The sequence below is a fragment of the Coregonus lavaretus genome (assembly GCF_964263955.1).
Source record: "Coregonus lavaretus genome assembly, chromosome: 27".
In the NCBI taxonomy this organism is placed as follows: domain Eukaryota; kingdom Metazoa; phylum Chordata; class Actinopteri; order Salmoniformes; family Salmonidae; genus Coregonus; species Coregonus lavaretus.
This window is the reverse complement of record NC_140014.1, coordinates 35,428,895-35,496,394: the sequence shown is the minus strand read 5'-3', so window position 1 is coordinate 35,496,394 and position 67,500 is coordinate 35,428,895. Positions and strand designations below refer to the sequence as shown.

The window sequence follows — 67,500 nt, the reverse complement described above, 5'->3', positions numbered from 1 at the left end:
GACAGTATGTGTTCTACGTACTGCACCAGACTGGCAATGTGAAGTGGGCTGATTCATATTATACTCATTTTGAGGAGGTCGTAGGTTGTCTGATTTACAGAAATGGATCAATGGGCGATACCCTGGGGTAGGGTAAGTCTTAGGTGGAAGTGCATCATTGATGAATATTGAATATGGCCCTCTGGGTCTCATATGGACCCTGTTCCTACTTTGAATTACACAGATTCGAATGTTACTCACTGGTGGCCCCTGTGGGCGTAACAGGGATACTGGAAGTCCAGTTATTACATGGAAAGGCAGAGAAGACAGAGGTTTTTCCAGTGCTTGGCCTACTTTATGTTGCCAGAGTGCAGTTGCGTAATTTGGGTTTGATTCTTTGCTCCTCTGCCCCCAACTACTGAATTGGTGCTAAACCCGATCGTTTCCGCTCCCTTTAAGTCTTTAGTACTGGACTGAATCAGGTTTTGACGAGTGAGTCATTGCAGAGCAACAATTTTGCTGTCAAGTTCAAAGCTGAATCGTTGACTTAATTGCCTGTAAGGAAATACGGTACAGGCGCTGTAACTAGGTATCACCATCTATGAGCCACCTGATACTGGCATGCTTTAGTTTGTTTAAAGCAAAAGGAACACAGACGCTACCTCGCTGCAAAACCAAGGCGCATGAATTGAGGAGCAAACTGAAGAGAAGAGGAAATGTAGCAACTTGGAGGACATTGGAAGAGGATAAAAATGCTGTGGTTTCTTTCATTTTGTTTCCCAGGCCCCGCTATCCCAGTCGGAGTGGACGTGCAGGTGGAAAGCTTGGACAGCATCTCAGAAGTAGACATGGTAGGTTGAAGCTACCCAATTTTTGTACTCCCAAGTTATGACGCAAAGACTTCAACTCCGCATTGTGGAAATAATGTTAGAGTAAAATCCCCACATTATTAACATTTAAGTCATAATTTCCTTTCTGCATCCAAACGGACGTGTTTTGTTGGAGTATTTTTTGGCTAGCTAAATCCCTTGTGATGTAACAGACTGTAACATATTGGTAGTTGTTATTGACCATGCATATTGCTATTATTTTATAATGAGAGAGGGGTGAAAGAGGGAGTGAGAGAGGGAGGATATCTGTTTAGTGGTTTAGTGAGGAGGAGGAGGAGGAGGAGGGAGGAGGAGAAAGAGGAGGAGGAGGCGTAAGTGGAGGAGGAGGAGGAGGAGGAGGAGGAGGGAGGAGGCGTAAGTGGAGGAGGAGGCGTAAGTGGAGGAGGAGGAGGAGGAGGTTTCAGTCTCTTTGTAGTGAAGCTCAACCCCAGAGGTGTGAGAGGTTGCAGAGAAATGAAAGAGACTGATCTGAACTTATCTGCTCTGTCCGTTGACTTTCAGGCTATACTTAATTTCAGCCCCAACAGGATTTGAACCCAAAGTTCTGTAAGCTCTGACAGCTGGGTTTAAGACTTGCATTTATATAATATAGTACTTTTCTCAATGTCATAGCTTTATAATTCACTCATTGGATAACTCAACTCCAAATGTCCTCAGTAGCATAGTTACTATGCTAAAGTATGATGATTCACTGGGCATAGTTTTGCACAATCACTGGATGTGTTCGTTTTGCATCATAAAGTTTGTACATTTTAGACCATACCATTGGTCCACTCACCTGGGGTATTGGGAAATGTTAAACTAGCGCACCCACTGTTTCTCGTTTTCCGGTCATCCACACGTTAGTTAGACATTAAACCCTTCCCTTCCTCTCCTCTCCTCCAATAGGACTTCACCATGACCCTGTACCTGAGACACTATTGGAAGGACGAGCGCCTGTCCTTCACCAGCTCCACCAATAAGAGCATGACATTTGACGGGCGTCTGGTCAAGAAGATCTGGGTTCCCGATGTGTTCTTTGTCCACTCCAAGAGATCCTTCATCCATGACACCACCACAGTCAACATCATGCTCAGGGTTTTTCCCGACGGACACGTCCTGTACAGCCTGAGGTGGAGCTGGGATGCTTTGGGGACTAGGGTTGCAAAATTCCCATGTTTTCTAGAAATCCTGGTTGGAAGATTCCCAGAATCAGAAGTAGCAGGAAATCCAGAAACCTCCAAGCAGGATTTTGGGAAAACCTAGGCATTTTTGGAAAGTTATCGGAATTTTGCAACCTTACTCGGGACGTTATGCGGGTCATTCTTTGTCATGCAGTGTTGGGATCAATCAGATTTCAATTAACTTTCTAAATTGACGGATGCTAGTGCTGGGCTGGAACAAAAGCCTACACACACTGCTCCAAAGTGATTGACTCCTGATATTGTCAATACTGGAATGATGTACTTAGCTGTTGACGTAAGAATTTTAAATGTATTCAGTTTGGAATATTAATAGTATCCTAACTTTTTATACTAAATATAACATGGTTCTGTTCAGGATGTAGGTAGGCTGACACCTAGACAAGAAGATTAATTTGCATTTTGCTCCTGTTGTTTGTTAAAATTAGAAATGTGCTTCTGGCTGGTGATGTTTTTTTTTTTTATATGTTTTTGAAAACTAGGCCAAAATGTGAAGGTACTACTAAGTTGTTGTTTAATGCCAGATAGTTTGGCCTTTTATGCTGCTCAAAGTCATTCACCAGACAATGGATGCACGAATTGTGTTTTAATGGGTTGAGAACACGCTCATTGTTATTCATGACAGTGGCCCTGTTTTTCACATGGTCTACTACATACAGTTATAGTCAGTGGTGAAGTTTTGAATTGGTGTGTGTGGAACAGTAAGGACAACAGATAGGACCAACTTTATTTGGTGTTGTGAACAGGTGATTCAGTGTAGCGAGTCCGCACTCCAAATAATTCAATTTTCAAAGTTATTTGATGCTATTTATTTATTTCAGAAGGCAGAAAGAGCCAATAATATCTACAATAACGTAATGTTATGTGTTGTAAGGCTCGTGGAGGAATCTTAAAGATGTTGATGTCACATCATGGATCTGTGTTGTCCTTACTGTACAGGGTGACAGTGACCGCAGCCTGCAACATGGACTTCAGCCGCTTCCCTTTGGACACCCAGTCCTGCTCCCTGGAGCTAGAGAGCTGTGAGTAGGCTAACTTTCAGAATTTTATAGAAAATCTTCATTGTCCTTAAATAAATATGTCAGGGCATACTATTTTGTATTTTTTGGTCTACAGTATACACAAACAGAACAGTATTATTGAGAATATCTAAATGTTTTTAAGCTTTATGTAGATAGTGAAGAATTAGATGGGGAGACAGGCAAAGAGTAGAGACCCACAGACGTCAATTTCATTGAAATGACGTGGAAACAACATTGATTCAACCAGTGGGGAAAGGCTAAGGCAGGGATTGAACTCAGGACCATCGGGGTTATACATGTGCGCTTCCTGCTGGGGGTGTTACCACTGGCCACACAGGCACCACATTTATCTCTAATATTGGTTGTGCCCCCCAGATGCGTATACGGATGAGGACCTGATGCTGTACTGGAAGAGTGGGGATGAGTCCTTGAGTACGGATGACCGTATCTCCTTGTCTCAGTTCCTCATCCAGAAGTTCCACACCACATCTCGGCTGGCCTTCTACAGCAGCACTGGTAATAATCACCATAGCCATGTGAGAATCACATATACCCAGCAAAATTCTGGTAACCTTCCCAAAATTCCCTGGTTTTCCAGAAATCCTTGGTTGGAATCCTCCAACCAATATTTAGGAAGAACCAGGGTATTTTTGGAAAGTTACCGGAATTTTGCAACCCTACCAGTGATATTATTATTGATCCATACCTACCCATTGTGTTCATCCTCCTGTACAGGCTGGTACAACCGTCTCTACATCAACTTCACCTTGCGGAGACACATCTTCTTCTTCCTGCTGCAGACCTACTTCCCGGCTACCCTCATGGTCATGCTGTCCTGGGTGTCTTTCTGGATTGACCGCAGGGCCGTCCCAGCTCGTGTCTCCCTGGGTAAGATGCTAGCGCTATTATGGAAGATCAATATTCAGAAGTGTTACAGTTCATTCTGTTTCTAGTGTTGCTTAATCCCCTAATTGCCAGATGTCAGGCTTTCTGTAGTTTTTCCACATTGTATTTCAGAGGTTGGAACAATAAAGCCATCTCGGTCATATTTAAAGATAATTTGATTATTTCGCCAGGGTCTGACTCACATAAAGAAGAGAGCAGACTTGAACTCTTATTGTTTTCTTCTCCTGTCCCCTGCAGGTATCACCACGGTGCTCACCATGTCCACCATCATCACTGGAGTCAACGCCTCCATGCCCAGAGTGTCCTACATCAAAGCAGTGGACATCTACCTATGGGTCAGCTTCGTGTTTGTCTTCCTGTCTGTCCTGGAGTACGCTGCTGTCAACTACCTGTCCACCGCACAGGACCGCAGGGAACGCAAGATAAGAGACGAGATGAGGGAGAGGGCCAGGTCACAGGTAATGAGATGCTACCACAGGACTGTGTGTCTAAAACCATTTTCGAAGAGAAAATCTGTATGTCTTGAGAATACAGTTTGCTCTTCATTTCATGCAGTTTGGTTGGATTAATAGACACTTCTGACACATTATACTTCCTCCCCTCTTCTACGGCCAAATCTAACACGCCAACACATTCATTTTTGGTCAAATCTCTCATTGACATTAACTCATGATTTAATCAAAAGTTCAAATTACAGGCTTGCATCTCAAGTTAGTTTAGTTACATTTTCCCACAACCTCTGTCTTTCCCTCACCTTCTCTCCTGTCCTGCAGTCGCTGCCCTGCACCTGTGGCATGTCCCAGACCAGGACCATGCTATTAGACGGGACCTACAGCGAGGCGGACACTAATAGCCTGGCCGGCTACACCTCAGGAACTATGGGGCCCGAGGAGGACGTGGAGATGCCCCGCGACATGATGACTGAGAAGCAGCCTCCCGGAGAACACACAGTGGTCCACCTGTCTGCCAGCAGCGAGTTGACGACAACCAAGAAGAAAGGCATCAGGGCCCTCAATATTATCCAGAATACACACGCCATCGACAAGTACTCAAGGATGTTATTCCCTGGCTCCTATATCCTATTCAACATTATCTACTGGTGTTCCTACTGTTTAGGAGCGTAGAGTCTACTGTTTAGGAGTGTAGGGTCTACTGTTTAGGAGCGTAGAGTCTACTGTTTAGGAGCGTAGGGTCTACTGTTTAGGAGCGTAGGGTCTACTGTTTAGGAGTGTAGGGTCTACTGTTTAGGAGCTTAGGGTCTACTGTTTAGGAGCGTAGAGTCTACTGTTTAGGAGTGTAGGGTCTACTGTTTAGGAGCGTAGGGTCTACTGTTTAGGAGCGTAGAGTCTACTGTTTAGGAGCGTAGGGTCTACTGTTTAGGAGCGTAGGGTCTACTGTTTAGGAGCGTAGGGTCTACTGTTTAGGAGCGTAGAGTCTACTGTTTAGGAGCGTAGGGTCTACTGTTTAGGAGCGTAGGGTCTACTGTTTAGGAGCGTAGGGTCTACTGTTTAGGAGCGTAGGGTCTACTGTTTAGGAGCGTAGGGTCTACTGTTTAGGAGCGTAGGGTCTACTGTTTAGGAGCGTAGGGTCTACTGTTTAGGAGCGTAGAGTCTACTGTTTAGGAGCGTAGGGTCTACTGTTTAGGAGCGTAGGGTCTACTGTTTAGGAGCGTAGGGTCTACTGTTTAGGAGCGTAGGGTCTACTGTTTAGGAGCGTAGGGTCTACTGTTTAGGAGCGTAGGGTCTACTGTTTAGGAGCGTAGGGTCTACTGTTTAGGAGCGTAGGGTCTACTGTTTAGGAGCGTAGGGTCTACTGTTTAGGAGCGTAGGATCTACTGTTTAGGAGCGTAGGGTCTACTGTTTAGGAGCGTAGGGTCTACTGTTTAGGAGCGTAGGGTCTACTGTTTAGGAGCGTAGGGTCTACTGTTTAGGAGCGTAGGGTCTACTGTTTAGGAGTGTAGGGTCTACTGTTTAGGAGCGTAGGGTCTACTGTTTAGGAGTGTAGGGTCTACTGTTTAGGAGCGTAGGGTCTACTGTTTAGGAGCGTAGGGTCTACTGTTTAGGAGCGTAGGGTCTACTGTTTAGGAGCGTAGGGTCTACTGTATAGGAGCGTAGGGTCTACTGTTTAGGAGTGTAGGGTTTACTGTTTAGGTACAGTATTGGCCCTGGTCAAAAGTAGTGCACTACGTAGGAAATAGGGTGCCAGTTGGGATGCAGACTATGTTCATCATATGAGTGTGTTTTACACACTCATCAAGGACAAGAGAGAGGCCAAGAGAGACTGCAATTGGTGTTTACATGGACATTTGATACTAATGGCCAATATTTAGGATGGACTTCTGACTGGGGCACTGGCCTATATGAGACTGATCTATACTGAACAAAAATATAAATGCAACATGCAACAATTTCAACGATTTTACTGAGTTACAGTTCATATAAGGAAATCAGTCAATTGAAATAAATTCATTAGGCCCTAATCTGGGCAGGGGCACAGCCATGGATGGGCCTAGGAGGGCATAGGCCCACCCACTGTGGAGCCAGGCCCAGCCAATCACAATGAGTTTTTCCCCACAAAAGGGCTTTATTACATACAGAAATACTCCTCAGTTTTATCAGCTGTCTGGATGGCTGGTCTCAGACAATCCCGCAGGTAAATAAGCCGGAGGTAGAGGTCCAGGGCTGGCGTGGTTACACGTGGTCTGCGGTTGTGAGGCCGGTTGGACGTACTGCCAAATTCTCTAAAACAACGTTGGAGGCGACTTATGGTAGAGAACATTAACATTTCATTCTCTGCCAACAGCTCTGGTGGACATTCCTGCAGTCAGCATGCCAATTGCACGCTCCCTCAAAACATGAGACATCTGTGGCATTGTGTTGTGTGAAGAAACTGCATATTTTAGAGTGGCCTTTTATTGTCCCCAGCACAAGGTGCACCTGTGTAATAATAATGCTGTTTAATCAACTTCTTGTTATGCCACACCTGTTAGGTGGATTAATTATCTTGGCAAAGGAAAAATGCTCACTAACAGGGATGTAAACAAATTTGTGCACAAAATTTGAGCTAAATAAGTTTTTGTACATATGGAAATTTTATGGGATCTTTTATTTCAGCTCATGAAACATGGGACCAACACTTTACATGTTGCGTTTATATTTTTGTTCAGTATATATGGGTCTGCGCTTACTATGTATATTAAGGTAAGTGTGTAAGATGGCGAGCGTATGAGAGACAGAGACTGAGTTCTTTGTCAATACTTGGCACTGATGAGAGAGAGAGAGGAGAGAGAGAGAGAGAGAGAGAGAGAGAGAGAGAGAGAGAGAGAGAGAGAGAGAGAGAGAGAGAGAGAGAGAGAGAGAGAGAGAGAGAGAGAGAGAGAGAGAGAGAGAGAGAGAGAGAGAGAGAGAGAGAGAGAGAGAGAGAGAGAGAGAGAGAGAGAGAGGGGGGGGGAGAGGGGGAGAGAGAGAGAGAGAGTCAGAGTCTTCATCATCCCACTGTAGCTTTTGTGAATATCTCTCAATGGATTCCACAGGGTGATTGATCGCTCTGCAAGTACGTATCAGTGGTTGTTTAAATACTATTTTGTCCACAGAACTATTATTTCAACAGGTATTTTGTACAGATGTACAGTATGTCTAAAATGGTGTTAACATTCAGTACCACTTCAGTCTGGTAGTGGAGTTTAATGGCTGTGGGTCAAAAGTAGTGCACTCTATAGAGCATATGGTACCATTTGAGACACACACGATGACTGTACAGTAAATTGCTCTGGATTAGAGTGCCTGCTACGTCCGTATGTGAAATGAATGTAATATATTATATAATAATGGTTTGTGGTTCAGGTAAGGTCTTAGAGGTGCTAAAACAACTGTGAAGTCCTTAAAACAACAACAACAACAACAACAACAACAACATAGAGCATTTCAAACGGGAAACAACTTCAGTTACAGGCTCATGTGTAACCTATTGTATAAAGTAAAGCAGCTGAGAAATCATGTTTAGATAGGCATTTTCTTTTTTCAAATACCTCTCTTAATATAATATGGTCACATTGTATGGATACATGCCATTTGTATAAAAGAATGTAGGCCTACAATATATATACATCTAAAAACAAATGTCATATTGTGCAACTGTGGCACGTCATAAAGGTTAGTGGAATGAAGGTTAGTGGAATGAAGGTTAGTGGAATTTCAAAACATCTGAGGTGTCCTATGCCATCAGCCGTCATACCTTAACAAGCTACTGTAGAGCCACAGCACATGGCTTGAGAAAGTGTGTCCCAAATGGCACCCTATTCACTATATAGTGTACTAATTTTGACCAGGGCCCATAGGGCTCTGATAAAAAGTAGTGCACTATGTAGGGAATAGGGTGCCATTTAGGACAGAAGCATTGATCTCTTCTTAAATGTACAGTATTGTAAATTTTCAACTATTCTATTTTGACCACTTGGGGCTTTACTAGTCAGGTGAGGAACTGGAATTCAACAACTTTCAGTAAACTATATTTTTGCGTCAAACTGTGGACAGAAAGTTACTTTAAATAAATGCAGCTGTAGGTTATTTCCAGACAGCAGTTAACATGAACACGTTTTGTGAAACCATACACTACTTTAGCCATTCCATTTTGAATAGGGAAGGAGTCAGTAAGGGAATCTATTTTCCTGCATCACTCCATGTTGATATTGTTGATGATGAAAATAAAATAATGTATTTATTGTATAATTTGGTGGTAATAAAAAATTGATTCAATGTTTTATGCTAAATGTTGCTGTTTGAAATAATGTTGAACTGACAATTGTGTAAGCAATAACTACAACTGTTCAGAGACAATACACGATTTACAGGAGCCCACACACACCACACACACACACACTGGTCGCGTTCGCATTCCACTGCTCAGACGTTGCATGCATCAACCAATGGTTGCGTGCCACGTCATCGACTGTGTCATCGACTGACAGATCGCTATAACATATATTGTTAGCTGATACTTAAAATACGTATCCAGGCGTTGTAAAATATGGCAGGCGTCAGCAACGCCTGGGAAGAGGGACGCGCCCAGTATGCCTACTCTCCAGGGCAAGCCTTTCAGTTTGAATTGTTGACGTAGGACGCTCACGCCCCACGATTATCAATTGCGGCTTTGCTGCTCTCCTCTGGCTAAATCTGGCGGCCAGCCTATGCAGCTATAGTAGAGAGGCCTCTGCCTGCGTTATGCTACAAGTTTACAGGACATATCAGCTCATTTGTGTTCAGGCACTCTAGTTGCTACTTTCACCAGATGCACAGGTATCGGTAAGTCGGTTCTTCATTTCATATAGACTATTATTTCGGTTATCGATAGGGCAGTTTGTGTTACGGATATTTGTACAGAAAAGAGCATAACAAAGTTATGGACTCCATCGTTACAATATCACGTTGTCCGACAACAGTAGGCCTAACAATATTATGTCTACAGAGGGTAGGTTATATCCCAATATCAAACGTTTACATTTGAAACCTCTTTGGGTTATAGCTATAAAGGTTTACGAATGTCCGAAATAGATTTATGTTTCAGTCGTTATGCTACTATTTCCATAAAAGTTATTTGGACTTCGAATGCAGATCGTCTCAGTCAACACATACTTATAACGCCGTCTGAGATCGATACAATGTAGCGGTTATGAAGTGTGTGTGAAATGTATCAATCGTGTCGCGAGTTTATTTACGTTTACGAAGCGCGAGCTGTCAAACAGTAGATGGCGCGAGGAGGAGAGGGGCGTAGCCTACTTGTAAACTCTCAAAATACACTTTTAAGTTTGTCTATTAGACTTGATTATTATTGGCTTTGAAACGTCGGTAAGTTTAGTTCATCCATTAAAATATCGCATCAATTACTATTGTATGTTTTTGTTCATGTTATTCTGCATTCATAGAGCATATTAAAATATTTCCTGTACACAGAAGGACTTACTTGGGGCATATTATGGGGAGTTTTGTGGTGGGGCAAAATGAGTCACTCAGGAAAATTGCTCATTCTGGCCTATTTTTTTGTCTTCCCTGCGGAGCCCTTCAAACCGCCCTTCTTTCTTTCTTTCCTTCCTAACATTTTATTTTTATGACTAGGCCTACAATGCATTCTATTCTATTATATTCTACCCTTGGGAGAGTAGTATAAACATTGAAAGTACTGTCTTTTTGAATCACACAGACATAAGGTCTACATACAGCGAGACATTGTGCCAAACCATCATGTCAAATACAGTGATAACACCTCATTACACTACAACTTCATTGTTGGGTGGGGTAGGTAGATGTTAAGTTCACACTCCACTAGTATGCTAATTGATCATAGGTATGCTTTAACGCACCACCCTCATTCCTTCATTTTAGTCATTTAGCAGACGCTCTTATCCAGAGCGACTTACATTTAGTGAGTTTTTCTTTCTTCATACTTCATAGCCGGATTCAACAGTTTAGCATTGACTGAAGTATGTTGATTACACCCATTCAAGGATTTATTTTGTGGTGTCTTCTTTGATCAGACGAGTTGTGATATGTAGGCTGTGTGAGATATCCTCCCTAGTAAACTATTGCTCTGAAGATACCGGGGAGTCAAGAAGTAGGCCTAGACCGAGTGTTGTTGTGTAGTTTTACTCAAGTATCTACATCCAGAATTTACAGCTGTGAGTGAGTTGGTTGCAACACAAGTGGAAAAACAACATGCAGCAGTATCACTTCTATACTTCTGTGTTGTTGGTGGTAGTCTGTCTCCAGTCGATCTCCTGACAAAAGCTTTCTATTTACTAATGGACTCTGCACACACACACTTCCTTAAATACCTGTCCTATCTGTGCTCCACCAGAGGCAGAATTTGAGTGGTTACATTCCTGCAGCTGTTTACCAAAACAAGTGGTGGGGTGGCTGTTGTTGTTTTTCGAATCCCAGATTGCCTGTTTTTAAATGTATCTCTCGTCTTCTCCACAGGCTGGTGTGTCCAGATGACCCATCAGGAGCAGCAGGAGATCCTGTTTATGGAGAGACTGGAGGCAGCTCTGTCCTGGATGCAGGCCGTCCAGGAGAGGCTCCGGGTCAACGACAACACCCAGGGCCCCCGGGCCGCCCTGGAGGCCAGACTCAGAGAGACAGAGGTGAGATTCAACCCTAACTAACTACTGACACTACTAACTACTGACACTACTAACTACTGCCGACACTAACTACTACAGACACTAACTACTACTGACACAGGCTCAGAGAGACAGAGTGAGACCCAATCCTAACCACTGACTTAGGGTCAAAGACCTGTTTCACACCATTGAGCCAGCCTGAACCATAGTGTGCAGGCTCGGATACATCTTTTCACATTGTCCTTTCCAGTATGGTTGTGGTTATGGCAGTCCTCAACCGACCTCTCACCTTTAACCCCTGTAATACAGTAGAACCCTGGTATGTGAAACCAGAGCCAGCCTCTACATTAATCCAATTCCAACTTTCCTTTTTTGTTCAGTTGCTTCCACCATTCTCTCAGGTTCGTTTCCCTCGAGGGAAGCTTCTGTATGCTTGATCACATTATTATCTGTCAGCCCAAAATTCATGATCTCATCAAGCCTCTCCTGTGTGTTATTGGTGGTCAGAAAATCCACCAGTCGGAGCACGAGGGTCGTGTGAAGATGGACAAAATGCTTGTGGCCGCAGAGGTCTTACTGCAGAACGGAGACCAGGAGGCCAGGAACATCACCCACGCCAGACTCAAAGACCTCAAAGCATTATGGGAGGAAACCTGCACTTTCATCATCCACTGCCACAGGTAGGCTAGCTCCTGACTCCTCCATGACCCCTCCACGACCCCTATGACCTCCCATGACCTCTATGAGAGCTGAAATTGGCATGTCAATTACTATAATGTTTCTTTTAAAAAAAACGCCATTAGTATTAAGCCTCCACTCTCTTTCAGAGAGAGAGTTGTCTGTTTTATTGTCTGTAAACAACAGGATATATTACCAACACATGGATAATGTAGGTATGAGTGAATACATTCCTTCCAGTCGTTATATATATATATATATATATATATATATATATATATATATATATATATATATATATATATATATATATATATATATATATATATATATATATATATATATATATATATATATATAATTTATTTATTATTATTTTTGTATTAGTATTTATTATGGATCCCCATTAGCTGCTGCCAAGGCAGCAGCTACTCTTCCTGGGGTCCAGCAAAATTAAGGCAGTTCATACATTTTAAAAACATTACAATACATTCACAGATTTCACAACACACTGTGTGCCCTCAGGCCCCTACTCCACCACTACCACATATGTACAGTACAAAAATCCATGTGTACGTGTGTGTATAGTGTGTATGTTATCGTGTGTGTGTATGCATGTGTCTGCGCCTATGTTTGTATTGCTTCACAGTCCCCGCTGTTCCATAAGGTGTTTTTTTTAGTCAGTTTTTTAAAATCTAATTTTACTACTTGCATCAGTTACTTGATGTGGAATAGAGTTCCATGTCGTCATGGCTTTATGTAGTACTGTGCGCCTCCCATAGTCTGTTCTGGACTTGGGGACTGTGAAGAGACCTCTGGTGGCATGTCTTGTGGGGTATACATGGGTGACCGAGCTGTGCGCCAGTAGCTCAAACAGACAGCTCGGTGCACCCAACATGTCAACACCTCTCATAAACACAAGTAGTGATGAAGTCAATCTCTCCTCCACTTTGAGCCAGGAGAAATCGCATGCATATTATTAATATTAGCTCTCTGTGTACATCCAAGGGCCAGCCGTGCTGCCCTGTTCTGAGCCAATTGCAATTGCAAAAAGTCATTTTTTGTGGCACCTGACCACACGACTGAACAGTAGTCCAGTTGTGACAAAACTAGGGCCTGTAGGACCTACCTTGTTGATAGTGCTGTTAAGAAGGTAGAGCAGCGCTTTATTATGGACATACTTCTCCCCATCTTAGCTACTTTTGTATCAATATGTTATGGCCATGACAGTTTAAAATCCAGGGTTACTCCAAGCAGTTTAGTCACCTCGACTTGCTCAATTTCCACATTATTTATTACAAGATTTAGTTGAGGTTTAGGGTTTAGTGAATGATTTGTCCCAAATACAATGCTTTTAGTTTTATAAATATTTAGGACTAACTTATTCCTTGCCACCCACTCTAAAAACTAACTGCAGCTCTTTGTTAAGTGTTGCTGTCATTTCAGTCCCTGTAGTAGCTGACATGTATAGTGTTGAGTCATCTGCATACATAGACACTCTGGCTTTACTCAAAGCCAGTTGCATGTCATTAGTAAAGATTGAATAAAGTAATGGGCCTAGAGAGCTGCCCTGGGGAATTCCTGATTCTACCTGGATTATGTTGGAGAGGCTTCCATTAAAGAACACCCTCTGTGTTCTGTTAGACAGGTAACTCTGTATCCACAATATAGCAGGTGGAGTAAAGCTATATCACATATGTTTTTCCAGCAGCAGACTATGATCAATAATGTCAAAAGCTGCACTGAAGTCTAACAAAGCAGCCCCTACAATCTTTTTATCATCGATTTTTCTCAGCCAATCATCAGTCATTTGTGTAAGTGTTGTGCTTGTTGAATGTCCTTCTCTATAAGCATGCTGAAAGTTTATTGTCAATTTGTTTACTGTAAAAGATTAACTGTAAGTCGCTCTGGATAAGAGCGTCTGCTAAATGACTAAAATGTAAATGTAAATGTATCTGGTCAAACACAATTTTTTCCAATAGTATACAATTTTTTCAAATAGTTTGTTAATTACAAAGTCACAGCAGAAGGTCTTGTTTTTCTTTTTAAAGCCATATAGCTACACATATCAGAGTTTTCTGAGGTCTATTGTTTGTCTTGAATATGCCTTCATAAATGCTTAAATATTTCATAATGAAATACTTACTGAAAATAGTATATAAATAGTTTATAAATCATTTATAAATGCTTGTTCATGATAGTTCATGATTATAAAGTGTTAGCTACCATTCCATCTCCTCTTTCCCCAGCCGTATAGAGTGGGTGTGGCTGCACTGGAGTGAGTACCTGAAGGCGTATGAGGAGTTTGAAATATGGCTGGTCCACGTGCGTCGCAGTCTGGAGCCGGAGGTTGAGCTGCAGCTGGGTGTGAAGGAGAAATTGTGGCAGGTGAGCAAACACACCTTGTGCTTGGTGTCAACAATAGTGACGTTTAGCCAGGGGAAGAAAGGTCTGTAAAACTCAAGAGTGAAAGCGTGAGTGACGAGGATAGGGTGTGGTTTTAAATGGACACACAAACTGAATATAAAGTAATACTACTGGTACCGTTTCAGTAGCCTAGCCTGAACTGTGTTCATAGACTGTTGAATTCCTACTTCTTGTAGGAAGCCATCTTTGAGTTCGTAGTTGAAAACCCTAGCCACACCTAGCCACATCAATTGAACCAATGAATGCTGCCTATAGAAGAGCTAGCTTGCTGATGCACCAAGTTCCAGGTGGAAAGTATCCAATGGGTCGTACTTGAATTACGGTGGCATTTGGGCATGGCATTTTGGAAAGAATTAACTTCATTTTTCTACATTTGTATTTATTTAAATGTATTTGGGTACATCTTCTCATTCTAACTGAACTAATATGGTAGCTACATTTCTTTTAAATAATTTGTATCATTTAAGATAACATTGTGCCACCAGTTAGAGTAGTAAATATTTTGTTGTTGGTAAATGAGGATTTTCTGAAATGGAGGCAAGAAATGCTCAAATCTAAGGTCATCATTTCTTTAAAAATAATTTACTAAAGTGATATGATAAATCATTTTGCTCACAATGTTATTTCCCTTCATTTAAATTGACTAACACCAACTGACACTTTGGATTTAGACACACCAAATGATCAATGGAATCCTCAAATTTAGGACATACTAAAAGGGTGTGATTAGCAAATAATTTTCTTTAATATAGACCCCTCCCCCGATAACAGTTTGCCACTGGAGGGAATGATCAAGGTCCTTGTATATCTTTGTAATGAGTGATTTTCAAGGTGATAACACCAATGACATAAAACTGAGGGACAAACGTTATACTAGTAAAAGAAAAGAAGTTATTTTAATAGCCTTCTTTGTTTGTATTGATCTATACCTGATCTATACAATAGATTAAATACTTTTGTTTACTTTCTAGCACTCAAATTAATAGATACACTATATATACAAAAGTATGTGGACTCCCCTTCAAATTAGTGGAGTCGGCTATTTCAGCCACACCCGTTGCTGACAGGTGTATAAAATCGATCACACAGCCATACAATCTCCATAGACAAACCTTAGCAGTAGAATGGCCTTACTGAAGAGCTCAGTTGTCCGGGCTAGGCCCCTTAGTTCCAGTGAAGGGAAATCTTAACGCTACAGCATACAATGACATTCTAGACGATTCTGTGCTTCCAACTTTGTGGCAACAGTTTGGGGAAGGCCCTTTCCTGTTTCAGCATCACAATGTCCCCGCGCACAAAGCAAGGTCCGTACAGAAATGGTTTGTGGAGATCTGTGTGGAAAACTTGACTGGCCTGCACAGAGCCCTGACCTCAACCCCAATAAACACCTTTGGGATGAATTGGTACGCCAACTGCGAGCCAGGCCTAATCGCCCAACATCAGTGCCCGACCTCACTAATGCTCTTGTGGATGAATGGAAGCAAGTCCCCGCAGCAATGTTCCAACATTTAGTGGAAAGCCTTCCCAGAAGAGTGGAGGCTTATGTAGCTGCAAAGGGGGGACCAACTCCATATTAATGCCCATGATTTTGGAATTAGATATTTGACGAGCAGCTGTCTACATACTTTTGGTCATGTAGTGTGTCTCTAAATCCCCAAAACATGTCACTACAACTCTATACATCACTACTGGGACAAGCCAATGTGCTTACCCCAATCCCTTTAAATAACGCATAAACATAAGGTTTTGCAGTATAAAGGACTTGCATTATGTTTTATTATTGATAAACAGTTCAATATAAACTAAAACATGTATGCCATTTTAAAGTGTTTTTCAGGGATGCAAAGGCAAGGGACGCAAATGCCACCGTAATTCAAAAGCGACCCTAATGTAATGTAATCTAACGTGTGTCTCTGTGTGTGTGTGTGTGTGTGTGTGTGTGTGTGTGTGTGTCTGTGTGTTCCAGGTGGACAACCAGCGTGTCCTGCTGAGTGACGTCCAGAGCCAGGCACTGCTGCTGGAGAGGCTGGTGGACGAGGCTGCAGCGCTGCACAACCGCATCCAGGACCCCAGTGTGGACCAGAATGCACAGGAGCAACTCCAGCAGGCCTATAACAGCATACGGGACAGGGCTGAGGTGTGTGTGTGTGTGTGTGTCTGTGTGCAGTACAACGGAGGCTTTCTGATGACTCTCGTTCAAAATCTTTCCAGCTATCCCCTCGATTTCTCTGCACAAAACCCAGGCTAGCATTCCTGTATAGAGCTATGGTATAGAATGTGTACACCACAATTACTGTCAGTGTAGGCTATATAGCAAACATAATGTAATGATTGAAACCATGATAGACAGCTGCAGAGTACAGTAACTTCTACGTTCTCAGAATTAAGTCTGTCTCTCTGAATGTTGTTGGTAAATACTCTTCCATTTTTGCTAAGCTTTCTTTTGTTGTATAGTTCCTTTATTCTCTTCTGTAGTAGTCACACAATCAAGACAATGCCGTTCCTGTTTCTATTTGCGTTTCATGTAGCTCTTTGAAACATCTGACAGGACAGAGCCCAACAATAGTCCTCTCCTCTATCTTTCTCTCTTTTCAAAGGCTCTTTCAGCGCTGCTGGCCCGTTTGAACATGCTTTAGCTCATGGCAGAGCCGTGTGTTTGCTCCAAGGGGGAATGTCATTTTAATGATTGATGTTCTCTTTCATATGGAAGTTGGTGCTTAATAGAGGGGCACATTTTTTTTCCTCTACAGTTTGAACGAAGCTGGAACCAGCTAGTTCTAATCTAACTGAATAAGATGCTATTCTGAATAAGATGCTATTCTATTATTCACCAGTACACCAATGAGGTTTCTTTATTCAAAGCAATTTGCATTTATCTGCTCCAAATTTATATGAGTTTCTTTCATTTTAATAGCCCTGTCTGTGGTTCATAGGGCGTCTGTTTTTTTTTCTTATTATTTACTTGGCTTTAAAGGGGCAATCTGGGGACTCCCGAGTGGCGCAGTGGTCTAAGGCACTGCATTGCAGTGCTAGCTGTGCCACTAGAGATCCTGGTTCGGATCCAGGCTCTTTCACAGCCGGCCGCAACCGGGAGACCCATTGGGCGGCGCACAATTGGCCCAGAATCGTCCAGGTTCGGGGAGGGTTTGGACGGCAGGGATGTTCTTGTCCTATCACGCACTAGCGACTCCTGTGGTGGGCTGGGTGCAGTGCACGCTGATACGGTCGCCAGGTGTACAGTGTTTCCTCCAACACATTGGTGCGGCTGGCTTCTGGGTGAAGCGGGCATTGTGTCAAGAAGCAGTGCAGCTCGGTTGGGTTGTGTTTCGGAGGACGCACGGCTCTCGACATTCGCCTCTCCCGTGTCCGTACGGGAGTTGCAGCGAAGGGACAAGACTGTAACTACCAATTGGATACCACGAAAAAGGGGTAAAAAAAAAAAATATAGGGGGAAATCTGGGATTTGAAAAACAACAATCAATGGCTATATCAACAGGAAAGGCTGTCGGTGCTGCAGAAGATGGCTGAAGAGCACCAGATGTACCAGAGCGACGTGCTGAAGTTCCAGTCCTGGCTGGTGTCCAAGACTAAGGAGCTCAACACCCTCACTGAGACTGAGGACACAGCTGAGAACAAACTCCGAGCCCTAAAGGTGAGAGAAGTACACCCTAGTCACATGACTTCTGGGAGGGACAGGTGAGAGTTCACTCTGGTCACATCACTGTTCTTTTATTCATAGCTTTTATTGCCTTCAGTTTTTTTTTTTTATCTCCATCATTTCATTGTTTTACTATGAAGTGTGTTGCAATTTTAAATGTATTTTAAATCAAGTTTGATTTGACTTGATTTGATTCTGCTGGGAGGGACACATACCATGCTGTGAACAACCTGTAATCTCCTTTGGGAGAAGAGTAGAGAATCAGGGATGTAGCTCAGTTGGTAGAGCATGGCGTTTGCAACGCCAGGGTTGTGGGTTCGATTCCCACGGGGGGCCAGTATGAAAACAAATAAAAAATAATAATGTATGCACTCACTAACTGTAAGTCGCTCTGGATAAGAGCGTCTGCTAAATGACTAAAATGTAAATGTAATCAGGATAACCCTCTCTCCTTTGTCAGACACTGGATGACAGCGTGGCCAGTGAGGAGAGGACGCTGCAGCACATCGAGGGAATGGCGGAGGCGGTGCGGGCCAACACGTCCCCCAGGGGAGCGGAGGTGGTGGTGGAGGAAGCAGAGGAGTTGCGTCTGGACTGGCAGAGGCTGAGACAGAGCCTGTGTGAGGCCGGAGAGGGCCTGAAGAGCAGCATGGACTCTCAGAGCCAGTACCAGAGCCGCTGCCAGCGCCTGGGGGAGGACATCGTGCAGCTCCGGGCCCTGCTCCACAGACTGACCAGAGACCTGGAGACAGCCAGGGATGGAGACAGGACCAGAGACCTGGAGACAGCCAGGGAGGGAGACAGGACCAGAGACCTGGAGACAGCCAGGGAGGGAGACAGGACCGAGGAACAGATGGTTGGGCAGTGGAGGAAATACACAGTGGGTTTGGTGTCTCTCTCTCTCTCTATTCCTATATCCTCTCTCTCTCTCTTCCTATATCCTCTCTCTCTCTGACAGTTCTCTATGTCACTTTCACTCCTCAACCCTATGGTTTACATCTTTAGTTACTAGCTACAACAAGGGTCTGACACTGCATGGGTGGTTGCTCTAACTATTGCCTGGCAGGAATGGCCCTCTGGCTGAACGCCTGGGAGAAGTGTGGTGCAGATGAGAGAGAAGATAATGATTGTGGGCTGGTATTGTAACCTCACAGTCAAAACGTGCAGGTGTGGTAGGGCAGGTTCCCACAGTCTATGGATGTGTATTAATAGTCTAATGTGGCTTCCTTTTCTTATCTATTGTACTTCATCCTCACTGATGTGAATAAATGGGACAGATGAAATGCCTCCATAGGCTTTCAGTACATTGCTTTCACCTGTCCTGTCTGTTCAGCAGGTTACCGTTTTTCATCATGAATCTTGTTATGGAGGCAGCTCTGCGGAGTGGTCACTAGCTGGCAGAGCCACAAAGTCATGAAATCAGATTTTAAACCTAACCTTAAACACACTGCTAACCCTAAAGCCTAACCCTAACCTTAAATTAAGACCAAAAAGCACATTTTAGTTTTCATGAATTTTTTACAATCTAGACCATTTTTACTTTGCAGCTGGCCTATCTAAGGGGAAATTGCTCAGTTCTGCCTCCAACACACGACTCATGACAATAAACGTCCACCTGCGTCTGTTCAGATTAATGAAGATGGCGGCTAGGAAGCGAGGCTAGGAAGCGACGCTAGGAAGACACTTTAGACTATTTAGATCAGGCTGAGAAACCAAAGCTGGCAGATGAGGCAAGCACTCATTTAATCCTCAACAAACAAAAGCATTCTTGACAATTCACCTCAGTAGAATGAAAGCAGCAGGCACCAAGAGGCCTCCGAGGCTGTAATTGGTTAATTCTGGCAAAGGAGGAAATTAAGTGGGCGTGCCCCAGGGGTCAATGTACAGGCTGAACAATCCTGTTCAGCCTGTACATTAATGATCTGCCTTCTGTCTGTACTGGGTCTGAAGTTCAAATGTATGCAGATGATACAGTGATATATGTGCATGCAAAGAGCAAACAACAAGCTGCACAATAACTCACTACTGTAACAGTCCATGTTACAAATGTTTGCATCTCAATGTGAAAAAAACTGTCTGCATGTTGTTCACAAAGAGGGCAAATGATGCTACTGAGCCAGATGTCTGTGTCAGGGGAGAAGCTCTAGGTGGTATCCCTTTTTAAGTACCTTGGCATCATACTTGATTCCAACCACTCTTTTAAAAAGCAGGTGAAAAAGGTAACTAAAATAACCAAATTCAACCTAGCTAATTTCCAATTCATACGAAATTGTTTGACTACAGAGGTAGCAAAACTGTACTTCAATGCTATGATACTCCCCCACTTAACATACTGCTTGACTAGTTGGGCCCAAGCTTGCTGTACAACATTAAAACCCATTCAGTCTGTCTACAAACAGGCTCTCAAAGTGCTTGATAGAACGCCCAATAGCCATCACCACTGTTACATCCTCAGAAAGCATGAACTCCTGAGTTGGGAAAATCTTGTGCTATACACCGACGCATGTCTTGTATTCAAGATCCTAAATGGCCTGGCTCCCCCTCCACTTAGTACTTTTGTCAAACGGACAAAACCCAAACCCATGGCAGCAGATCCACAAGGTCTGACATGAGAGGTGACTGTATAGTTCCCTTAAGGAAAAGCACCTTTTGGCAATCTGCTTTCTCTGTGAGAGCTTCCCATTTCTGGAACACACTGCCATCAGACACACACAACTGCACCACATATCGCACCTTCACAAAAAACATAAAGACATGGCTAAAGGCCAATCAGAGTTGTGAACATAATCCCTAGCTGTGTATTTCTGCTTTCCATGTTATCTGTTGTCTGTAGCTTGTGAGGTGTGTAAACACTTTGTTGCTTTTATGTATTTTGTTTTGTTGCTATTTCTCTGTCTGCGTGCTACGTGTTGCTAGTCCTATGTTGCTCTGTCTGCGTGCTACGTGTTGCTAGTCCTATGTTGCTCTGTCTGCGTGCTACGTGTTGCTAGTCCTATGTTGCTCTGTCTGCGTGCTACGTGTTGCTAGTCCTATGTTGCTCTGTCTGCGTGCTACGTGTTGCTAGTCCTATGTTTCTCTGTCTGCGTGCTACGTGTTGCTAGTCCTGTGTTTCTCTGTCTGCGTGCTATGTGTTGCTTGTCCTCTGTTTCTGTGTGCGTGCTACGTGTTGCTTGTCCTATGTTTCTCTGTCTGCGTGCTACGTGTTGCTAGTCCTATGTTTCTCTGTCTGCGTGCTACGTGTTGCTAGTCCTGTGTTTCTCTGTCTGCGAGCTATGTGTTGCTAGTCCTATGTTGCTCTGTCTGTCGGCATGCTACGTGTTGCTTGTCCTATGTTGCTCTGCAGGTGCTCACTGCTCATTGTTTGTCTTTATTGTTATTGTAGATATTGGGCCCCATGTAGCTCAGTTGGTAGAGCATGGCGCTTGCAACGCCAGGGTTGTGGGTTCGTTTCCTACAGGGGGCCAATATGAAAAAAAAACACACAAAAAACATGTATGCACTCACTAACTGTAAGTCGCTCTGGATAAGAGCATCTGCTAAATGACAAAAATATCAAATGTAAAATTGTAATAGTTGTTAATAACCTTCACAGGGACTGCGGTTGAAAATTAGCCGGCTGGCTAAAACCGGCACTTTTACTAAAACGTTGATTTAATGTGCACTCACTTTAAAAAAAATAAAAAAAATACAAATCATATTCAAGTTGGTGTTTATGCCAATTTGTTTGTTAATGATGGTGTGTGATTGTTTGGGTGTAGAAAATGAGCTGCCAGGTGGTCTAGGCTTGTCTCTGGATACGTCCCAAATGGATCCCTATTTTCTTTATAATGAACTACTTTTGGCCAGGGCTCAAAGGGTCATATGCACTGTGATGTGTTTTTTAATGTATTTTTTTACTTTTCCTTATTTCTCCCTGTTGGTATTCCCCCACTCAGAACGTCCGGAATACTTTGTTGGCAGAGGAATCCCAGGTGGAGCACCTCAAGGCCCAGCTTAAAGAACTCTTCCGCTTTTCCCAAGATTCCCGGCATCTCTCTGACGACGTCCTGGCTGTGGTGAAGGAACAGCAGAGGTGAGTTGACATGGAGTATGTGTCCCAAATGGAACCCTATTCCCTATTTAGCGCACTACTTTTGACTAGTAATGGGGGAAAAAATCGATACTTTGATTCCAAGTATCGATTTGTAAAAATAAATGCATATTTTTTGCTAGGTAGCATTAGCTAGCGCTAGTCATCCTATAGCTTGTTCTCCATCTTGTTTTTAAATAGTAAGCCAACATGTTCTCAGTACTTGGTAAAAAGTAGTGAACTCAGAATGCATCATTATCCATACTCTAAGATACTTAATATTATTGAATGTTAGAGAGGTGGCATCTGCCATATTTGCGCTCAATCTCTCTTGTTCAGTGATTACTATTCAGTGAAGGAGAAGGGACAAGGAGAGGAAGATGCGTTTTCAGACTATTGAGATTCACCTTCAGAGGGATGGTTCAGCAGATTTTGCATAAGCCAACTGTCTATATAGGCCTATTGATGTGCTTTTTCTTCCATAGGATATAAGGTTCCATGCCTTTTCTAACTTGTCGTAACTCATGTGACAGTTAGGAATCCTAACACCTCTGTAGACAGGCATGGTCTGATAAAGGACATAACCTAGTATGTATTAGGATTGGGCGGTATACTGTTGTTAGGTTCTAAATAAACAGAGTAAAAAACTAACGGACAACTAGTCAAAGCTCAGACCAAGTTTATTCACCTACTGGGTCAAACAGCTGCATAAGACAAAGACATGTTTACACGAGTACATATATTTATACCCTCTACTGGGCGGAGTCAACTCCTTGCACATCTAGACAGCCAATACCTATCTGTTGCTAGGCAGGAACTTAAGTGATGTGTGTAATAAAACTGTTCCTTCTCCCTTCATCTAACTTGACCTGATCTCGGCCCACATTCCTCATTAATCCACAGCTATCCAACCTTATCAGTGACCGCAACCAAGTGATTTCCTTTTCCCTTACTTAGTGACTTTACAGACCCATACTTCTTATCCAACCTCCATTGACCCCACCGTATACATTCCTCATACATTTAACCATTAACTTCTGGTGTAGCAAAGTATTTCAAACTACAACCCAACAGTCCCTACTTTTTCAATAGTAATTCCATACTGTTCAACATCACATAAACTTTGAAATTACTTATAAATGAACAAAAAATAAAACATGAACAAAAAATAAAACATGATTAACATTCACAGTTGATTTGTCTATTTACATCTCCGATACTTATGGCCTCTGATCTATAATCATACTATGCACACTCTTATTTCCATCTCTCGTCGAACAACTGATAATGACATTTCAACTGGAGCTTTTGACTTCCTCCATTTCAGCTGGAGCTTTTGACTTCCTCCATTTCAGCTGGAGCTTTCGACTTCCTCCATTTCAGCTGGAGCTTTTGACTTCCTCCATTTCAGCTGGAGCTTTTGACTTCCTCCATTTCAGCTGGAGCTTTTGACTTCCTCCATTTCAGCTGGAACTTTTGACTTCCTCCATTTCCTCCTCCAGGTTCCTGAGAGAGTGATAGCACAAGACTTGAAAAGCAAAAGAAACACAAAACATAATAAGTATTAATGATGCGTTAAACTATGCATAATTACATATGCAAAGAAAAACCGAAGTTTGATAACATGACGATTCCCACTCTCTCTTCGCCTGCCTATGCCTTCGGGATACTTTTCTGCTGGGTTCCACAAAAATGAAGGCCCTAAAAAAATACTGTCTTCCTCCCTCGTTAAGCCACAGGTTAGAAAAAGTGTTTTAACGCCATATAATTTTCACTTCTCTCCCCATCTCCTCCTTCCTCCATGGCCACCTGATACAGTGAGGGGAAAAAGTATTTGATCCCCTGCTGATTTTGTAGGTTTGCCCACTGACAAAGAAATGATCAGTCTATAATTTTAATGGTAGGTTTATTTGAACAATGAGAGACAGAATAACAACAAAAAAATCCAGAAAAACGCATGTCAAAAATGTTATAAATTGATTTGCATTTCAATGAGGGAAATAAGTATTTGACCCTCTCTCAATCAGAAAGATTTTTGGCTCCCAGGTGTCTTTTATACAGGTAACGAGCTGAGATTAGGAGCACACTCTTAAAGGGAGTGCTCCTAATCTCAGTTTTTTACCTGTATAAAAGACACCTGTCCACAGAACAATCAATCAATCAGATTCCAAACTCTCCACCTTGGCCAAGACCAAAGAGCTCTCCAAGGATGTCAGGGACAAGATTGTAGACCTACACAAGGCTGGAATGGGCTACAAGACCATCGCCAAGCAGCTTGGTGAGAAGGTGACAACAGTTGGTGCGATTTTTCGCAAATGGAAGAAACACAAAAGACCTGTCAATCTCCCTCGGCCTGGGGCTCCATGCAAGGTCTCACCTCGTGGAGTTGCAATGATCATGAGAACGGTGAGGAATCAGCCCAGAACTACACGGGAGGATCTTGCCAATGATCTTTTAGGCAGCTGGGACCATAGTCACCAAGAAAACAATTGGTAACACACTATGCCGTGAAGGACTGAAATCCTGCAGCACCCACAAGGTCCCCCTGCTCAAGAAAGCACATTAACAGGCCCGTCTGAAGTTTGCCAATGAACATCTGAATGATTCAGAGGAGAACTGGGTGAAAGTGTTGTGGTCAGATGAGACCAAAATCGAGCTCTTTGGCATCAACTCAACTCACCGTGTTTGGAGGAGGAGGAATGCTGCCTATGACCCCAAGAACACCATCCCCACCGTCAAACATGGAGGTGGAAACATTATGCTTTGGGGGTGTTTTTCTGGCAAGGGGACAGGACAACTTCGCCGTATCAAAGGGACGATGGACGGGGCCATGAACCGTCAAATCTTGGGTGAGAACCTCCTTCCCTCAGCCAGTGCATTGAAAATGGGTCGTGGATGGGTATTCCAGCATGACAATGATCCAAAATACACGGCCAAGGCAACAAAGGAGTGGCTCAAGAAGAAGCACATTAAGGTCCTGGAGTAGCCTAGCCAGTCTCCAGACCTTAATCCCATAGAAAATCTGTGGAGGGAGCTGAAGGTTTGAGTTGCCAACTGTCAGCCTCGAAACCTTAATGACTTGGAGAAGATCTGCAAAGAGGAGTGGGACAAAATCCCTCCTGAGATGTGTGCAAACCTGGTGGCCAACTACAAGAAACGTCTGACCTCTGTGATTGCCAACAAGGGTTTTGCCACCAAGTACTAAGTCATGTTTTGCAGAGGGGTCAAATACTTATTTCCCTCATTAAAATGCAAATACATTTATAACATTTTTGACATGCGTTTTTCTGGATTTTTTTGTTGTTATTCTGTCTCTCACTGTTCAAATAAACCTACCATTAAAATTATAGACTGATCATTTCTTTGTCAGTGGGCAAACGTACCATATCAGCAGGGGATCAAATACTTTTTTCCCTCACTGTATATACATGTGCAGTGACCTTAATCAACTTTACCTCATCCTAAATCAGCACTGTATATACGTTTCAACATCAATGCCCTCAGAAGGTGATATCTCTGCAATGCTACCAAGGTAACCCCTGCTACCACTAACACTGCCCATGAAGCATACTTCAAAATACCCCTCATTTGCGCAGTAGTCCAGTTCCATGCTGTTACTAAAGTATGCTTCACCACTACTACTGCTCCTTCTGTTACTGTCCCTACAGTGACTGCCATAAGAATAGCTATTGCATTGACTCTGTCTCCTGCTCCTGATCTTCTATTGCCTTTGTGGTTCACTGATAGATCTAGGACTGAACCTTTCAGATACTCCCTACCTCAAACTTTTACAGATGCACAATTGAGAGCATCCTGTCAGGCTGTATCACCACCTGGTATGGCAACTGCACCGCCCGCAATTGCAGGGCTCCCCAGAGGGTGGTGCGGTCTGCCCAACGTATCACCGGGGGCACACTGCCTGCCCTCCAGGATACCTACAGCACCCGATGTCACAGGAAGGCCAAAAAGATCATGAAGGACATCAACCACCCGAGCCATGACCTGTTCACCCCACCCCGATTGGCGCAGTGGTCTAAGGCACTGCATCGCAGTGCTAGCTGTGCCACTAGAGATCCTGGTTCGAATCCAGGCTCTGTCGTAGCCGGCCGCGACCGGGAGACCCATGGGGCGGCGCACAATTGGCCCAGCGTCGTCCAGGGTAGGGGAGGGAATGGCCGGCAGGGATGTAGCTCAGTTGGTAGAGCATGGCGTTTGCAACGGCAGGGTTGTGGGTTTGATTCCCACGGGGGGCCAGTATGAGAAAGAAAAAAAATTAATAATGTATGCACTCACTTAACTGTAAGTCGCTCTGGATAAGAGCGTCTGCTAAATGACTAAAATGTAAATGTAAAACACCCTTGTTACAGTGTAAACTTTGGGTCCAAACGGTTGATACGCAGCCACCTTCTGACACTTTCCTGCTGGCGGTTTGGAATGAGGGAGACATTAGTGCCGTTGGAAGAGTTTCCAAACTCTGAGTCACATGTTTCTTAATCACACCCTGCAGGAGATGTGATGCTATTATTACAGCAAACCTCCCTTCCGGTGAGGTGGCCTCCTGTATACAGGGATCTGTGGCTATTCTTTCAAGCGTTGTACCTTCTTTGACGAACCCCTCACTGAAAGTTGACAATGGTGTCTGAAATGACAACACTATCTCTGCTGCTCTCACCATGATCTGGGTAGGTGTGACGTTCAATTTAACGTCATAGTAGTCTCTATATTGTGCACAGTTAGCTGTCCTCCCTCTCCTACCTGTATCACTATACATAGAGGAGTGGTATCGTTCCTCAGAGACTCTATTACCCACTTCCTTAATTTATGAGCCACACAGATCTCCGCCCCAGTCACATTCCATTCCGCTCTCCCAATTCCCTGTGACGTTAACGCCTTGGTTTTTGGGACTCCATAGAATACACTGATATCAGTCCTGCTAGAATCTGCAACTAACACCCTTATGCAAACATTCTGTCTCAAACACAGGCCCCTTATATGTACCTTGCCTCCGGCCACAAATACATTTGCACATAAATCATTCCATCTAACCCATAACACATTAGTCACTACTGCTAGTCCACTTATATAGTTATAAACGTACTAAAACATGCTCAAGTCAATTAGTCAATTTCCAACAATACCTCATCTGGAACTGATCACTCTCATGTTCTACAACACCTAGGAAACATATTGACTTGAACAGGGAAGAGAGACGATACATGTTTAATAATTTCACACCACCGTTGATGAGAATGAGATTGGGGCAAGAACGTCCATCCGTTCTGTTCTATGCCAATGGGATGCTAGTCTCCATGCCAGTCTCTGTCCATCCATTCTGTTCTATGCCAATGGGATGCTAGTCTCCATGCCAGTCTCTGTCCATCCGTTTGTGAGTGTTTTTTATAGGGCAGGGCAGCTCTAACCAACATCTCCAATCTCATCTCATTGATTGGACTCCAGGTTAGCTGACTCCTGACTCCAATTTGCTTTAGGAGAAGTCATTAGCATTGGGGTTCACATACTTTTCCCAACCTACACTGTGAAAGACAGAATAAAGTGTCTCACATGATTAAAAAAACCCAAGGTTTTCTGAACTTGCAAGGAGTGTTTGGCCTGGTAATTTTAACCTTTTTAGAATCCATTTCCCTTGCATTTCGCATAGATTCTTCCAACCCCAAAATTGGTTCCACACCCCTCGCCATGTAACAATATCCGGGTATTGTTACTGGTCCTATGATCAGAGACATGGGTAGTAGTCGTATCGCTTTCGATTCTGCCCCTGTTACCCTGCTGAATGTAATACTTTTCCCTGTTGTAAATTTACCCTATTTCGAGCTCCCTTGCCTCGCTACACTCACTCTTCCATTGACCAACAGCACCACACCTAAAACAGGGCTCTAATGCTTTGCGCCTTGGGACGAATTCACTGCCCTTTCCTCTCTGTTTCTTTTGTCTTTCACCACTGTTAGTGACTTTCATTGTGGCTGTATTAACCACACGCACGGCTGCGAAGTGATCGCAATTAGATTCAACTCTCAAAGCCTCCTGCTCTATTTCATCCCAATGAAAATGTTGGTCCACTACCCTTGCAATAGCCATTTGGATAACAGGTTTCAAACCTGCCATCAAAGCAGACGTACACATTCTATCAATGTACTCACGTACCCAGTCTTTTTGCAGCTGAGTACATCTACTAATTTTGGTTTTATCGGTTTTTCTTTTTTGATAGAACGCTGACATCAAAACGCTGGTGTATTGAGCTTTTGTTTATTATTTTATGTCATTGTGCCAAGTTCACAATTGCATCTCTGAATTCTTTATTAGATTGGAATTTTCCATCAGCAGGGAAATGCTGACCAATTTTATCCAGTTTGCTCAATTCTTCCCACATTCGAGCCAAATTGGTAGAATGCTCGTGCGCCTCTTTCAGCGCCTCTATGGCTTTATTAAACGTTTCTTCCTCTAGTCCCCCTTTACAGGGAGAATCGGGGCCACCGGTCGCCATTTCAATAGTTATTATTCCGACGCCTCTCCCAACGGTGTCCAGAGTGTTTCGATTTCCTCCCCCACGGCTCTAATACACGCCAATTTTAACTATATACACTACCGGTCAAAAGTTTTAGAACACCTACTCATTCAAGGGTTTTTCTTTATTTTTACTATTTTCTACATTGTAGAATAATAGTGAAGACAGCAAAACTATGAAATAACACAAATTGAATAATGTAGTAACAAAAAAAAGTGTTTAACATATCTAAATAGATGTTATATTTGAGATTCTTCAAATAGCCACCCTTTGCCTTGATGACAGATTTGCACACTCTAATACCCTAATGCTCAGTTAATTTATTTGCCACATATTACATAATTATCTCCAGCTCAGGGCTCCAGCTATGAATCTGTTTTGCTAACTTGCTAGTAGCTAAGTGGCTAGCTTGCAAGATCAAGCTTCTTGGTTACAGCAGAGAAAATCAACCCCCTCCTGTATCAAGATCTGTGTAAAAACAAAATAGTATGTATATATCATTGTTTTTATTTTAAGAAATAGTGCCCCTTGTGTGCACTGCAGGTAATACCGTATACCCCGGTATGATACAGGAACAGTATGAAGGTATGAAAATCTGGATACCACCCAACCCTAGTCCATATGCCTTTAATTCATGTAAAGTTAAAACATTCAGTAAAAAAAAAAAGGCAATGTACAAGCTGAAATTTTCCTCTGACCCAGTGTAAATATTGTCTTTCACACTATCTTAAAAAATCTCTACAGTAAACTTGGTCTTTGCATGAAAAGCACCATATCTAACCTGTCGTAAACTCATTTGCTTTGTCCCCGTGCAGTGTGAAGTGTCGTGCTATGAAGCTGTGTGTGGAGTCAGAGTTGGGGCTGAGACAAGTGCTGCAGGACCCTCTGCATGGATTCTCTCAGTGGAGCCAGCTGGTCTCTCAAGTGTTGGAGTCCTCTGCTGAAGTGTCTGAGTTCTCACACATCGCCATGCTGGTGCAGAACATCGAGGTAGGAACACCGCACTGCACTGCAGACTGCTACTGATTTAATAAACTATTAAATGTGTTTTGATCGTGTGCTTAAAAATGGAATCCTTAATGGTGAAAATGCCTCGTCCGTTTGAGATATTACAACAACAAAGAAGTTATTGCAAAAAACGAACACAGTTTTTTTCCCCTCAGACATCATTGCATGCACGATAGAACAGTAGAATATGTACTGCAATAATTTTTTTACACACTGCTCGACGCACCTCACCTTCATTTAGTTCACAAAACAAAAACAACAGAGGTGCTGGGGCGGAGAGTGGCGCTGTTTCCCCTAATGCGGATTCCATCTTTAGAAGGGACGTAGACAAACCTCTAAACCATTTAATACAGTAAGCGTCACTCCCATCAATCAAACAGCTAAACCATTTAATACAGTAAGAGTCACTCCTATCAATCAAACAGCTAAACCAGGATTGTGTTCATAAGGGGGAACCTTAATGTCTGAAAATCCAAACTTAGTAGTAACTGTGGCCCTTAAGGCCTGGAGACCTCCTCTTTAATAACGAAAAGAGAAAAGCAGATGATCTACACTTTTACATTTTAGTTATTTAGCAGACGCTCTTATCCAGAGCGACTTACACGAGCAATTAGGGTTAAGTGCCTTGCTTAAGGGCACATCGACAGATTTTTCACGTAGTCGGCTCGGGGATTAGAACCAGCGAACTTTCAGTTACTGGCACAACGCTCTTACCCACTAAGCTACCTGCCGCTCTTACAACGCTCTTACCCACTAATCTACATTATTCATGGTACCTTAATTAGGCCTGCTAGGGAAATCTAATCAGCCCTACATACAGTACTGGAACTGGACATAGATTGGCTTAGAATGCGTCCCAAATGGCACCATATTCTCTATTTGGTGCACTATTTTTGACGAGGGTGCCGTTTGGGATGCATTCTAGCCTTCTCTATCAGAAAATGGAATCTCTCCTCCACTGTGGACAGAAGAAAATGACTTCCTCCCTATATAAACTCCCCTCCAGACATGGGAGTAATGACAGCACAGGCCAGGGAGCTCAATCAATCCCTGATCTGTGAAAAAGAAGATCTGAGGATCATGCTTGCTATACTTTGACACAGAGGAATGTGTAATCTATCTACTAGAGGCACATATTTCTACTACACATACCTTTCATCTGTGGTGTGTTCCCTCTTTAAATCCCTCTTTAAATCCCTCTTTAAATCATCATTCTTTAAATCCCTCTTTAAATCGTTATTTAAATCCCTCTTTAAATTCCTATTTAAATCATTATTTAAAACATTCTTTAAATAATTATTTAAATCCCTCTTTAAATTCCTCTTTAAATCCTTTTTTAAATCGTTATTAAAATCCCTCTTTAAATCCCTATTTAAATCCCTATTTAAATCCTTATTTATCACCCCCTTTTTTCTCTCCTTCCCCCTATCAATCTCCCCTGACCCTCTTTTACTCTCTTCCATCTACACACTTACACTTTTCTTGCTTTATCCCCTGCCTATATTTTATTTTTGTATTTCCCCTCACTGTTTTTCCTTTTCTGCCCCCCCCCCCCCCCCCCCCCCCCCCCTCTCCCCTCCTCTACAGAGGTTGCTGAAGCACAGTCTGCAGCTGCAGGACCGGTTACATCTGATGCAGTTGAAGAGAGATCTGCTGGGTTCAGTGTTCGGCTCAGACAGAGCAGAGAGTCTAATGACCGAGCTCAATGCCACCGTGAGGAACAGGGAGTTACTGCACAGCCAGCTGCTGCAGAGGAAAGGAAGACTGCAGGTGTGTGTGTGTGTGTCATAGGGCTCTGGTCAAATGTAGTGCATTATTAGGGAATGTGGTGCCATTTGAGATGCAACCCCTAAATTCTGATATGTCCTTTCTTTAGGGTTTGATCTCAAGGACAAAGGACTTTGGGGACACCTACGAGTCAATCAGGAACAAGCTGACCCTGCTGAGAGACAGACTGATCTCAGCAGACAGCCTCCAGACAGATATACTGGCCAAGAAGAGCCATTCAGACCAGCTACGGGTGGGTCACTCACTGCCATGGAGATCCTATGATTCACAAGTTCATTGTTTCATACAATATATTACCACATTTGATAAGTTTCTAGAATTAATGTTTTCCTGACCAAGATGGCCGATTTATTTATGTTGCCAATGTCCATTCTAGTGTTCTATTTAATTCTGTGCTCACGGTAATCTATACCTGTGTCTCTCAATCGCTACTGCTTGTGTCCTCTCTCAGGTGATCAAGAAGGACTTGGAGGACTGTGAGGCCCACATCACAGCTCTGGAGACTCTGGTGTCATCTAGCTCCGCTAACAGGACCCAGTTTGAGAGGCTGTACGGGGACTGGAGGATCCTTTACAAGGCCATCAGGGTAAGACTGGATCTGAGAGAGACGGCAACTCCATGCTTTCCTCACAGGTTCTGAAAAAGGGTAACATTGAACCTTTTCACACTACTGAGCCAAGCTGAGCTGTACTGGGCTTTCCGGGTTGCGCGTCATCATAGTTTCTGGAACCGTGCTAGAAAGGACAATGTGAAAAGAAAATATCCCAGCCAACATAGTATGGTTAGGGTTGGCACTATAGTGTTAATCAGGCACATATGTACTGTATTTGTGCATTCATGTTTGGATGTGTCTCTCTCTGTGTCAGGTGAAGGTGAAGGAGAGTGAGGAATGCACCGGGGAGCACGAGAGTTTCCTCGAGAGCCTGCTGAACGTGGAGAAGTGGCTGATGATTATGAGGCAGAAGCTGGAGTCCTACCGCAGTTCTGCTGGGAAGTGGAGCGTGGACAACAGACAGCACGAGGCTGAGGTACTGACTTTCTACATGTATCTGTAATGTACTGGTATAGTAAGTTATGGTATCTTATAGTATGTTATGTCTAGGATAGTATGTTGATGGCACAACAGACAGCACAAGACTGAGGTACTGGTCTGTTATCTTAAAAGGCAACTCCACCCCTTTTCAACCTCATTTTCAGTATCTCCCGCACAATACCAATGTCAACATATGTGAAAACGACATTATTATGTTTTGTAGAAAAATATATCAAGTAAAAAAAGTTATACCCGATGACATCATCAAAAGTTAAAACATTTGAACAGTGCTACTCATTCAAGGGTTTTTCTTTATTTTTACTATTTTTTACATTGTAGAATACTAGTGAAGACATCAAAACTATGAAATAACACATGGAATCATGTATTAACCAAAAAAGTGTTAAGAAAATCAAAATATATTTTGTATTTTAGATTCTTCAAATAGCCACCCTTTGCCTTGATGACAGCTTTGCACACTCTTGGCATTCTCTCAACCAGCTTCATGAGGTAGTCACCTGGAATGCATTTCAATTAACAGGTGTGCCTTGTTAAAAGTTAATTTGTGGAATTTCTTTCCTTCTTAATGCTTTTGAGCCAATCAGTTGTGTTGTGACAAGGTAGGGGGGGTATACAGAAGATAGCCATATTTGGTAAAATACCAAGTCCATATTATGGCAAGAACAGCTCAAATAAGCGAAGAGAAATGACAGTCCATCATTACTTTTAGACATGAAGGTCAGTCAATACGGAACATTTCAGTTTCTTCAAGTGCAGTCGCAAAAACCATCAAGCGCTATGATGAAACTGGCTCTCATGAGGACCGCCACAGGAATGTAAGACCCAGTGTTACCTCTGCTGTAGAGGATAGGTTCATTAGAGTTACCAGCCTCAGAAATTGCAGCCCAAATAAATGCTTTACATAGTTCAAGTAACAGACACATCTCAACATCAACTGTTCAGAGGGGACTGTGTGAATCAGGCCTTCATTGTCTAATTGCTGCAAAGAAACCTCTACTAAAGGACACCAATAAGAAGAAGAGACCTGCTTGGGCCAAGAAACACGAGCAATCGACATTAGACTGGTGGAAATTTGTCCTTTGGTCTGGAGTCCAAATTGGAGATTTTTTGTTTGTGAGACGCGGTGTGGGTGAACGGATGATCTCCGCATGTGTATTTACCACCGTAAAGCATGGAGGAGGAGGTGTTATGGTGTGGGGGTGCTTTGCTGGTGACACTGTGACACTTAACCAGAATGGCTACCACAGCATTCTACAGCGATACGCCATCCCATCTGGTTTGGGCTTAGTGCGACTATCATTTGTTTTTCAACAGGACAATGACCCAACACACCTCCAGGCTGTGTAAGGGCTATTTAACCAAGAAGGAGAGTGATGGAGTGCTGCATCAGATGACCTGGCCTCCACAATCCCCTGACCTCAACCCAATTGAGATGGTTTGGGATGAGTCGGACGGCAGTGTGAAGGAAAAGCAGCCAACAAGTGCTCAGCATATGTGGGAACTCCTTCAAGACTGTTGGAAAAACATTCCAGGTGAAGCTAGTTGAGAGAATGCTAAGAGTATGCAAAGCTGTCATAAAGGCAAAGGGTGGCTATTTGAAGAATCTCAAATATAAAATATATTTGGATTTGTTTATCACTTTTTTTGGTTACTCCATGATTCCACGTGTTATTTCATAGTTTTGATATATTCACTATTATTCTAGAATGTAGAAAATAGTACAAATAAAGAAAAATCCTTGAATGAGTAGGTGTGTCCAAACTTTTGACTGGTACTGTACGTCTCTGTGTGGCCACAGTCTAAGTCCCGTCCTGTCCTGTGTTAATCGTCGTCTGGCCCTGTAGAGGGCACTAGGTGAGTTCCCAGAGAAGGAGCTGCAGCTGCACCAGACAGAGGTGCAGGGCCAGGGGGTGCTGGAGAGGACCTCTGAAGAGGGCCGGGTGCACATCCTCAGGGACATGAAGCACCTTAGGGAGTCCTGGATGGCCCTCCATGACCTCAGCCTCAACCTCTTCAGGTACACTACACTACAGTGGGCTGGAGGCAAAACTCATAGAATTAGATACAGAACACTAGAAGGGTTACTTATTCCTGACCAAGATGGCTGACATTATCACATTCTAGAGCTATGTAGGTCTATGACATCTGCCACTCTAGTGAATGATAGGGTCTCTATGGGAGAAGTAATCTAGTACCACTACTACTACTACTACTACTACTACTACTACTACTACTACTACTTCATCTGTAGTTTAGTGGATTTCAGTTGAGGTCCTCGACAACCTCTTATGGCTTGTGCACATTTATCTCCAAAACCTTCTACACAGAAGTAATTATATGACTTATGCTGTCCCTGCATCTGGGTGAAAAGTATTTCATGCGGCCAATTACAAAATCCTAAGAGATGCCTTCAGTACTTACTGTCTGTTGTTCCGTTCCCAGGCTGCTGAATGGGCACAGCTCTGAGGACCCTGACTCAGACACCCAGAGGGAGATGGTGAGAAGCCAGGCTGGGGAGAGGCCAGGCCCAGCCAGGGAGCTTCTTCCTGGGGAGGGAGGAGACATGATCAAGGGTAGAGGCTCCAGCAGCAGTAGGGAGGGTGCTCCAGAGGGATCCCCAGGAGAGGGCCATGGGGTCTGGCTCTCTCAGAGCTCTGGGGTGGGGGCTGTGAGAGGGGGAAGAACAGGGTCAGGAGGAAGGGTGGAGCAAGGGGAAGGAGGGGAGAGTTGTGGAGCAGAAGAGGGTATTTGGGTCGAGGGAGGGTTTGAGGGCAGTGTGGAGGATATGGATCTCTCTGAACATGGGGAGAGACAGGGCAGTGATCGACAGACTCTTGGTCAACAACTGAGTCCTATGACGTTAACCTTGGGGGGCAGTCAGAGACGAGCACAGGACAATGTGAGTGGAAGCAGGGACAGGGAAAGGGAAAGGGAGAAGGAGAGGGGTGGCGGTGAGCACAGCCTGGGTGTAGAGGAGGTGGACTCCATCGTTTGGAGAGGGGGGTACGGTCAGGGAGGAGAGGAGGAGACCAGAGCGGGAACAACAGGGATGACATCAGGCCACACAGGAGGCAGAAGCACCCAGGGTGGAGGAGGAGGGGTGGTGGTGGGGGGCTCTGGGTCCAGGAGTAGCGGGTTAGTGGGAGACTCTGGCTCCAGGGTTAGCGGTTCTGGCTCCAGGGTTAGTGGGTTAGTGGGGGACTCTGGCTCCAGGATTAGTGGGTTAGTGGGGGACTCTGGCTCCAGGGTTAACGATTTAGTGGGGGACTCTGGCTCCAGGGTTAGCAGTTCTGGCTCCAGGGTTAGCGGGTTAGTGGGGGACTCTGGCTCCAGGGTTAACGGTTTAGTGGGGGACTCTGGCTCCAGGGTTAGTGGTTCTGGCTCCAGGGGTAGTGGTGTGGTGGGGGTGTCTGGGTCTAGCAGTAGCGGGCGGACAGAGGAGTGGGTGGACGAGCAGAGGTCCAGAGGGATGGCTGAACCCCTGGCCATGGAGGTAGACATTGGGTTAGGGTCAGGCTCAGGGCTAGGGCACGGCAGCAGAGGCAACTACGAAGAGGGAACAGGTGAAATGAGAGACCACAGTGTAGGGGGACACCTGCGACACAGAGGCTCCTTCCCACCTATCAAGACCAGGATGGAAGATTCAGTCATGGAGGGTTACACTCTGTCATCCCAGCAAGGCTCTGCTAGAAAAACCTCTGGAGGGCTACAGGGCTCATGTCACCACACCACGGTATGGCTTCTCCACTGATTCTATTAACTCCAACCATAATAATCACATTTTCTAGTTCATAAAGGAAGATAAACTTTAAATGGCCATACTATAATTGACTCGTCTCTCAATACTCTGTAACCCATATTCAACTACCGTTATAAACTGAAACATTAAGAAAATTAGCTAACTGATCCTTCTTTGTGAAATATCACCTACAGTAAGTTGTTGTTGATGTTGTTGCTGATTATGTTGTTGTTGGGGTCCTTCAGGCAAGTGTTGGGGCAACCCTGAGTGTAGGGGACTATGAGGACAGGAGGAGGGAGTTTGAGGCCTGGCTACGAAAGGAGAACGATACACTCTCAGGGATTCTCAACACAGAGGGACCGTTGAGCACCAAAGAACTCAAGATCAGGCAGAACACACTCATGGTTGGTGCTGATGTTTCCTCTCAGAAATATACAGTATTGCATTTTCAGTATTCCAGTATTCCATTCCTGTTTATATTCACACAAAAATGACAAGTTACTCTAGGTCTGTGGCCGTCTTATGGTTAGAGATTGCTTAAAACAAGTTATTTTCGAAGTAATATGCGTGCTACATGAGAACTTCATTAAAAATGTGTATTTCATCTGTAGGACATTCTGTTCAGAGTGTACCAAACAAAGCCCTAAGATGGTAGAAATATACCTTACAGCGAGGCTCTGGCCTTCCTCTAGAAGACTAACTTTACCTTACAGTGAGGCTCTGGCCTTCCTCTAGAAGACTAACTTTACCTTACAGTGAGGCTCTGGCCTTCCTCTAGAAGACTAACTTTACCTTACAGTGAGGCTCTGGCCTTCCTCTAGAAGACTAACTTTACCTTACAGTGAGGCTCTGGCCTTCCTCTAGAAGACTAACTTTACCTTACAGCGAGGCTCTGGCCTTCCTCTAGAAGACTAACTTTACCTTACAGCGAGGCTCTGGCCTTCCTCTAGAAGACTAACTTTACCTTACAGTGAGGCTCTGGCCTTCCTCTAGAAGACTAACTTTACCTTACAGTGAGGCTATGGCCTTCCTCTAGAAGACTAACTTTACCTTACAGCGAGGCTCTGGTCTTCCTCTAGAAGACTAACTTTACCTTACAGTGAGGCTATGGCCTTCCTCTAGAAGACTAACTTTACCTTACAGCGAGGCTCTGGCCTTCCTCTAGAAGACTAACTTTACCTTACAGTGAGGCTCTGGCCTTCCTCTAGAAGACTAACTTTAGCTTACAGCGAGGCTCTGGTCTTCCTCTAGAAGACTAACTTTACCTTACAGTGAGGCTCTGGTCTTCCTCTAGAAGACTAACTTTACCTTACAGCGAGGCTCTGGTCTTCCTCTAGAAGACTAACTTTACCTTACAGTGAGGCTCTGGCCTTCTTCTAGAAGACTAACTTTACCTTACAGCGAGGCTCTGGCCTTCCTCTAGAAGACTAACTTTACCTTACAGCGAGTCCCTGACAAATGCACAAACCTTCTGGCCTTCCTCTAGAACAGCGTTTCCCAAACTCGGTCCTCTGTACCCCAAGGAGTGCATGTTTTGGTTTGTGCCCTAACACTACACAGCTAATTCAAATGATCAAAGCTTGATGATTAGTTCATTATTTGAATCAGCTGTGTAGTGCTAGGGCATAAACCAAAACGTGCCCCCCTTGCGGTCCCGAGAACTGAGTTTGGGAAACCCTGCTCTAGAAGACTAACTTTACCTTACAGCGAGGCTCTGGCCTTCCTCTAGAAGACTAACTTTACCCTAAAGTGAGGCTCTGGTCTTCCTCTAGAAGACTAACCTTTCCTTACAGCGAGGCTCTGGCCTTCCTCTAGAAGACTAACTTTACCCTAAAGTGAGGCTCTGGCCTTCCTCTAGAAGACTAACTTTAGCTTACAGCGAGGCTCTGGTCTTCCTCTAGAAGACTAACTTTACCTTACAGTGAGGCTCTGGTCTTCCTCTAGAAGACTAACTTTACCTTACAGCGAGGCTCTGGTCTTCCTCTAGAAGACTAACTTTACCTTACAGCGAGGCTCTGGCCTTCCTCTAGAAGACTAACTTTACCTTACAGCGAGGCTCTGGCCTTCCTCTAGAAGACTAACTTTACCTTACAGTGAGGCTCTGGCCTTCCTCTAGAAGACTAACTTTACCTTACAGTGAGGCTCTGGCCTTCCTCTAGAAGACTAACTTTACCTTACAGTGAGGCTCTGGCCTTCCTCTAGAAGACTAACTTTACCTTACAGCGAGGCTCTGGCCTTCCTCTAGAAGACTAACTTTACCTTACAGCGAGGCTCTGGCCTTCCTCTAGAAGACTAACTTTACCTTACAGTGAGGCTCTGGCCTTCCTCTAGAAGACTAACTTTACCTTACAGTGAGGCTCTGGCCTTCCTCTAGAAGACTAACTTTACCTTACAGTGAGGCTCTGGCCTTCCTCTAGAAGACTAACTTTACCTTACAGCGAGGCTCTGGCCTTCCTCTAGAAGACTAACTTTACCTTACAGCGAGGCTCTGGCCTTCCTCTAGAAGACTAACTTTACCTTACAGTGAGGCTCTGGCCTTCCTCTAGAAGACTAACTTTACCTTACAGTGAGGCTATGGCCTTCCTCTAGAAGACTAACTTTAGCTTACAGCGAGGCTCTGGTTTTCCTCTAGAAGACTAACTTTACCTTACAGTGAGGCTCTGGTCTTCCTCTAGAAGACTAACTTTACCTTACAGCGAGGCTCTGGTCTTCCTCTAGAAGACTAACTTTACCTTACAGTGAGGCTCTGGCCTTCCTCTAGAAGACTAACTTTACCTTACAGCGAGGCTCTGGCCTTCCTCTAGAAGACTAACTTTACCTTACAGCGAGGCTCTGGCCTTCATCTAGAACACTATCTTTACCTTACAGTGAGGCTCTGGCCTTCCTCTAGAAGACTAACTTTACCTTACAGCGAGTCCCTGACAAATGCACAAACCTTCTGGCCTTCCTCTAGAACAGCGTTTCCCAAACTCGGTCCTCTGTACCCCAAGGAGTGCATGTTTTGGTTTGTGCCCTAACACTACACAGTTAATTCAAATGATCAAAGCTTGATGATTAGTTCATTATTTGAATCAGCTGTGTAGTGCTAGGGCATAAACCAAAACGTGCCCCCCTTGCGGTCCCGAGAACTGAGTTTGGGAAACCCTGCTCTAGAAGACTAACTTTACCTTACAGCGAGGCTCTGGCCTTCCTCTAGAAGACTAACTTTACCCTAAAGTGAGGCTCTGGTCTTCCTCTAGAAGACTAACCTTTCCTTACAGCGAGGCTCTGGCCTTCCTCTAGAAGACTAACTTTACCCTAAAGTGAGGCTCTGGTCTTCCTCTAGAAGACTAACCTTTCCTTACAGTGAGGCTCTGGTCTTCCTCTAGAAGACTAACTTTACCTTACAGCGAGGCGCTGGCCTTCCTCTAGAAGACTAACTTTACCTTACAGCGAGGCTCTGTCCTTCCTCTAGAAGACTAACTTTACAGCGAGGCTCTGGCCTTCCTCTAGAAGACTAACTTTACAGCGAGGCTCTGTCCTTCCTCTAGAAGACTAACTTTACAGCGAGGCTCTGGCCTTCCTCTAGAAGACTAACTTTACCTTACATTACATTTACGTCATTTAGCAGACGCTCTTATCCAGAGCGACTTACAGTTAGTGAATACATTATTCTTTTTTATTTTCATACTTGCCCCCCGTGGGAATCGAACCCACAACCCTGGCGTTGCAAACGCCATGCTCTACCAACTGAGCTACTTCCCTGCCGGCCATTCCCTCCCCTACCCTGGACGACGCTGGGCCAATTGTGCGCCGCCCCATTGGTCTCCCGGTTGCGGCCGGCTACAGCAGAGCCTGGATTCGAACCAGGATCTCTAGTGGCACAGCTAGCACTGCGATGCAGTGCCTTAGACCACTGCGCCACTCGGGAACATTACAGCGAGGCTCTGGCCTTCCTCTAGAAGACTAACTTTTGGCAGCTGAACTGACAGGTGGACCGTTACATCCCAACCACAATTTGCCTGACAGACAGGTTAGGTCCAAAATGACACCCTATTCTCTATTTAGTACACTACTTTTGAAATAGGGCTGTGGTCAAAAGAAGTGCACTATATAGGGAATAGGGTGCTATTTGGGGCGCTAGCAGGCCATGTTAGTGGTTAAGATGTATCTGTTAGTATGGGAACACAGAGCACGCTTCAAATTCAGTCAGCAGACAGTGGACATTGATTCAAGGCAGACAGGGATTGGAGATGTTTGATTGGGGATATACTGTGTGTGTGTTTCATTAGAGATGAAGGATTATTCCTTCAGGATTTACTGTGGCATGTATTCTCCTGTGCAAAGATCCTGTGTAGACATTACTCACTGACACATTGCTTATTGTTATTACATGATGCAGCAATTTCCCTGCTTATCCCTCAGCCAAATGCAACAGTTCAGGCTTCCTCATTCTCCATCCCTCTGTTGTTCACTCCCCTTCTCTCTTCCCCCTTTCTCTCTCCTCCTCTCTCTCGCCCTCTCTTTCTATCCCCCCCTCTCCTCCTCGCTCTCTCTTTCCACCATTTCCCTCCCTCTCCCCCCCCCCCCCCCCCTCTCCCCCCCCCCTCTCTCCCCTCCCCCTCCCCCTCTCTCCCCTCCCACAGACCTTGCGGTCCAGTGTGGACTGGGGTCAGGAGCAGTTCCAGCTACTGCTGATGCCTTGGGCTGTAGCCGGGGCCAGGGCTGACCGTGGGGCTGAGGATGTGGGCATGGAGGAGATACGTTATCGCTGGATGATCTACAAGTCCAAACTGAAGGACGTTGGAGACCTCAAGGCCCTGTTGAATGTCAAGGTAAACGATACTGTGCAAATTGTATTGTGCCTCTAAAATGGCACCCTATTCCCTTTATAGTGCACTATTGTTGACCAGGACCTATTCATAGGTTGCAGCTCGGTCACTCGGTCGCGTGGCGTAATTGTGGTGCCCTAAAGTCATGATAAGCCCAGTCATTCTGGACGGAGGCTAACGACTGCCTGGAAATACGATTACATTGCTGAAGTAGTCAAATGTTTAGTAGGAAACAACTTTGCCAGCATTATCATGTCGTCAAATTTACTTTAGACAAATGGCAATGTTGTCATTAGCTAGCAAAGTTTGTCAAAAATAGCTAGCAATGCTAACGGTAGTTAGCTAAAAGCCAGCGTCCTCCCCTCAATCGTAGCTAACTAGCTAACGTTATACTGCATCTGAAGTCAATCTGGCGACATCAAAATGATGACAAAAGGTTTTCCTACTAATTATTTGCCTCCCTTTGAATGGCATTGTATTTCTAAACCACTGTAATGTACTTTTGATGAAATTTTCATCAGCGCTCATTGACGATGCATTGAGTAGAATGCTCAGTTGGCCATCAGTCCAGAACGAACGTTCAAAACAATATTGTGACGAAACAAACCCTGAATATACTGTAGCTCTGGACAAAAGTAGTGCACTATATATGGAATCGGGTGCAGTGTAAAATGTACATCCAGTAGAGGGCGTTAAAGAGTATCCCATAATAAAGAGACGATACATTGGTCTACCACAGGGATGGGCATCTTTGATGGGTTGGGGGCCACAAAAAAACAGAACTCATCATGAGGGCTGGCTCTGCATACCCTCCCCCACCCACCTTGCAAATATAGGTTGTATTTACAATGTTGTTTGTGCTCCACTGGTTGCCCTTTTCTCATGGCAATGGGCCACAAATCTTGCGGCTGTAGTTTTCTAACAAATTTCCTGCAATTCTACACATTTTGCCATATGGGTGGAGGCAAATGTTTGCCGTTTTTAATATGATAACTGATGATCAATGGGCCCCACCCCGGTCGGTAATTCCACCATGCTGACTACAAGTTTAGATAGCTGGCCGCTAGACTAACTTACCAATCTAAAAATGTTTTGCTGACATGGGCTAATTGATTGACTGCTGATGCACAACCATATTTCGAAATTGCACCTTGTGTATTCTATTATTCTAACTCTCAACAGCAAGTTGAGCCTCCTCCCTGGTCTACCACAAGGTAACAGTGTATCATCAATGTTAGGTAATGGTCTGACTGAACTGTACTGTATAAAGCACATGCAGTATATTGACTTGTATGTTTTCTTGGTTTATTTCCAGCAGGGTGCTGTTGGACGAGAGGAACACACCAGGACAGCTAAGGTACAGTTAATAATCGGTGTCAATGCTTTTGTCTTGGTCAAACATTCCTTTCATATTCAGTGTAGTTCAAACTGGAAAGTCGTGTGGCCTGGGGTGGTCCAGTGGTCTAAGCGCAGCCTATGAAATGCATATACAGTGGGGAGAACAAGTATTTGATACACTGCCGATTTTTCAGGTTTTCCGACTTACAAAGCATGTAGAGGTCTGTAATTTTTATCATAGGTACACTTCAACTGTGAGAGACGGAATCAGAAAATCCAGAAAATCACATTGTATGATTTTTAAGTAATTAATTTGCATTTTATTGCATGACATAAGTATTTGATACATCAGAAAAGCAGAACTTCATATTTGGTACAGAAACCTTTGTTTGCAATTACAGAGATCATACGTTTCCTGTAGGTCTTGACCAGGTTTGCACACACTGCAGCAGGGATTTTGGCCCACTCCTCCATACAGACCTTCTCCAGATCCTTCAGGTTTCGGGGCTGTCGCTGGGCAATACGGACTTTCAGCTCCCTCCAAAGATTTTCTATTGGGTTCAGGTCTGGAGACTGGCTAGGCCACTCCAGGACCTTGAGATGCTTCTTACGGAGCCACTCCTTAGTTGCCCTGGCTGTGTGTTTCGGGTCGTTGTCATGCTGGAAGACCCAGCCACGACCCATCTTCAATGCTCTTACTGAGGGAAGGAGGTTGTTGGCCAAGATCTCGCGATACATGGCCCCTTCCATCCTCCCCTCAATACGGTGCAGTCGTCCTGTCCCCTTTGCAGAAAAGCATCCCCAAAGAATGATTTTTCCACCTCCATCAGGACCTTGCGTGCGCTGCAGGATTTTAATCCATGACGGCGTAGTGTGTTACTAATGGTTTTCTTTGAGACTGTGGTCCCAGCTCTCTTCAGGTCATTGACCAGGTCCTGCCATGTAGTTCTGGGCTGATCCCTCACCTTCCTCATGATCATTGATGCCCCACGAGGTGAGATCTTGCATGGAGCCCCAGACCAAGGGTGATTGACCGTCATCTTGAACTTCTTCCATTATCTAATAATTGCGCCAACAGTTGTTGCCTTCTCACCAAGCTGCTTGCCTATTGTCCTGTAGCCCATCCCAGCCTTGTGCAGGTCTACAATTTTAACCCTGATGTCCTTATACAGCGCTCTGGTCTTGGCCATTGTGGAGAGGTTGGAGTCTGTTTGATTGAGTGTGTGGACAGGTGTCTTTTATACAGGTAACGAGTTCAAACAGGTGCAGTTAATACAGGTAATGAGTGGAGAACAGGAGGGCTTCTTAAAGAAAAACTAACAGGTCTGTGAGAGACGGAATTCTTACTGGTTGGTAGGTGATCAAATACTTGTGTCATGCAATAAAATGCAAATTAATTACTTAAAAATCATACAATGTGATTTTCTGGATTTTTGTTTTAGATTCCGTCTCTCACAGTTGAAGTGTACCTAGATAAAAATTACAGACCTCTACATGCTTTGTAAGTAGGAAAACCTGCAAAATCGGCAGTGTATCAAATACTTGTTCTCCCCACTGTATCACTACAGCATGTGTTTGTATCAGCACACTCTCTCCTCTCTCTCCACTCTTTCCTTTCTGTCTTTGTCCTATAAACAAACAAAATATGTACGGATGGGACTGCTCCAGAGAGTTTAAAAACGATAAAAGCAGCAACAGTCCCCCTTCAGTGGAGCCTTTGAGCCTCCCCACTCCTCTGGGCTTTAGTGAACACAGCTCTATGGGCAATAGGTCTGACCACTCAGGACTGACACCAAGTCAAGTGTGCCGTCTCCAACAAACCCCAGTTAATTCGGAAACCCAGTAGGGTGGAGAGGAGATTAAGAAATGCCATGCCCCCTCACTTTTTTTCCTCGCCCCCTCAGATCCCCCTCTCTCTCTTTCTCTCTCTCTCTCCTTTTTTGTTTTACTTTTATTTAACCTTTATTTAACTAGGCAATTCAATTAAGAACATATTCTCGTTTACAATGATGGCCTCTCTGTCTCTCTCTCAACTCAAGTTCAATTCAAAGGGCTTTATTGGCATGGGAAACATATGTTTACATTGCCAAAGCAAATTGAATAGACAATAAACAAAAGGGAAATAAACAAGGGAAACATTAGTCAACTTTAAACACAGAAGTTTTAAGAATATAGACATTTCAAATGTTATGTTATTGGCTATGTACAGTGTTGTAACAATGTGCAGGTAGTTGCACTATGAAAGGAAAAATAAATTAACAGAGAAATATAGGTTGTATTTACAATGTTGTTTGTGCTCCACCGGTTGCCCTTTTCTCATGGCAATGCGCCACAAATCTTGCGGCTTTAATTGCACACTGGTATTTCACCTAACAGATATGGGAGTTTATCAATGTTTGATTTGTTTTCAAATTCTTTGTGGGTCTGTAATCTGAGGGAAATATGTGTCTCTAATATGGTCATACATTTGGCAGGAGGTTAGGAAGTGTAGCTCAGTTTCCACCTCATTTTGTGGGCAGTGGGCACATAGGCAGACCTGGCTCTCAAGAGAAGACAGGCTATGGCGTCCTCTCTCAATAGCAAGGCTAGACTCACTGAGTCTGTACATAGTTAAGGATTTTCTTAATTTGGGGTCACAGTGGTCAGGTATTCTGCCACTGTGTACTCTCTGTTTTGAGCCAGATAGCATTCCAATTTGCTCTGTTATTTGGTTGATCCCTTCCAGTGTGTCAAATAGTTATCTTTTTTCTTTCTCATAATTTGGTTGGGTCTAAATGTGTTTCTGTCCTGGGGCTCTGTGGGGTCTGTTTGTGTTTGTGAACAGAGCCCCAGAACCAGCTGGCTGAGGGGACTCTTCTCTAGGTTTATACAGTATCTCCATAGGTGAGGGCTTTGTTGTGGAATGTGGGCATTGCTTCCTTTTTAGGTGGTTGTAGAATTTAACAGCTCTTTTCTGGATTTTGATAATTACCGGGTATAGTCCTAATTCTGCTCAGCATGCATTATTTTGTGTTTTACGTTGTACGCGGAGGATATTTTTGCAGAATTCTGCATGCAGAGTCTCAATTTGGTGTTTGTCCCATTTTGTGAATTCTTGGTTGATAAGCGGACCCCAGAACTCATAACCATAAAGGGCAATGGGTTCTATAACTGATTCAAGTATTTTTAGCCAGATCCTAATTGGTATGTCGAATTTTATGTTCCTTTTGATGGCATAGAAGGCCCTTCTTGCCTTGCCTCTCAGATCGTTCACAGCTTTGTGGAAGTTACATGTTTAGGCCGAGGTATGTATAGTTTTTTGTGTGCTCTAGGGCAACGGTGTCTAAATGGAATTTGTATTTGTGGTCCTGGCAACTGGACCTTTTTTGGAACACCATTATTTTTGTCTTACTGAGATTTACTGTCAGGGCCCAGTTCTGACAGAATCTGTGCAGAAGGTGCTGCTGTAGGTCCTCCTTGGTTGTTGATAGAAGCACCAGACCATCAGCAAACAGTAGACATTTGACTTCAGATTCTAGGAGGGTGAGGCCGGGTGCTGCAGATTGTTCTTTCTTTCTTTCTTTCTTTCTTTCTTTCTTTCTTTCTGTCTTTCTGTCTTTCTGTCTTTCTTTCTGTCTTTCTTTCTGTCTCAAAGGGGTTGAGAGGAGCCCCTCCCTCACCCCCTCAGATCCCCACAGTGTGGGAGCCCTGGACATTATACTAAATTCCAGAGGATTTGCTCCATGTTTTGGTGTAGGTAGATGTTGCCTTAGCCATTGTTGTAAGGTCACTTTAAGGGCAACTTGTATCTGGAGTCTTGTTTTCACACCTCCTCTCCATCTGTTGATGGCTAAGCAAGTGGACAGCCTGTTCCCAATTCTCTCTGCTCTAGGCAGAAGTTGCCTGTTGGCACAGGTCTAGGATCAGTATACCATTCTACAATCCTTTCCTCAACCATTTGGGGCGAAATGTAGAACTGTTCTCTCACTGTCTCTCTCTCTCTTTTTTCTCTCTCTCCGTCTCTATCAGTGAGCTGTGAACGCAGCAGGTGCATGGCTGGCTAAAAATAAGGAGGCTAGTTAACTGAGATTACCCCCAGGTTGTTGTTATGAGAAAAACAACAGCAGACACAGATGAAAGAAAAACTGTAGTGTCACTCACAGCAAAGTATTGGTGGTTGATGGAGCAGTCTTGTTGAGGTAGTGAACATGAGTGAGTGGGTGAGGATTTATTCGCTTCACTTGGAAGAACGCTCTGTGTGTGTGTCATCCCAACCCTGATTGTATTGAGAGGGCTGTGAGCCTTTTCTATGTTGTTTACCTAGCTAGCTAACATCGACCCTACTGTGTGACCCTACTGTGTGACTCATGTTGAAGTGACTCAGTATAACACTCCCTTTAAAGGGACCATCATGTTCATCTCATGGATGGTCAGTCCTTGCATCCATAGCTCTGTCTATGAATTAGAGAGTGGTTACATTTCTCACGCCCAGCTGTTTACCCCCCAAAAATTGACGGGTTGAATTACGTGAATTAAAATGTGTTTGTTGTACACACTAGTGTTGTTTGGGAGTGTGTTTGTGTAATTGACTAGGTGTGTGTGTGTGTGTATATAAACAGTATGTGTGTTTAACCTCTCTATATTGACTCCCTGCAGAAGAAGACTCCAGGCCTGCTGTACCGTGTGTGTTGGGTGGCCCTGCCCCTCTGGCTCCTGCTGTTGGCTCTACTCCTCTTCGCATTCTTCCTGCCCTGGATGGACGAAGGCTCCAGCTGCTCTCTGTCCAACAACTTTGCCCGCTCCTTCAACATCATGCTCCGCTACGACGGACCTCCACCCACATAGGAGAGGAGATATAGGATTATGAAGTCCATTCCGCTTCACCCTCGATCCATTCTGTGTGTGTGTTAGTTTGGGTCAGTTAGTGTGTGAGTGCGTTTCTGCTGTATGTGTGGGTTGGTGACCTCAGCTGTTTCCACCTGTTCCTTTTGATTCAAGCTGTTCTCCATTCTGCAACTCACATGGTCAGGCCAATTCAGCTCCCCTATCACTCAGGCAGGCAGCACTTCTATCCATCCATCCATCCATCCGCAGAGCGCTCCACACTCCTATTCACAGTACCACGGTAGCTCATGGCCACCAAACAGTTGTTGGAGTAGAGAGCGGAGATGATGTGGGATAAGGAGGTGGATTTTTATTGCCTTTATTTAAAGGGTGAAATTATGCTTACATGGTCTTAGAAAATAACTGCGTATGATCGATCATATACCAAAAATACCTATCATGGCTTACTAGCGTTTTAAAGACTGGTGTGGATGTGGATAATACTTTTAAACTGCTTTTAACCCTCACAAATTACGTTATGCTTTTTTTCCTATTTGCATGATTGTAAGATGTTTTTAAAGCTTTATTTTTAACCTGTACAGTCGTGGTCAAATGTTTTGAGAATGACACAAATATTAATTTTCACAAAGTCTGCTGCCTCAGTTTTTATGATGGCAATTTGCATATACTCCAGAATGTTATAAAGAGTGATCAGATGAATTGCAATTAATTGCAAAGTCCCTCTTTGCCATGAAAATGAACTTAATCCCAAAAAAACATTTCCACTGCATTTCAGCCCTGCCACAAAATGACCAGCTGACATCATGTCAGTGATTCTCTCGTTAACACAGGTGAGAGTGTTGACGAGGACAAGGCTGGAGATCACTCTGTTATGCTGATTGAGGTAGAATAACAGACTGGAAGCTTTAAAAGGAGGGTGGTGCTTGAAATCTTGTTCTTCCTCTGTTAACCATGGTTACCTGTAAGGAAACACATGCCGTGATCATTGCTTTGTACAAAAAGAGCTTCACAGGCAAGGATATTGCTGCTAGTAAGATTGCAAATAAATCAACCATTTATCGGATCATCAAGAACTTCAAGGAGAGAGGTTCAATTGTTGTGAAGCTGGCTTCAGGGCGCCCAAGAAAGTCCAGCAAGCGCCAGGACCGTCTCCTAAAGTTGATTCAGCTGCGGGATCGGGGCACCACCAGTGCAGAGCTTGCTCAGGAATGGCAGCAGGCAGGTGTGAGTGCATCTGCACGCACAGTGAGGCGAAGACTTTTGGAGGATGGCCTGGTGTCAAGAAGGGCAGCGAGGAAGCCACTTCTCTCCAGGAAAAACATCAGGGACAGACTGATATTCTGCAAAAGGTACAGGGATTGGACTGCTGAGGACTGGGGTAAAGTCATTTTCTCTGATGAATCCCCTTTCCGATTGTTTGGGGCATCCGGAAAAAAGCTTGTCCGGAGAAGACAAGGTGAGCGCTACCATCAGACCTGTGTCATGCCAACAGTAAAGCATCCTGAGACCATTCATGTGTGGGGTTGCTTCTCAGCCAAGGGAGTGGGCTCACTCACAATTTTGCCTAAGAACACAGCCATGAATAAAGAATGGTACCAACACATCCTCCGACAGCAACTTCTCCCAACCATCCAAGAACAGTTTGTTGACAAACAATGCCTTTTTCCAGCATGATGGAGCACCTTGCCATAAGGCAAAAAGTGATAACTAAGTGGCTTGGGGAACAAAAAATCGACATTTTGGGTCCATGGCCAGGAAACTCCCCAGACCTTAATCTCATTGAGAACTTGTGGTCAATCCTCAAGAGGCAGGTGGACAAACAAAACCCCACAAATTCTGACAAACTCCAAGCATTGATAATGCAAGAATGGGCTGCCATCAGTCAGGATGTGGCCCAGAAGTTAATTGACAGCATGCCAGGGCGGATTGCAGAGGTCTTGAAAAAGAAGGGTCAACACTGCAAATATTGACTCTTTGCATAAACTTAATGTAATTGTCAATAAAAGCCTTTGACACTTATGGAATGATTGTAATTATACTTCAGTATACCATAGTAACATCTGACAAAAATATATAAAAACACTGAAGCAGCAAACTTTGTGATGACCAATACTTGTGTCATTCTCAAAACTTTTGACCACGACTGTACGTAATGCCTTTTGCGTGAAGTACCCTTATTGTAGAGCTGTGTTAATGACAGCCTAGCGCTGACTTCAATGATCAGGAATAGTAAACATTCTAGATGTAGGATGTTCTCACGTCCCCCCAAAACACAATATCATGAGTCAACTCAAATCTAACAGATACTGATGATGAAGCAAGCAAGCCAGGCAGTAATGGTAAACAGGATGTCCCACTTTTGACTGTCCAAATACGTCATACTTGTACTGTACTGTAGGTATGCATGTTTGAACAATATGCTTTTTCTTTTCTCAAGGTGCTATGCTATATTTGAACACTTTCCTAATGATCCCTTGGCACAGTTAAACCGTTTGGTGAATATAGCAATTATAAAGCCTTCTACTATGGCCCCTGACGTTTTCTTGGACCACAGAGTGCTCTAGATGCTAAGTTTACTTTGGTTTTTATACGTAATGTTCAGCAGGGCCCAGATTATAAGATGGAAATAGCCGCTGTAATGGGAGAGTGTCCTTTTTTGAGCAGACTCTTAAAACGACTCAATGAACCTCTCAACCTTTACTTCTTTCCCTCTCTCTCTCACTCTTGCTTTCTCTTTCTATCCCCCCTCTCTCTTTCTTCCTCCTCTCTCTTTCCACCATCTCCCTCCTCCTCCTCCCCCCTCCCTCCCCCTCCCCCCTCCCTCCCCCACTCTCTCCTCCCTCTCCTCACTCCCACAGACCTTACGGTCCAGTGTGGACTTCTCTCATTCACTCATTTTTCTATTTGTCCCTTTACGTGTGTTTGACTGACCTGAGGTTTGCTAGGGAAATGGAGACTAAATCCAGTTATTCTATTGGTGTCCTATCACAAAGCCCTGGTCTTTGTTACGGCTTTACGAGATTATAACCCACAAATAGTTTGCCGATGTTTAAAATTTGATTAAAGTTGAACTGTTAGCTTTTGTTGGGAGTGAGGGAGAGCATGTGTTAGTTCGACTGAAGCCTGTCTCGTCTCAGAATGTTGAAGCACAATCTGTGTGTCTGTTCTCGCCGTCTGTGAAGGTCTCAGAGGGCTGTCTTCGTCTGTCATCGTGAACGTTAAATGACTGAACAACTTTATTCTTAAGGAAAAATCGAAGGAAAAGTGCTTGTACAAAGCAGTATTGAAGGCATACATAGTATTACAGTTGAGTGTGTGCTGGACTAGTTATACCAGTCTACTGTTATCAATAAACAAGTTATGCAATGTGCTTCTTTAATATATTTATTCAACATATCTAGCTCTTAAGAGGCTTTTAAATGGGAGAACGTTAAACTTAAATGTAAAATACAATATATATATATATATATATATATATAGCACCAAAAATCACCATACTTATACCATAGAGTGATATTCTGCATTATTTTGAGTAGCAATAGCTACAGTAGGTCTAACTGACAAAAACTCTGCTTCTTGCACTGCTATAGTGAGCAAGACACGTATACATCCTTTTACAATCGATGCAGGTTCAAATGCATAGCCAGCCATGAACTGTATGTGTGTAGTCATACATATGGAACATCCATATGGACTTTCAAAAGAACCTTCTAAAGAAGTGCTCCTCTTGAAAGGATCAGGGAATCAAGGATAGGAGAAGGATAGTGTTGGAGGATGGTCAGAGTTAGCCTGGTTGCCAGTCTTTATAGCTGACATTACACTCCTTGACAAGAGTATGAAAAATGTATGCACTCACTAACTGTAAGTCGCTCTGGATAAGAGTGTCTGCTAAATAACTAAAATATAAAAAATGTAAGGAGTAGCCTACAAGGAGTGGAATGTTAGGTAAATAGACACTGGCAACCAGGCTAGGTCGGAATATTATAAAGTACTGTAACAGATTTAGGGTTGCAAAGTTCCGGTAACGCACAAAATTCCCAGGTTTTCCAAAAATCCTTGGAGGATTACGGATTTCTGGCTTATTCCTTACTGATTCCGGCAACCTACCAACCGGGATTTCTGGAAAAACCTGGGAATATTTGGAAAGTTACTAGAATTTTCCAACCCCTAATTAGATGCTTCTGCAGTGTGTTATGGGCAGGAGTAGCTTTACTGAGTGCTCTGATAAATCTATTAATGTATTCAAAATGTAATTAGCGTAGATTGGAATAGTGTGTTATGCAAATGAGTATATACTTTTTTTTTTTTATGGGCTTTTAAACATACATGCCGGCAGGAATGAAGATTCAAAGCTTTTGTAAAACGGTACAATATATACTCTATTTTATTACTATATTTTGAAATGAACTAAATGCTTAAAATGTTTCAACACAGAGCTTTTATTTAACCAATATTTTTGTATTGTACTCAAACTGGCAATAAATATGCAATGTGTATACCTGACAGAAGTCTATGAAGTGTCAGTCATTGTTGAGCCTATAGAAATGTACTTCCCCACTGGGAAGCCAGGTCCAGCCAATCAAAATGAGTTTTCCCCACAAAAGGGCTTTATTACACCCCCCCCCCCCCCCCCCCCCCCCCCCCCGACACACAGCCAGTCCTACTGACACCCAAAACCTGACACAGCCACAGCCTCACAGTCAAATATGAAGCATTAGCTCTCTCTCTCTCTCTCTTTCTTTCTCTCTCTCTCTCTCTCGCTCTCTCGCTTTCTCTCTCTCTCGCTCTCTCTCTCTCTCTCTCTCTCTTATTTCTTATTTTCCATTATGCTGTTGTTAGCTTTGACACTAACAAGATCAGCCTTAATGGGCCTGTGTCAACCGTTATTGGCTGAATGTGAGCTGGTCATTTCCTCACTAAAGCAAGTGTTATGATATTTAGGCCTACAGTACAGTGTTCATTTGACTATTTTAGCTATTTTACTATACTGAGATACAGGAACTCTGCATTTACTGCAAAACAGGTCAGGAGATTTGCAGTTGTGCCGTAGTATGACGTTCTCAGTAGTTTTGGCTGTGATTTAGGCCACCAGTGAAAGCAAGAGCAGCTCGTCTCATCTGAGGAAGGCATATGGCCGCCTGCCAAAACATCTGATTTGTTAGAGGTGAGCTCCAAAATCTACACATACATGCACACACACACCCTCCTGGCAGACAAACAATATTTGCGTCTGGGGCTCAACCCATGCATGACAAGCACTCTGGTGCAACACTCAGGTGACTGTTTGCCTTCCGGGTGTGTTTGTGGACTCTGCTCTACCTGGCAAATGCTGATAGCGACAGTGGCACACTTTGCTCTGTGCAGTAGCCCTTGTTTGGCCTAATTAATTCAAATGGAATTCCCTCTTGGTGTAGTTGGACAGTTTATCCCCTCTCTGTTCCATGGTTGCAGTGTACCAACAACCCATTCACTGGATATGGAAATACGAAACAACAACCAATTTGGAGCTCAAATCTCTGTGTGAATGTGTGTGTGTGCTCGTGGGATTTTTTATGTATTTCCCTCCTACCCACAAACTCTTATATAACACTATGCATCTCTAGTGTGTGTGTGTGTATTGCACTGTCTCTACCCATCCACCCACTCTCTGCAGACTGCATCCTCGTTCACACACAAGCCTGCTTTTCTCAGCTCCACCACTGAGACTCAATCTGGCCTGGAAATACATCTCTAGAAGAAATACACTAGTCCTTCTTGCTCCCAAATCCTTCCTATATGAGATGTAACACTTCTTAGAGAATATGGAAACCATAGGAGGCTGCTGAGGGGAGGATGGCTCATAGTAATGGCTGGAATCGCATCAACCACATGGAAACCATGTGTTTGATGTGTTCGATATCATTCCATTTATTCCGTTACAGCCAATACTATATCCTCCCCAATTAAGGTGACACCGGCCACCTGTGATGGAAACACACACACACACACACACACACACACACACACACACACACACACACACAGCGTCTTCAAAGCCTGGCTGAATGTTAATTGTCGCTCTGATAAAACGAGCAGTGATTTGTCATTCAGGTGTAAGGGATGTGTTCAATAACAGAGCAGCCACATCCTTATAGTAAGAGGGGAGAGAGTTAAGGCAAGTCAATGTCTGTCATTTATGATGCCTCAAGGGCACGTGGTCTGTAGAGAGTGCACAACACACTTACGCACTCTCTCTCTCACACACACACACACTTATCCATTCCCTTTTCCCGATGAGCCATCAATCATAACCAGCATGTTATGTTCCCCTGTCAGCAGAGAGAGCTCAGCAGCATGTGTGCTGCTGTTTACACAGTGGTTACACAATGCACTGATAGATGAATCTCAAAGCAAGACTACCGACACAATTACTGTGTAAATGGCATGACTGCATGGTTGTGTTCAGTCTGATTTTTTTTCATCCAATCACAATATGAGCCAATGAAAAGACATCACTAAACACATTATATTTCATTGCATATTTTCTCTGTGTCCTTGGTCAGTGCTTTCTGTATATCTCTGCTGTTGTAATAACCAGGATGAACGGGACAGAGAGTCTGTAATAAAATGCCTCATCAAACTCCATCTAATCAAATGCTCAGCGGTTGAATGTCGCCCACTCTCTGCGTCCCAAATGGCACCCTATTCCCCATTTAGGTCTCTGGTCAAAAGTAGTGCACTATGTAGGGAATAGTGTGCCATTTGGGACGCATGCACTGTGGATGGACAAATGACCAGAGATAGCTAGCTACATGCCTGCCTGCTTCCCGGAACAGTAGGCTGTTGATTTTATTACGGTAACCAGATTCAGCTAATTCTCATTAGACTGCAGAGTAAACAGAAGAGAGAGTGTATATTCAGGGGGCGAAGGGGAGATGCAGCACAGATGTAAACAGTCTATTATCACATTACTGGAGCAGGAAACCTTATGTCTGTCTGACAGGTGGGAAGAAAGGAAGGCTAGGCAGGGGATCATTCGATTTTAGGGAGAGGCTATGATGGGGATCAATAAGAGACAGAGATAATGACTTTATTATCCCCAAGAGGACATTTTGGTGTGACGGAGCTCTTGTCCTGGTTAGGGTCAGAGAGGACCGACATAGTGGCACAAGACGATACAGGACCGACATATACAGTATGTCTATATTCATATGACTGTGTGTCTAAGACCGTTTTTCCCTCCGGGACATCAAAGTTTCCTATCCTTTGACGATCCAGGGCCAAGACAGTCATAGACAGTCATAGACAATCATGACACATCTTAAGTGCAGTAGTCCTTGCACAGTCAGTCAGGGCTCTCTCTCAGTTTAAAGGTGATCCACTCCAGTAACAGCAGTATAGTCCCATGATCACTTAGCCTGCTGTAAACACCTCTTAGTTACTCTATCTGCCCTGTCTCTGCACCTGGCCCTGTCTCTGCACCTGGCCCTGTCTCTGCACCTGGCCCTGTCTCTGCACCTGGCCCTTGTCTCCTGCTACTCCTGTCTGCTGACCAGACCACCTCCATTTTGTACTTTGATTGGCTGACCGACACCTCACCACCCACACGGGTAAATATTGAATTCAATGCGTTGCCATGTCAGCTGCTGCGTTGCTGTCACAATGTGTCCTTTGGGGATGACCTCGTCAATCTAGACATGATGACCCTTTATAGCTACGCTAGTCTAGGTTTGGAAAATTGAATCAATTCAAGTCAAATGTAATTTGTCACATGCGCCGAATACAACAGTGAAATTCTTACTTACTTTGGGCTACAGTCGTTTGGGAAAAAAAACATCAGTTTGAAGGTGCTAGACCAGTGCTGTGTCCTGTCTCTGACCCCCAGGCTGTCTGTCATGGAGTGTGTGGGTCTATGTGTCATGTGAGTGTGTGGTAATCCATGTTTCCGTCAGCGCCAAGAAGTCGAGGGACTGGAGGGTGGCATAGACTGAGATTAACTCTGCCTTGTTGGCTGCAGAACGGCAGTTCCAGAGGCTGCCGGAGACCTGGAACTCCACGTGGGTCGTGCGTGCAGGGAACACCAGATTAGAGTGGCAGCAGCCACACCGTGTGAAGCGTTTGTATGGCCTGTGCGGAGAGGAGAGAACAGGGATAGACAGACACATAGTTGACAGGCTACAGAAAAGGCTACAATAATGCAAAAGAGATCGGAATAAAATTAACTAAGCATCTGGGAAAGCGAGAGAGCGGGGCCTCCCTCACGTTTCACTGAAACACTCAAATATAACTCTCCCAACTTCCACTTTAGATTAATAGACTTTAGTTAGTGTCTGGTCTGTTAGCGATGTTACCAAACAGACTAGTTCTGTCTCTTACCTCTAGTTAGCGTCTGGTCTGTTAGCGATGTTACCAAACAGACTTGTTCTGTCTCATGCCTCTAGTTAGTGTCTGGTCTATTAGCGATGTTACCAAACAGACTAGTTCTGTCTCTTACCTCTAGTTAGTGTCTGGTCTATTAGCGATGTTACGAAACAGACTAGTTCTGTCTCTTACCTCTAGTTAGTGTCTGGTCTATGTGGGGATCTATTTTCTTATAACTAGATGTGATGCCTAGCTTAGAAAGAATACATTAATGATTAAACATAATAGGTTTGTGCTGTACTGATATAGATTGTTTAACATAACAAGCTGTGATTAATGTGAGGAACCGTTAGGGGGTAGGCTGAGACAGACTTGTGACTCACACACACACACACTGCCTCTTTGTTAAACTGCTCAAGGACATGTGTTCTGCTACAATGAAGAAGAACAAACTATGTCTGAGGTTGCTGACTCAAGACAAGTTGTAAAGATAACAACTAATGCCCGGCAACAGTGAAGCGCCAAGAGGCTGGGACCAGCCTGAGCGCCAACGATAGGTTGGGTAAGTTTAAACCACACCCAGCCTCTACTCTGACAGGCCCAGCAGGGAGCGGGAACTATCTCTGTCAGAGTATTTAAAGAAGAACTTATAACAATAGCTCAGTTCTCTGTCTACCCTGCGTGGTGTTTCAGTGGGCCCGTATATACGAACATCATATTTACCATTCAAGTGTTTGCATTAATTAAAATACTAGTCTATCTTAGAAGACGTTGTGATGTCACGAGAGGCTGTGTCCTGGAGGGACGTTACATCCCCCTGAGGTGGCTGCAAACCCAGACAGCTATGGCTCCATCTGCTGGTATGGTCGGGAACTCCACCCCTCTATGGCCAATCTTCCCACGCAGCTGAAACAAATCAGGAGCTGATGAGCAGAAGGTTTTGGGAAGGGAAGAGACACACTGAGTGTGTGTGTGGGGGGTGAAGAAACACAGTCTCCAACCTGGGCTCTCTGGAGGACAAGAGTGCTGCACGTCCACTTCCATGAGGAATATAAGGATTTGGAGATACTTACCTTTGGGAAATACTCACCTTTGGATATATGCACCTGTGGAAATACGTGAGAGACATTTGGAAGGACTTTTTGCTGGGTTGGCCACTAGCTGCAACGTGGACTACAGTAAGGCTGGGGAAAAGTTATCTGAGCGAGTGAGAACTATGATTTTGGATGTGGAAGAGACATCCCTGAACTGTTAACCCTTAAAGAGCCACAAGAGAACAGAATTTGGTTATATTTTCGTTAATTTCCCAAGACCTTTAATAAAATCCTTGTTTTGTTTGAACCTTGTCTCCTTGCACTACTTGAGCAATCCCGCTGAAAGCTGTGTAGCCTCTCGTGACGTCACAGATGGTGGAGAATACGGGCAAGCTCAAGCGTTAATAGTGCATGTCAGAGGAGGATACCGAAGGTTTGATCACCCAGTTTTCCAAGTTGGCCGTAGGCTCCCCGCCGACTGAAATGGAGGACATATTGAAAGCCCTTGTTGCTGGCCAGCAAGCCCAGATGCAAGCAACCGTGGCTCTCTTGGAGGAGCAAAAGAAAGCCAACCTTCTGAAGGCAGAGGAATTGCAGTTGCAGAGACAGAGGGTTGTCCAAAATACCCGCCCAATAAAGGCAAGTGACTTTATATCTAAGATGGGAGCTACCGATGACATTGAGGCATACCTGCATGCATTTGAGGCCACGGCCACTAGGGAAGCCTGGCCCAAGCAACAGTGGGTTGGTCTGTTAGCCCCCTTCCTAACCGGGGAATCGCTGAATGCTGTCCGGGACCTGGGCCCTGACCAGGTTACTGACTATGATGCCCTGAAGTCTGAGATCCTCAGCAGATATGGACTCACAAAGTTTGGTATGGCCCAGCGCTTTCACAGCTGGACCTTCCAACCAGACCAACCTCCTCGGGCGCAGATGCATGAACTTGTCCGAATCGCAAGGAAATGGCTGGATCCGCAGAGGAATACAGCAGCAGCGGTGGTGGAGGCCATTGTGGTGGATCGTTACCTACGCGCCCTGCCTTATGAGGCAAAACGGTTCATCAGTCAACAGGCCTTGACCACGGCTGATCTGACCGTGGAAGCTGTGGAAAAGTACCAGGCCACAGCGGAGATGCTGAATGCTTCCCGAAAAGACCCCAGGAGTGCGGCCCCACCACAAATGGGAAGAACCCGTCCAAAGGACCCCAAGGTCTCGAACCCAGCCACGTCAGGACTTATCCCGGCTCCAGGGGGAGCCAGAAACCAGGCGGGTCCAAGAAGAGTACACCAGGAGGGGGAAACTCGACAGTGTTACCGGTGTGGGGAGATGGGACATATCTCCTGGCAGTGTGGGAAACCAGCCGATGAACCTATGCCCACTGCGGAGTCCTCCAGCTCAGCACCCACACACCGTTTTGCCTCGCTCTTAGGAGTCGTAGATGGCGGCCCAGATCGACCCCCCACCTGCCCGGTAACTGTGAATCACCATGATGTGGAGGCCTTACTGGATTCTGGTAGCCGGGTCACCCTGGTGCGTAAGGATTTGGTGGGCCCAACGTGTCTGACCCCGGGGAAAGTCCTCCCAGTTTCCTGTGTCCATGGGGACACCAGAGAATACCCCATTACTGAACTTACAATGACCAGCACACGGGGAACCATACACACGACGGCGGGGGTGGTTGATTCCCTCCCCGTCCCTGTCCTAATTGGACGAGACTGCCCAGCCTTTTACCCACTCTGGAGAGAGTCTCAGGAGAGGATAACCCGAGTACCTCGGAAACGGAGAGGCAAGACTCATCCTGGGAAGGCTCCGGTGCAATCCTCCGAATTACTCACTCCCGCCCGGGCTCTGATAGGGAGGGCAGGTGCCCAGACCGACACAGAGACGGAGCTACAGAATCTGGACAAAGAACTGTCTGGTCTGAAGGGGACCGCTGAGAGGTATCGTTTGTTAAAGCAACAGTTAGACATGAAGACAGAAGAGTTAGATATCCTCCAGGCTAAACTCCAACAGAGCTCCTTCCATAAGCAACAGGAGGAGCTGGAGAGGCTGCGCAGGACCATCGAGGAGTGTGAGGAGACCCTGCGCAGTAGTAAGGAGGTCCAGAAGAAGGCAGAGGAGAAGTACAAGGTGTTGGAGAACAAGATGAAGAATGCGGAGGCAGAGAGAGAGAAGGAACTGAAAGCTGCTCAACAGAAGCTAAACTCTGCTAAAACCAAGGCTGATGCGTTCAGTAAGAAACTCAAGGAGAGACAACAGGAGGCTGAGTCCCTGGTCCTAGAGGTGGAGGAGTTGAAGAGAGAGCAGGCTGGCAAGCACCACGGCAATGCGGACGCCCTCTCCCGGCGTGATGCCTTCTTCGCTGCCTTTACCCCGACGAGGACGTCGGTCCCGAGGAGGGGGATGTGTGATGTCACGAGAGGCTGTGTCCTGGAGGGACGTTACATCCCCCTGAGGTGGCTGCAAACCCAGACAGCTATGGCTCCATCTGCTGGTATGGTCGGGAACTCCACCCCTCTATGGCCAATCTTCCCACGCAGCTGAAACAAATCAGGAGCTGATGAGCAGAAGGTTTTGGGAAGGGAAGAGACACACTGAGTGTGTGTGTGGGGGGTGAAGAAACACAGTCTCCAACCTGGGCTCTCTGGAGGACAAGAGTGCTGCACGTCCACTTCCATGAGGAATATAAGGATTTGGAGATACTTACCTTTGGGAAATACTCACCTTTGGATATATGCACCTGTGGAAATACGTGAGAGACATTTGGAAGGACTTTTTGCTGGGTTGGCCACTAGCTGCAACGTGGACTACAGTAAGGCTGGGGAAAAGTTATCTGAGCGAGTGAGAACTATGATTTTGGATGTGGAAGAGACATCCCTGAACTGTTAACCCTTAAAGAGCCACAAGAGAACAGAATTTGGTTATATTTTCGTTAATTTCCCAAGACCTTTAATAAAATCCTTGTTTTGTTTGAACCTTGTCTCCTTGCACTACTTGAGCAATCCCGCTGAAAGCTGTGTAGCCTCTCGTGACGTCACAACGTGTATTGACCTCTTTTTGTTCCTATACCAGATTTGAATTGACGCAATTTAACATCTATTAGCGATGTTACCAAACAGACTAGTTCTGTCTCTTGCCTCTAGTTAGTGTCTGGTCTATTAGCGATGTTACCAAACAGACTAGTTCTGACTCTTGCCTCTAGTTAGTGTCTGGTCTATTAGTGATGTTACCAAACAGACTAGTTCTGTCTCTTGCCTCTAGTTAGTGTCTGGTCTATTAGCGATGTTACGAAACAGACTAGTTCTGTCACTTACCTCTAGTTAGTGTCTGGTCTATTAGCGAATATAAGTATAAGTACATAGTATATATATTATATACTAATATAAGTAGACTGACGCTTGAAGCCAACTAACACACTTTATCTTTCCTGATCTATTGGGACTTTCTATTGGAATATGTCTGCTTGCCTGGGTTACTGTAGTGCTGCATATTTCCCCTCTGTTACACATGCTAATGATCAACAGATGCAACAAATTGTCAACAACGGTGTTGATCTTTGCAGTGTCACGGCTACATCTAAGAAAGTCCTACGCTAACACAACATATTTGATGATAAGACCAGACAGGATTACTAGCTTCTAATTGGCAAATTGTCATGTAGTGCTTGTGTTTTCAAGCCTTTAGAGAGCTTGTGTTATTATTGGTTTAGATGTTAGGCTCCACTGTTAGATGGGGTTAGTGGAGAGTCTAGAGAACTAAGTCTCCATGGTGGTGAAATGATGTATTTGGCCCCAGCTGCTGTAATACATTACAGACTGTGTGTGTGAGCTGGACTGATCCTTAAGACTGTATGTAGACCAGGATAGTGTCTGTGTACTGACACACACAGTGTGGTTGACGCAAGCTCAGTGTGTGTGTGTGGTTAAAAGGCTGCTCTCCCTCTGACCTCCAAGCTCCATATCCAGCCAATCAGGCCGACAGATGGACGGAGAGATGGACGGAGAGATGGACGCTGAGCTCTGGGAGTGAGTGCAGGGGTGGGAGGAGCTGTTTATTTGTTTCCGTTTGTGAGCTTGTCACAAGTGACACTGACTCTTACTAAACTAGAGCCATTCTACCTGATATTTATGTTATCAGCATGTCTTCTTATTTTTCTACCATCCCCTATTTGACCAGTGCCTTTCACTTATGTGTGCTGGGTTATTTACAATGAAATGTAATCTTTCATTTAACTCTTTACATTCTCACGTGTGAAATTAAATTAAATTGCATGAACTGTTTGCTTGCTTTGCATGGTGTGCTGTGATTCTACAGATTGGCATGGACTATACTGACTATGAGACAACTGTTGCCAATTCCCCATCACCTCCTACCTCCCCAAACTAATTGCCAAATGCCCCAGAACTAAACGCAAAAGGAAATGGACACTTACCGTCAACACGCCGTTCGACCTCTCCACCGACGGATGTCTGACTCCTCGCTGCTCCTCAACCGCTGTTCCTCTCCGCTGATCGCCTGTGCCTGTGGGAAATAGTCTCCATTACAACACTCTCTATAGCACTACTAAAACAAAGTGCTTATTTCAAACATGTGAGTGTGACTCACATTGTAGATCAGTACATTCTGTAATTGTATGTTTGTTGTCCCCTGTGACTACAGACACGGGGGACACGCCCGACGCAGCTGAGAGAGGCTATCGACGATACAACACAGTCAGCCTGTCTGGGAGTGAGGGAGAGCCCAGCAGCCAGCCATCAACTACCGAACCAGCCATCGACTACCGAACCAGCCATCGACTACCGAACCAGCCATCGACTACTGAGAGCTGAAGGATTGAATGAATGTCAACCACCGCTCTGTGAGTGAAGTAACTGCTGCTGTTAGTTTTGGCCCTGGGCTCAAAATGATACTTACAATGCATTCGGAAAGTATTCAGACCCCTTCCCCTTTTCCACATTTGGTTATGTTACAGCCTTATTCTAAAATAGATTAAATCTACACACAATACCCCATAATGACAAAGCGAAAACACGTTTTTATAAATATTTTACGTAAGTATTCAGACCCTTTGCTATGAGACTCGAAATTGAGTTTCCATTGATCATCCTTGGGATGTTTCTACAACTTGATTGGTTCCACCTGTGGTAAATTCAATTGATTGGACATGATTTGGAAAGGCACACACCTGTCTATTTAAGGTCCCACAGTTGACAGAGCATGTCAGAGCAAAACCCAAGCCATGAGGTCGAAGGAATTGTCCGTAGAGCTCCGAGACAGGTTTGCGTCGAGGCACAGATCTGGGGAAGGGTACCAACACATTTCTGCAGCATTGAAGGTCCCCAAGAACACTGTGGCCTCCATCATTCTTAAATGGAAGAAGTTTGGAACCACCAAGACTCTTCCTAGAGCTGGCCGCCCGGCCAAACTGAGCAATCGGGGTGAAGGGCCTTGGTCAGGGAGGTGACCAAGAACCCGATGGTCACTCTGACAGAATTCCAGGGTTTCTCTGTGGAGATGGGAGAACCTTCCAGAAGGACAACCATCTCTGCAGCACTCCACCAATCAGACCTTTATGGTAGAGTGTCCAGACAGAAGCCACTCTTCAGTAAAAGGTACATGACAGCCCGCTTGGAGGACTCTCAGACTATGAGAAACAAGATTCTCTGGTCTGATGAAACCAAGATTGAACTCTTTGGCCTGAATGCCAAATGTCACGTCTGGAGGAAACCTGGCCCATCCCTACGGTGAAGCATGGTGGTGGCAGTATCATGCTGTGGGGATTGTTTTCAGCTGCAGGGACTGGGAGACTAGTCACGATCGAGGGAAAGATGAACGGACCTGACAGAACTTGACAGAGCTTGAGAGGATCTGCAGAGAAGAATGGGAGAAACTCCCCAAATACAGGTGTGCAAAGCTTGTATGTAGTGTCATACCCAAGAAGACTCGAGGCTGTAATCGCTGCCAAAGGTGCTTCAACAAAGTACTGAGTATAGGGTCTGAATACTTACTTTTATTTTGAATACATTTTCATTATGGGTTATTGTGTCAATCACTTTTAGAATAAGGCTGTAACGTAACAAAATGTGGAAAAAGTCAAGGCGTCTGAATACTTTCCGAATGCACTGCATAGTCCTAACTCCTAGCTTCCCTATACGTTTCTAACTGGGCTCTTAGGCTAAATTCAATGCCGCTCTACGCATGTTTAGACGGTAGTACCTTTCTAAAAGAGAACAAATCAACAAACTTTTTTTAAGCTATTGCCACTTTTCTAAACTTGAACTTCTAATAAAGAACTTTTGATTGTACTTGCTCTCCACTCTTAGAAATAAATGTTCTGGATAAAATTTGAGAGAGGTATTGACATGTTGAATGCACCGAGCTGTCTGTTTGAACTACTGGCACACAGCTCGACACCCGTGCATACCCCACAAGACATGCCACCAGAGGTCTCTTCACAGTCCCCAAGTCAGGAACAGACTATGGGAGGCGTACAGTACTACATAGAGCCATGACTACATGGAACTCTATTCCACATCAAGTAACTCATGCCAGCAGTAAAATTAGATTTAAAAAACAGATAAAAATACACCTTATGGAACAGCAGGGACTGTGAAGCAACACAAACATAGACACATGCATACAAACACACGATAACATACGCACTATACACACATGTACACATGGATTTTGTGTTATAGATATGTGGTAGTAGAGTAGAGGCCTGAGGGCACACACTTAATATGTTGTGAAATATGTTATGAATGCATTGTAATGTTTTTAAAATGTATAACTGCCTTAATTTTGCTGGACCCCAGGAAGAGTAGCTGCTGCCTTGGCATAATAAATACAAATAGGGTTCTATTGCTTGCTTCATAAAGGACACCCCTAAAGGCTCTTCCATTTACATTTTAGCAGACGCTCTTATCCAGAGTGACTTACAGTTAGTGAGTGCATACATTATTATTATTTTTTTTATACTGGCCCCTCGTGGGAATCGAACCCACAACCCTGGCGTTGCAAACGCCATGCTCTACCAACTGAGCTACATCCCTTCTTCATCACTGAACCAAAATTGGTATAGGGTTCTATATGGAACCAATTTTTTAAGTGTGTGGTTGTGTTTGCCGTGGGATCCTAGAACTCTGCTTTTGACATGTGTGAGTTAGGCTCTATGGCTGTGCATGTGTGGCTGTTTGCTATCCACAGTACAGTATGTGTAGTACTACTGCATGTATGTCTACTGTTAGACCTGCTTTTCTAGATAGAGTACAGTAGTCCATGTTCGTTACAACCACTGAAATAAAGTCATTATATTTCTATGGTTACAACCTTAGAGCCTCTATCCCCTCCAAAACATTTTTTTTCCCTCAAAGGACCAACACACTCCAAGTTGACTAACAGCTTCATTACAAGCCAATCTCCATTATTGCCAAGCACAGAGTGACTAATGATTTACACCAATCCCTCCACTAAGTCCCACTAACATCACCACTGGGGATACATTCCCAGATTTCTCTTACAACAACAAGACAGGAAATAGAGATGTCAAGTGTCCCTGCCTGTGTGAAGTCACAGGACTGTCCCAAATGGCACCCTATTCCCTATATAGTGCAATACTTTTGAGGGCTCTGGTCAAAAGAAGCACACTAACATATAGGGTGCCATTTGGGACGAAGACACTAACACAGTTTAAATATAGACGAGCTGCCACCACTTGTCATCTGTGTCTAGAAAAATCAAACCCCTGCTGATAGATAGATGGACCAATTTAGCTTGGACTTACTATGACTGACTTTGTTGATAACTAATTTATTGAGGGAAAATGGATTTGCTATGACTGTGATATGTGGTTGTCTTACCTAGCTATCTTAAGATGAATGCACTAATTGTAATGCATGTAAATGTAAAATGACTTTCAGTATATGTCAAAAGATTCTTAACCCATGCAATATATAAGAAGAAAATGAACCAGCGAAATGGCAATCTTTGAAGAGGTTGCATCAGGTAAATCAGATTGATGGAATAAAGCTAATAACCAAATTGCCAAAGAGGGAGAACCTCAAGCATCAGAGAGACCTCAAGCAACAGGGAGACATTCAAGCATCAAGGACACCCTCAAGCATCAGGGAGACCCTCAAGCATTAGGGAGACCCTCAAGCATCAGGGAGGCCCTCAAGCATTAGGGAGACCCTCAAGCTTCAGGAAGACCCTCAAGCTTCAGGGAGACCCTCAAGCATCAGGGAGACCCTCAAGCATCAGGAAGACCCTCAAGCATCAGGAAGACCCTCAAGCATCAGGAAGACCCTCAATCATTAGGGAGACCCTCAAGCTTCAGGGAGACCCTCAAGCATCAGGGAGACCCTCAAGCATCAGGAAGACCCTCAAGCATCAGGAAGACCCTCAAGCATCAGGGAGACCCGCATTCATCAGGAAGACCCTCAAGCATCAGTTCATGATGAGAAGAGCATTTAAATCCAAACCGCTGTGTGTGATGATCACGATCACACACTAGCATGGTGACAATTTCTCCCACCCTCCTCTCTCTCTCTCTCTCTCTCTCTCTCTCTCTCTCTCTCTCTCTCTCTCGCTCTCGCTCTCGCTCTCTCTTCTCCATCTCTCTCTTCCTCCTCTCCATTTCTCTCCTCCATCTCCCCTTCCCCCACAGTTTCCTGTTAATGTGATGGGTTGTCACACACCCTCATCACCCTGTACTATGGCCTTGCACTAAGGCAGCCTTCTGACAGTTCTAATAGAGCTCCAGACATGAGTTCCGCTGAGCAGTAGCATGCCTGCCATTCCGCAGCGCTTTCCTGCAGTCAAATGACCTAGTGGCCTCATGGGTGGAATGTTATTAACATTTTTCATAATTTAATAAATAAATTACGCAGAAAATCCTGTGTTTCTATGTCAAACAGTTTTGTTATATGTCGGTCTTCTGTGATGTATATGAAGTGTAATATATATATTGTGATGCAACAGAGAAGGCTTTGTACACACAGGGTGCTTCAACTAGAACAGCAGCATGATACGTTGACACAAGTTCAGTCCACAGAACATAAACACTGGCTCAGTGCTTTTAACCCAGTTGTAGGCTAAATAGCTTCCACGGCACTTTATGTAAAACTAACTTAACAGTAGCCTGCTTATTCTGCTATGATTGGCTGCAAAATGTAGAGAAAATTCTACACATAATGTAAGATACTTATCATGCAATGCAGGTTTTCTTATCAACACAAAGCCCAAACTGACTGTCCCAATTATTTGTTTTGAATGTTCTAGTAGAGTAAACATCCAGATAGTGTCAATGAAAATGTTATGTTCAACTTAAAGGGATTATGTAATGCATTATGAAGCACTGTATAGCACTAGGTACAGTGCATTCAGACCCCCCATTTTGTTACATTACAGCCTTATTCTAAAATGGATTAAATAGTTTTTTCCTCATTATTCTACACACAATACCCCATAAGGACAAAGCTAAAACAGGTTTTTAGAATTATTTGCAAAGTGGGTCACCTTTGGCAGTGATTACAGGTCTTGAGTCTTTTTGGGTATGATGCTACAAGCTTGGCACACCTGTACTTGGGGAGTTTCTCCCATTCTTCTCTGCAGATCCTCTCAAGCTCTGTCAGGTTGGATGGGGAGCGTCGCTGCACAGCTATTTTCAGGTCTCTCCAGAATGTTCGATCGGGTTCAAGTCCGGCCTCTGGCTGGGCCACTCAAGGACATTCAGAGGCTTGTCCCGAAGCCACTCCTGTGTTGTCTTGGCTGTGTGCTTAAGGTCGTTGTCCTGTTGGAAGGTGAACCTTCGGCCCAGTCTGAGGTCCTGAGCGCTCTGGAGCAGGTTTTCATCAAGGATCTCGCTGTACTTTGCTCCGTTCATTTTTCCCTCAATCCTGACTAGTCTCCCAGTCCCTGTCACAGAAAAACATCTCCACAGCATGATGCTGCCGCCACCATGCTACACCGTAGGGATGGTGCCAGGTTTCCTCCAGACGTGACGCTTGGCATTCAGGCCAAAGAGTTCAATCTTGGTTTCATCAGACCAGAGAATCTTGTTTCTCATGGTCTGAGAGTCCTTTAGGTGCCTTTTGGCAAACTCCAAGCGGGCTGTCATGTGCCTTTTAATGAGGAGTGGCTTCCGTCTGGCCACTCTACCATAAAGGCCTGATTGGTGGAGTGCTGCAGAGATGGTTGTCCTTCTGGAAGGTTCTCCCATCTCCACAGAGGAACTCTGGAACTCTGTCAGAGTGACCATCGGGTTCTTGGTCACCTCCCTGACCAAGGCCCTTCTCCCCTGATTGCTCAGTTTGGCCGGGTGGCCAGCTCTAGGAAGAGTCTTGGTGGTTCCAAACTTCTTCCATTTAAGAATGATGGAGACCACTGTGTTCTTGGGGACCTTCAATGCTGCAGAACATTTTTGGTGCCCTTCCCCAGATCTGTGCCTCGACACAATCCTGTCTCGGAGCACTACGGGCAATTCCTTCGACCTCATGGCTTGATTTTTGCTCTGACATGTACTGTCAACTGTGGGACCTTATATAGACAGGTGTGTACCTTTCCAAATCATGTCCAATCAATTGAATTTACCACAGGTGGACTCCAATCAAGTTGTAGAAACATCTCAATGATGATCAATGGAAACAGGATGCACCTGAGCTCAATTTCGAGTCTCATAGCAAAGGGTCTGAATACTTATGTAAATAAGGCATTTCAGTTTTTTATTTTTAATACATTTGCAAAAATTTTGAAAAACCTGTTTTCGCATTGTCATTATGGGGTATTGTGTGTAGATTGATGAGATTTTTATTTTATTTCATCCATTTTAGAATAAGGCTGTAACGTAACAAAATGTGGAAAAGGGGAAGGGGTCTGAATACTTTCCGAATGCACTGTATATGTAGCCAAAGTGATGGAGTTGATTTAGGGTTGAATAAAGTACATGTATTTAAATGTCTTTCTCCGAAATTCAACCACTTTATGTGGGAGTAAAATCACTTTCATCTCTGTGTTGTGTTATATAACAGCTGCCTCTGTATGGTACTCAGAGTGGGCTGGGGAGCAACGATCTATCGCTTCATACAGATGACTATAATGCTGAGAGAGAGAGACTCATC

At 44.3% G+C, this 67,500-nt stretch overlaps 2 protein-coding genes across 2 annotated transcripts in view; both read left to right on the top strand.

The window, feature by feature from the left end:
• The window catches only part of LOC311102504 (gamma-aminobutyric acid receptor subunit rho-2-like), a gene marked incomplete at both ends in the record, with an annotated part of 24,714 nt that extends 19,612 nt beyond the window's left edge, over positions 1–5,102 (top strand). The window contains 7 exons of the mRNA XM_084143865.1: positions 763–830; positions 1,758–1,981; positions 2,990–3,072; positions 3,448–3,588; positions 3,808–3,960; positions 4,216–4,436; positions 4,752–5,102. Coding sequence (XP_083999991.1) covers positions 763–830; positions 1,758–1,981; positions 2,990–3,072; positions 3,448–3,588; positions 3,808–3,960; positions 4,216–4,436; positions 4,752–5,102 — 1,241 coding nt within the window. The remainder of the gene's footprint in view (positions 1–762; positions 831–1,757; positions 1,982–2,989; positions 3,073–3,447; positions 3,589–3,807; positions 3,961–4,215; positions 4,437–4,751) is intronic.
• Positions 5,103–9,013: 3,911 nt separating this feature from the next.
• Positions 9,014–51,480, top strand: LOC311102981 (nesprin-3-like). The gene is made up of 19 exons (XM_084144483.1): positions 9,014–9,278; positions 10,950–11,113; positions 11,600–11,772; positions 14,020–14,158; positions 16,164–16,334; positions 17,694–17,849; positions 18,316–18,735; positions 21,791–21,927; positions 29,263–29,437; positions 31,043–31,225; positions 31,332–31,475; positions 31,695–31,829; positions 32,110–32,271; positions 34,142–34,314; positions 34,740–36,030; positions 36,282–36,440; positions 40,662–40,850; positions 42,163–42,204; positions 46,821–51,480. The coding sequence occupies exons 2-19, from the start codon at positions 10,964–10,966 to the stop codon at positions 47,007–47,009; spliced, it is 4,188 nt and encodes a 1,395-aa protein (XP_084000609.1). The 5' UTR covers positions 9,014–9,278; positions 10,950–10,963; the 3' UTR covers positions 47,010–51,480.
• The last annotated feature ends 16,020 nt before the right edge of the window (positions 51,481–67,500 follow it).

Coding starts and splice junctions, on each gene's coding strand:
- LOC311102981 (XM_084144483.1), top strand. CDS start 10,964: ATGACCCATCAGGAGCAGCAGGAGATCCTGTTTATGGAGAGACTGGAG. Junction 31,830..32,109: donor TCCTTTACAAGGCCATCAGG/GTAAGACTGGAT, acceptor TCTCTGTGTCAG/GTGAAGGTGAAGGAGAGTGA. Junction 36,031..36,281: donor GCTCATGTCACCACACCACG/GTATGGCTTCTC, acceptor GGGGTCCTTCAG/GCAAGTGTTGGGGCAACCCT.